This window comes from Capsicum annuum, chromosome 12 (assembly GCF_002878395.1).
Source record: "Capsicum annuum cultivar UCD-10X-F1 chromosome 12, UCD10Xv1.1, whole genome shotgun sequence".
Classification (NCBI taxonomy): domain Eukaryota; kingdom Viridiplantae; phylum Streptophyta; class Magnoliopsida; order Solanales; family Solanaceae; genus Capsicum; species Capsicum annuum.
Genome location: NC_061122.1, coordinates 182,104,606 through 182,176,694, shown reverse-complemented (window position 1 = coordinate 182,176,694; position 72,089 = coordinate 182,104,606).

Sequence of the window (72,089 nt, the reverse complement as noted above, 5' to 3'; positions counted from 1 at the left end):
CTCACAAGAAATAATACGACCAAGAAAAGTCACACATTCAATCAAAACTCACACTTAGAGAAATTGGTATACAATTGTTGGTCCTTTATGGTCTGCAACATCATATAGAGGTAATTAGCATGATCCATCTCACTGTTTGAATACACTAAGATATCATCAATGAACACAATGAAAAAAATATCTAGAAATTGGTTAAAAACTCTGTTCATTAAATCCATAAATATCGTCGAGGCATTAGTCAAATCAAATGATATGACAAGGAATAAAAAGTGCCCATACCGAGTTTGAAAAGTTATCTTATGGATATCCTCCTCCCTAATCTTAAGCTGATGAAACCTAGAATTAAGATCTATCTTAGAAAAGAACATGGCACCTTGCAACTGATCAAATAAGTCATCTATTCTCAAAAGTGGATACTTATTATTAACCATTACTTTATTCAACTGCCTATAGTCAATGCACATTTGAAGGGAACTATCCTTCTTTTGCATGAATAAAATTGGTGCACCCTAAGGGGACACACTAGGATGGATGAAACCCTTATCTAAAATATCCTTTTCTCATTGAGTTAACTCAACTCAGCCGGAGCTATTCTCTAATCCGGAACCAAATCAATACCAAACTAAATCTCCCTATCTGGAGATATACTAGGAAGATCAACTAGAAAGACCTCAGGAAACTTATTAGCCAATGAAATTGGGTAAAAAGAAGGACCTTTTGAGTTAGAATCTTTAACTCAGACCAAATGATAGAGAAACCCTTTGGAGATTAATCTCTGAGGAAATAAACCTCCCCCTAGGAGCTACTTAACCAGTCTCCGTCTAAATAACCAGTTCACTAGGGAACCTAAAGACAACCTTATAGGTTCGATATTCTAAGTATACGTAACAAGAGTGTAACCAATAAATTCCCAGAATAACATCAAAATTGAATATATCAAGTTCAAATAAATCAACGAAAGTCTACCTACTACAACAGATACCACACACACCCTCTAGACCCTTTTAACAACCACAGAGTCAACTACCAGGGTAGAAATAAAAAAAAATCTAAAATAACCTCAGGATTAGAATCAAAATACACAGCCACAAATAAGGTTATATAATAAGAAGTGGACCTCAGATCAAGCAAATAATATGTATCATGAGAAAAGAGATATAACATACCATTCATGACATCAAGCGAAGCCTCATATTCCTTCTTAATAGTAAGCATATAACCTATTAAAACCTGCGCCAGTATCAAAAGCAAAAATAGATATAAAAGTAGCACCATTTGGTGCGGGAGTAAAAGATAGAGCAACTGAAGCCTTACTCGCTCCTGAGGCGCCCTTACAAATCAAATAATTTCTAAGCATATGGCCTGGCTGAACATACTTGAAGTATCTTTCCCTTTCTTGTCACAAAAACCCCTATGAAACCTACCACAGAACCAATATGGAGGCCATTATGAGGCCAACTAAACCCTACTTTCCTGATATTGGGCACCTTATGCCCAAAAATTATCACCACCCGATTGATGCCTAACACCCGATAATCTTAGGTAAGGAGCACTAGTTATAGAAAAGGAACCAGAACTCCTCCACTTCTTCTTTGGCCACTTATCGCCATCTCAACCACCTGGCTATTTTCCACCACCTTTTTTAGAAGACCTAAACTTCTTATCCTGCCTTTCCTTAAATTTAGCCTGCTTCCTCTTATTTTTCTCCACCTGCTGCATATGAACCATAAACTTAAAAATATCTATATCTTTGATCAGCATAGTTTTCTTACTTTTAAGGATCAACTCTTGAGATAGTCTAGAAGTAAACTTTCTCATTTTTGCCTGCATATTAGACACCATATCCGAAGCATACCTTGATAGCTGATGAAGCTTCAAGGTATATTCCTTGTCGATATCTTCCCTTTCTTTTGACTAACAAATTTCTCTACCTTTGCTTCCCTCAATTCCCAAGGAAAGAAGTGGTGTAGAAAGTATTAGAGAAAGTCTCCTATAAAGTTGACTCCTAAAAATAACCTCTCATCCTATCCTACTTCTCATACCATTGATATGCCACATCTTTAATTTGGTAAGCTACAAAATTCGCCCCTTTCATATTCATGGCCTACATCACCCTAAAAATTTTCTCCATTTCATCCAGAAAACTCTGAGGATCCTCTTTCACTTTCACACCAATAAAAGTAGGAGGATTCATCTTCATAAACTAGCCAACCATTATGTCCTCAACAGATAAAACACTATATATATCCCACTCAGCCTTAGTAGTAACCAACTGAGCAATAACATGAATTGATTGGCGAAATTCCATATTAGTCACAACATTCTGGAAGGACTAATCGCAATAGATGAAGTACTAGAAGTATCAGGGATAGAACCCATACACTGAGTATGTATCCCCTGGGTAGTGCGAGTCTTATTAATATTATCCCAAGCTGGGATAAAGAGTTATCTTACGTCTCAAATCGTCAAGTCATGATTTAAAAAGCGAAAAAACTAAGATTAAAGAACATTCCAAGACTTAGACACCAACTTAAAAATAGAATACGAAGAAAGTGAAATATTTCTAAATGCCTTATAACCTCTCCCTTATGAGTGTGGCATGCTACACTTCCCTAAAAGAGACTAGTCGACACAATTTTGTGGACTCCCAATTGACCATGAACTTAAAGCTCTGATACCAATTTGACACAACCCAACCAGGGGCCTTGTCGTAATAGGCATCTTAAGTCCATCTAGGACCGAAGACTACCCTTGATATCCAACCCAACCATCCAGAACATACCTTGAGTTAGAAGCATTCCAAACATATAACAAGATTGCATATTTTATTCAATTTCCAGACTTTGAGATAGGTCTAAGACTATGACCTACCCAAATGGGTCTAATCATCCAAACCCATTCTAATAACCAATTACCAAATAAAAACCATAACAATAACCGAATCAAGTTCCATAACATAATATAAAAGGATAGAACAGTGAGAAATTTAGTCCAACAGTATCAACCTACAATTGCCAATACTAAGGCTGACACCAATACTGATCCCATTCATACCAACCATAGTAGTTTTACAAAAGCCTCTAACCAAATGAAAACCAATATCCAGTCGAGACACGCCCCCGACCATAGCTAAAACTAGTATACATAAAATATCCAAAGTATGTAAAAACACACATGAACATCAAATGGAGCCTTCTAAAATATGGAAGCTTACCACTTTAATCTATTAGTAGATCCTAAATTCGATCACTGAGTAGGAGAAGTAGAATAGTTAATTCCTATATCGCATGAGGATACATCTTTTCGAGGATGAGTTAGCGGGTGAATGCTAGTAAGTACTCAAGATAAGGATAAAATAATATCATCTAGTAAAACCATGTAAATCAACCATATTTATACAAACCATACACATATATATAACCATGCTGGGAGAGGGAATCAGGTTTAGCATGCCTTTAAAACCATTAACCTGGGTATGTATAGCTTAACTATCCTAGAACCACCCATGAGCTATATAGACCCAGTGTAATTCTTGAACATGCCTCGATATATGTAGTTGCATAAACCAAAGATACCATAAGATTAGGGGATTCTCAAGTACCCCTCGCTCTTCATAATACATATATACAGTGTACTTAGAGGATTCTCATGTACCTTTCAGTATCATATATGGTCTCTATGACCAAACCCTCATGTCGATAAATGTGAGATTCTAGTGTCAGTCCATTAGACTCGTACCTTCATGGTTAGCTATAACACCCTACCATTAGTACCTAATTAAACCCATTTCCAACCAACCAAACCATTATTCCATTAATATTAGGTAAGGCTATAAGAGGTAGTATCATCATACCGACTATAGCTTGCATGAAATATCCTTACCGAACCTTTTCAATGCAAAAGTGATTCCCTTGCACCCATAGATTACATTATCAAGTTAACTTGGGGGAGTCCAATGTACCCCACAAGTGTTCCAATATTATATTTGCTTGGGGGAATCCCATGTACCCCACCAGGAAGTTTAATTAACCATAACCACCAACCCATACCATCTATCCATTCCAACACATATAAACCATTTATACGATTTAGGGTTCAATTACCAAACCATACCATGCAATAGTTCCATTAAAAATCAAATAGTATAGTAAAAGCATTATCATAGGCATTTTATCAAACATATTGGGAGCATAGTATTTCCAAACCAATTTCAATTATCAATTAACCATTCCCATGAAACCAATTGTCCAAACCACCATTAAAGTATGTAAAAACATAAATAAAATATGGGAAAACCACAACCTCATATTTAAATCCAAAACCCCACACATATATAAAAATGCCAAACCATATAATCATCATGTCATAGAAAAATAATATAAACCATGCCTTTAGTTGGAACTAACAATGAGGGAGAAGTATCATGACTTATATGATGAAGATTATGGAGAGAAATCACCTAATTAAGCCCTAAATTACTCCTATAGATAAACCTTAGCCTTTCCTTACCCAAGAGCTTTAGAGATAACTAAAGAGTGTTTCCAAGTATTTTAGGTAAGAATAATAGGGAAAATAACCTCCTAAGTATGATATAAGTCATGGGGCCATAATGGGTTAAGAGTGGAAATGTCCAGATTACTCCTAACTTAACTGCATAAAATCCCTACAGGTGGGTATGACTTAACCTTACTAGTCGTACCTCCCAATATTAGTGGTACGCACAACTTATATCCTAGACCTCTCTTAGACCCCCACATTTTTCAACATAAGACTATACAAACCAAACTAAATCTAAGGATACGACTAGTATCCTTAACTCATACCAATAATAGAACAATAAAGCATTGACACTGTCCAACATACGAGTTGGAGAACATAACTCATACCCTATATCACAACCCATGCTGAGCCACTCATACTCCAATCCAAGTTACACTATTAAGTCTCTAATTAAGTAAAGAAAAACCCAACCATATGACCCATATCCGACTATACAACTCGTAATAGCCTAAGTCGTGCCTATTCTAGAAACTAATACAATCTGCAAACCATCACTAGTTAGTGTACAAACCAACCTTACCAACTGTACCCCAGTATAGACCTGTAACCCCTAGTTGTACCTTTACTAGAAACTAGAAATACAGGAAATTTTCTAAGTGTCCCAAACCCAGGGTGTTTTAAGAAGAATATTTTAGTATATTCTTTGATCTTTTATTCAGGATATTAAAGGACAGTAGGAGTATTTTCTATGCATATTAGAGTTTGCCTATAATAATAGCTGTTATTTGAGTATTCAAATGGCCCAGTTTGAGGCATTATATGGTAAACAGTGTTGATCTCTAATTTGTTATCTTAATACTTCAGCGGTTTGGCCAAAATGCATTAATTTGCTTTAAGCATCATTAAATAGTGTTTGAATTATCCAAAATAGGCTACGAGAGTAGGCAGATGATTTATCTTGACCATAGGCTTTGTGCAGTAAGGTTTGGAGTTAGTGATTGGGTCTTTTTTCAAGTGTTGCCCATAGAGGGTATAGTGATATTTGGAAAAAGGGAAAAGTTCAACCCTAGGTATATCGGGAAATTTAGGATTCTTTAAAGAGTTGGTAATGTAGCTTATGAGTCAGCCTTGTCTCTATCTTTCTCATCTATTCAGCTAGTTTTTTATCTATCAATGCTTTAGTTCTACCTCCTAGATGAGTCTTATCTGCTCCAACAGGACTCAATTCAGTGTGATAAGAGGTTAAACTTCGTAGAGAATTCAATTTCTATTCTGTCCATAGATGTCAGGCGATTGAGTTCCAGAGAGATTCTTATGGTCAAGGTTCAGTAGAGGCAACATCTAGCCAAGGAGGCCACCTTGGAGACTGAGCATGATATTTGGACTCAATAACCTCACCTGTTCAAGCCTTCAGGTACTTCCTAGCTCTTTACTTTTCGAACAAAAGTCCTTTTAGTTATTGATTTTTAATGACCCTCCAGGTTATTTTCTATACTTTTTCCCCTTTTTTGCATTTAGACCTTTCCTATAGCTGCCCCAAGTTATTTATGACTTGCTAGGATAGATTGTTTGATTTTCAGGAAACTCATTTGATAATTTTATTAATATCAAACGTGTTGTGAAATATTTAATTGGAGTTAAATTTGGTAAAAGATATATTTTATTACCTTTCTAAAATGATTTAGATATTTATGAAAAATCTTTAGTTATTATGTATTTATAATATTTTATAATAGTTTGATAATTTATTAATATATCAAATGTTGATAGTGAGTGTAGTTATGTTGAAAATATTTTTATTATATTATAGGGCTCTATTTGAAATAATTTTCTATTAATTATGATATATTCAAAAATTTGTATTTATTTTACCATAAATCTAGGAAATATCTGAGTAAATATGTAATAGAATAGACATATTTTAACATAGCACCTCCACCTCTATGTGAAGGTAGACAAAGTGGACAACAATTCTTAAATCATGGGCATGGCTGCCACTTGTCCCATAACAAATATTAAATTGTCTTTAATCGACTGAATGATAGATTTCACATATATATTAAAATTGCATATCTTTTAGAGTTACTTTTATTTAATGAAAACATACCAATAGCCTAGATGTAAATACATCTATGTTTTCATACCTTTAATTTCAAACCTTTGTTGTAGTAACATAGTTTACTTCTCTTTTATATAATCATATGTCAATGCTTATACACAAAAAAGGGGAGTTGAGTAGGAACCATTTTTTATGATGTTTTCAATTATCAAAAGAAAGTCAATTATCTACATCATATAATTCAGTCCAAAATTCTAGTATAACGTCCAGATCTAGGATGATTTTTCCTTACTATTAAAGGTTCTCAACACAGCAGCTTATCGAGTACAGGGGAAAAGCATCTCATGGTCAGTTCGATGTTGTTTTCTAGCCTCCAAGTAGGCTACGTTTACCTCTTTGTAGACTTTCCTCTATTATAGTATTAATGTGGTATTGTGCTAATTTTTGGTTGATATTTATAGCCCAAATAGTTACTTAGACAAATCTTCATTATATTAGCAGATTAGGGGACTGTAGGATAGATTATGGCCTTGAGTTTACTTAGGTTGGAAATTACTTCTCCTTTAGAACTTGGTTTAGCTTACTAGGGGCCCTTGGGATTGATGTTGTTTTTCTTGGGTTGGATTTTATTAACTTGTAGTTAGTGTTATCTCACTTTTTAGGAAATAAGTACCATGGATAGTACCTTGACCTATGTATATAGTATAAAGCACCTAAGTGGGCAATTTATCGAGACTAACATGATTTTCTCATCATATTGTGATTTTTCACTTTGTAATCCTAGAGATTAGCCTTGTTGGTCTTGATTAATGACCTTTAACTTCATAATCGATACCTTTCTCTCCTTTTTATGTAATTGGCCTTTTAAAATTAATAAAGGGGATAGATAGACTTGGAAAAAATCAAGACTTGGAATGAATCAGACCTCTAGACTGTTATTACTTATCGTCCATTAGTTTTGATTTGAGTTTGGTACCTGGGTTATTATTTGTTACTTGATATGTTTTATTTAAATCTGGCATCTGGTTATACTATTTATCATTTGTTAACTTTGGATCTATTCTGACTCTATGTTATATTGGCTATGATTTGATAGTCTTCAAGTCTGGCATTAAATAAATTACTTATTACCTATTAATTTTGATTTGAGTTTGGCATTCACTATTATTGGCTTGAAATCTAGAAATCTAGGTTGGGATAGGTATGTTCAAGGTTATTGCTGGAGGAAGAATATACAATATGTACCACTCTTCTTTGCTCGTTCGTACTTTACTTAATATTGTACTTGCCCTTATATTAGCTTACTCTTTTTTTGAAACCACCGTGCTTATAGGAGCTTAGTTGGGTTTATTTTTCCTTGTTGAACCCTTCTAAGCTTAAGAGTGTCAATTAGGTTAAAGCTAGGCATTTATATCTACTTTTGATTTACTTATATTTGATTTACCACGGTTGATTAGCATAGCCTACTATTTTTATTTTTGAACCTTACTTATTTCCTTTAGAAATACTAACACTTTATTTATACTTTACTATAACTGAGCTTAGTCAGACTAAGATGCCTATTGAGTACCTCACATGTTGGTAATCATACTACATTTTTGCAATGTTTTCCCTAATGCAGATCCTTATACAAGTTACCACCATTGATGTTGACCCCAAGTGGTGTTCTTGACTGGAGTTTTGGGTGAGCTTCAAAGTCCAAGGATGAACTTCTCCTTCTACTATTGTTGATAGTTTTATTTTGTATATCTTGAGACTACTTTGTATTTTTGGCACTATCTAGTACTCTTTTTGATATAATGGCTCTTGTATGGACTTAAGCAGATCTTGGGGGATGCATTTTATTTATTTCATCATCTCCTAATCTTCCTATATATATAAATGTATATATATATATACATTCCTCTTCTAATTACATGTTATTATAGTTTTCCTTTATTTCTTTATTCCACCTATTAGGCATTACTTGTCATTTTAGGCTATGACATGGCTTACCTATTGGTGGAATGAAATAGGTACTGTGCTAATCTGAGAAATTGGATTATGACAGTCCATTCTAAAAAGCTAAAGCTACCATAGTGGGATTAATATGCTATAGCGGTATTCTAGGCCACTATAGCAGTACTCGAGCATTGTATATACCTATTTTTATTGAGTCTCAAGTATGAAAATGAAAGAAAAACCTCATTCTACAACCAAAAAGAAGTGATATTCCAAGATCTTTGGTGAAAATGCCTTATTGGGCTAAGTTTATTCGTCGTTGAAATACCCCAGATTTTGGCCCTTGGGAAATTTTTGAGCTTTGAGCGCACTGTCTAGATAAGACTCATCATAAGAGTCGTATGGTGTGGTTATAGGTTTGGTGACCCTAGTCATAAGGTGTCCAGTGGATATTGGTTGGTGGTTCAGTCAAGTTATGATTTAGGGATGCGAGTAGTTAAGGGTGGTGATAAGTCATTAGGATGAACCTTAACTAAATCAGTAACTTAGTGTCTTGACTTGGCTCTGAGTAAGAGTGGATCACTAAGAGCCATGGTGATAGGTTACGAGTAGTAGGGTTGAGTCGTATATTATGCAGTGTCTAATCCCTTGTATTCTATCTTAGATAAAACTAGACCTTACGACTCGTATGGTCTGGTCATGAGTAGAGTCATGGAGTCATAAGGAGGACAGTGTATGGGTGTCCAACCCATTTTCTAGGATACGACTCGTGGCTATGAGTCATATGATATGGTTATGAGTCAATTGGTCGACTCGTAACCAAGGATGGATCTATTACAACTTTTAAGTTGAGGGAAATTTGGAAATTTCCCACTTAAAACCCTTAAGACCTCACATCCCTAAACCACTTTTAGGGGCATTTATTCCGCACTTTATAAGATAAATCATCCACTTTATCCTCTCTAAATCCTCTAAAGTAATATGGGATAGGGTTTCTCTAAAGTGGTCATCTCAGGGTTTAAGAGTCAAATTCTCTCCATGAATCTTAGTAATTCAATCATGTTACTCCTCCCTAATTGTTATTTTACTAAGAGCACATGATTTAATATATGGTTTTCATGGTATTGTTATGGTTCTAAAATAAAGGTTGGGGATTTCTGATGTTCATTGTTGAATTATGCTTTCCCATGGTTTAATTAAGGTTTTTTAAGTTTTTCTTATGGTTTTGAACCTATGGTTGCAAGGGCATGGTGGTTGAACTTGATAATGGTAACTTTCTCTAAACTTGTGACTTTTGAAGTGGTTATGTCCTCAACCATTTATTGTAAAACTTATTAGTAGTTATGAGAAAGGTGGGAATTTGAACTAGGGTACAATTGAATCCCCAAAGTGTTTGGTTTAACTTACTTTTAAAACTAATGCATGGTATAATTGATTAAAATGGTTATGGATAGTTTTAAAAACCTTGTGGGGGGTACACATGGTTCACCTAGTCAACTTATAATGAAAACCTTATGGGGTACACGGGAATCCCCTAAGTAATTTTAATAATGAAGTCAGCAGGGTACATAGGAATCCTTTATGTGTTGGCTAATAACATTGCTTGCAATCTATTATCGGTATGACGATACCACTTTATAATGCCTTAATAATTGACTCTCAAAATTGGTGGTTTGGTTATGTGCTAAATTTTTTAATTTAGAAATAATGAGGGTTGTGATAGCTAGCTGTGAAGGTGTAAGTCCGATGAACAAACACTAGAAACTTATGTTTGTTGACATGAGGGTTAGTCTTTGTAACCATATACTTGTGGGGTACACGGGAATCCCCCAAGTCTATACTCGTATGTTTATATTATGGAGGGCAAAGGGTACACGAGAATCTCCAGCCTTCTGTGATATTACTGGTTCATATGGCTATATGCATTGGGGCCCATTGAAGAGGTAACACTGGACCCATATAGCCAATGGGTGGATTTATAACAGTAAAGCTACTTAATCCAGGTAAAGGTTTTAAATGCATGCGAAACCTTGTTCCCTATCCCAATACAATATATTTATATATGTATGTATGTATGTATGTCATTGCATATGGTTATTTAATTTGGTTTGAGTGATGGAACTATTTTATCTTTATTCCTGAGTTACATGCTAGCGTTCACTCTACTAACCATCTTCGGGCATTGTATCTCTATAAGATGTAGGAACCGCCATACTTTCACTCTTTCTGCTTAGTGACTTGGATTCAGGGACAACTTTCAAGTCAAATTGAAGTGGTGAGATTCCATACTCCAAATGACCCTATTTTATTCTATGGAGTTCTTTTTATCATTATGAATTACTTGGTTTTGGTTTTGGATATGGTCGGGGGAATGTCCCAGCTGGATATTCTTTGATTTTGATTGGAGGCTTTGTTGAACTACTGTGGGCATAGTTAGTGTTGGGATTGGTGTTAGCATTGGTATTGGTATGGGTATTAGGATTTGTATTGGCCGAATATTTGTTTTTGATTGTTTGGTTATGGTCATAGAATTAACTTTTTATTTTTAAATTTATATTGTGTTATCATGTTATATGTTCGAAATTCATCTGAATAGGGTGTAGAGTGGCTAATGGTTTAGGTATTAGGGATGGTCTTCGGTCCTGGTTAGACTTGAGATATCAATGGAATGAAGAATGAGACCATTCAAGTGGTGAAAATGCTTAGTCGTCCCTGTGGGATGATTTTTCTAATACTTTCTTGGACCATGTATTTCCTCAAGAGTTGAGGGAGGTAAATGAAAATAGTTTATTAACTTGAAGAAAGGCAAGATGTCAGTCTAGGAGTATGCCTTAAAGTTTCATCTAGAGTTGGCTTTGAGCATGAGGGCTAGAATAAGAAATTTTCTTTTGGGTTGTCCAGAGACTATTTTGGAAAGAAAGGTTGACTTATTGAACAAGGACATAAACATCTCTAGGTAGGTTATGTACATCTAGTAGGTTGAGTTAGAGAAGAAGAAGCAGGTAGAAATAAGGGAGAGGCGGAGAAAGAAGTTTAAATTCTATAATCTGGATAGTGGCCAACAACAGCGTAGCAGGGATAGTAAAAAGTAGTCCAAGAAGAGCAGGAGCAATTTTGGATCCCACTCAATGGCTAGTGTTCCCAACCCAAAGCCATCTAGTGACATGTATTTTTAGGAAGGCAATATTTATAGGGCATAGGGTACCTAATCTTAGGCTAGTGGAGCCTAATTAGCTCCATCATATCCTTTCTGCAGGTTTTATGGTTGATTGAATTGGGGTTTCTATGATGAGGGAAGGGACAAGTGCTTCAACTGTGGTCAACCAAGGCATATTCTTAGAAACTGCCTAGTGCTAAGGTTACTTCTAGGGAAAATAAGGTTTTGGTTGCCTCTTCATCAGCTTTGGGACCAAAGGGTACACTATCTAGCTTCAGCACTGGTCGGAACCAACTCTATGATCTCACTACCCGCCTGGAGTCTGCGGTATAACTGGATGTCATTACTGGTATGTTGAAACTCTTTGCCCATGATATGTACTATTTACTTTATCTAGGGACCATTGTCTCTTATGTGACCCCATTTATGACTGTGTATTTTGGTTTTAGTCCCGAGTGTATTTTGGACCTTTTTTCTATCTCTACCCGATGAGTGACTCTGTGGTCGATAGAAGAGTCTATATGGGTTGTGTGGTATCATTAGGTAGTTAGGAAACCTTGATGGATTTATTTGAATTAGACATAGTTGATTTTGATGTCATATTAGGGATGGATTATTAGACATAGTTGATTTTGATGTCATATTAGGGATGGATTATTAGACATAGTTGATTTTGATGTCATATTAGGGATGGATTAGTTGCACTCGTTTTAAGCTTCTCTAGATTGTAGGACCCATATAGTCATGTTTAAATTTCCTAATAAGTCAGTTATTGAGTGGGAGAGTGATTCCCTAGATCCTAAGGAAAGGTTTACATCATATCTTAGAGCTCGTAGATTAATCTTTAAGGGATGTCCCGATCATCTAGTACGGGTTAAAGATTCTAAATCAAAGGGTCCTTCTTTACATTTTATTCTAGTGGTGAATGAATTTCCTGAGTTTACCTTGATGAACTTCCTGGTGTCCCTCTCGATAGGGATATTAATTTTTGGATTGATCTTGTTCCGGACCCTTGTCCTATTTCTATTTTAAATACCCTGGGTTTTTGTTCTTAGAAATTTCATGGGTTTTGGACATTTTGGACACTATACGACTAACCATACTAGTCGTATAGTGAGGGTACAGGTAAGGTAACCCAGTCATATATTGTCTAGTATTGGTGGTGTTTAGTGGTTGAGTTTTTGGAATGGATACGACTTGGGTGGGTATGAGTCGTATGGTGGGTGATGGGTCGTAGGGTTGGGTTTTCTTCACTTATTCCAAAACTTAGTAACTTAACTAGGGTCATAGTATGAGTGGAAAACCATGAGTCATGAGACAGGGTATGAGTGGTATGGTCCAACTCGTATGTTGGACAGTGTCAACCCTTCTTGATTCTTTCTGAGGTACGAGTGAAGGGTATACGTTGTATGCTTTGGTATGATTGGGGCTTGGTGTCCATATGTTGGCCAGTGTGTGGGGTCCAAGGGATGCCTATGGTATGAGTTATGGGTACCACTAGTATGATAGGGTATAGGTGGTATGGTGGAGTCATAACCTTCTGCAGGATCTAATTATACTATCCTCCTAGGTAATCTGGACATTTTCCCTTTTAACCTCTTAAGGCCCCAAACTTATGTCACCCTTAGGACATTATTTACCTTAATATCCAAATCTTAAACACTTAGAAACTCTCTCAAATTCTCTCTAAGTATCTTGGGTTAAGGAAAGCAAGGGTTTCATCAATAGGATCAATTTAGGACTTACAAGGGTGATTTCTCTCCATCATCTTCTTAATCTAAGGCATATAACTCCTCCCTCATCATTAGTTCCTACTAAAGTTATGTTTTTATGTATTGTTTTCATGCCATAAATGTTGTATGGTTTTGGGTTTTCAATTATACATTGGAGGTTTTGGTTATAATGGTTGGTTATGGTTTTCCAATGTCTATTACTCATGGTTTTCATATTATTATTATAATTTGAATATTTGGTTGCATGGGAATGGGAAATTGGTTCTTGGTTTTGGCTTTGTAAATACTATTCCCCTAACATGTTTGATAAATGCCTATGAGAATATTTTTGGTTAAATTGTTGGACTTCCATTAAACTATTGCATGGTATAACTTGGTAATGGAACCCTAAATGGTATAAATGGTTTAAGTGGTTTAGAATGGTTAAATGGTAAGGTCTTGGTGGTTATGTTTCATCCAATTAAAAGCCTTTTAAGGTAAAAAGGAATCCCCCAAGAAAACATAATAATGATCACTTGTGGGGTACACGGGACTCCGTTAAGTCAATTTTACGATGCAATCTATGGGTACATAGGAATCCCTTTCTCTAAAAAAGTTGGCTAAGGTCATTACTTGCAAATTATAGTCGGTATGACGATACCACTATTTATAGCCTTGGTTAATAATAAATGGAATGGTGGTATAGTTGTGTGGTAATGGTTTTAATAGGGCAATAATGGCGGGGTGTGATAGCTAACCATGAAGGTATGAGTCCAATAGATGGAAATTGGACTTAGCCTAGAGTCTTAATTGTAATAAATGTTATGCTATCACACCCTGCCATTATTTCCCAACTAAAGGTATGCATATTTAGAGGTTGGGTTGGGCAATGGTAGTGGTCCACTATCCTGGTTGGACTTGGGATGCCCATTACAACAAGGCCCCAATTTGGGTTGTGTCACTATTTCCCCATATAGAATGGCTCAGGCTGAGCTACAAGAGCTTAAGGAGAAATCAAAGGAATTTTTAGACATGGGTTTCATCCTCCCAAGTATGTCTCTATGGGGTGCGCCAGTATTATTTATGTGTAAGAAGGATGGTTCCCTTTGTATGTGTATTAATTATTAGTATTTGAATAAGGTGGCGATAAAGAATAAATACCCTCTTCCAAGGATAGACGATTTGTTCGATCAACTTCAGTGTGCTAAGTTTTTCTATAAGATTGACCTTCTATCTGGGTATCATCAGTTAAAAATTAGGGAGCGGATATCCCTAAGACTTCCTTCCGTACTCGATATGGGGATTTTAAGTTCCTGTTTATGTCTTTTAGGTGGACTAATGCCCAGATGGCATTCATGGACTTGATGAATAAAGTCTGTCATCAGTTTTTGGATTTGTTCATTATTGTGTTCATAGATGACATTCTGGTGTGTATATTAAGAGTGAGGTGGATCATGTCGAACACCTCCACATTATGTTGTAGACCCTGAAGTAGCAGCAGTTGTATGCCAAATTTTTGAAATGCAAATTTTGGTTGAACGTTGTCACTTTTTTGGTCCATGCCATTTCTAGTGAAAGGATCATGGTGGATCCACAGAAGGTTGCAGTGGTTAAGAAGTTGCCTAGACCCACAACTCCAACTGATATTAAGAGCTTCTTGGATTTAGCTATTTACTAAAGGTGGTTTATAGGAAGTTTTTCGACTATAGCTTCCCCGTTGACTAACTTAACCTAGGAGAAGGTAAACTTCATGTAGTCTAATGCTTGTAAGGGTAGTTTTGAGAAGCTGAAGGATAAGATGACTTCAGCTCTTATCTTGACTATGCTCTAAGTCACTAATAACTTTGTGGCCAACTATGATGCGTCCCGTACAAGGCTTGGGTGTGTTTTGATGCAGCATGACAAGGTGACAGATTATTCCTCTGGACAGTTGAAGGTACATGAGAAGAATTATCCGACTCATGACTTGGAGTTATTAGTTGTGGTGTTCCCATTGAAAATCTAGCGTCTCTATCTGTATGAAGTGCATGTGGATATCTTCTCTGGCCATAAGAGCCTGTAATATGTGTTTACTCAGAAAAAGCTAATCTCAGGCAAAGGATATAGCCTGAGATGCTGAAGGATTATGACATGAGTCTCCACTACCATCCGGGTAAATCTAATATGGTTATTGATACTCTTAGCATGTCATCCATGGGGAGTCTAGCACATGTGGAGTAGGGAAAGCAAGAATTGTGAAAGATATTCACCGTTTAGCTAACCTAGGAGTTCGTCTCTTGAACTCTGAGGATGTTGGTGTATTTATGCAGAAAGTGGCGCAGTCAACTCTTGGTATTGACATAAAGGAAAAATGGGTATTAGATCCTATATTGATGAGGATAAAGGGTGATATAGGTGGGTAGAAAGTGATGACCTTTGAGATTAGTGGTGGTGGTACCTTGCAGTGCCAAGGGAGATTATGTATTCCCAATATAGATGGATTGTGAGAGAGGATCTTGGCTGAGGATCATGAGTCGCATTATGCTATTCATCCTAGTTTGGAAAAAGTGTATCATAACCTCAAGGAGATCTATTGGTGGAGCAGTATTAAGCGGTATATGGCTAGTTTGTGGAGAAGTGTATGGTGTACTAATAGGTGACAGTTGAGCACATGAGGCCCATAAGATTGTATCAAGAAATTGAGTTACCTGTGTCGAAGTGGGAGGTGATAAATATGGATTTAGTTACCGGTCTTCGTCGGTCTCAAAATCAGTTTTATTTGGTTTGGGTCTTCGTGGATAGGATGACAAAGTTTTCTCATTTCTTGCCAGTGAGGTCAAATTTTTTGTAGAGGATTATGCAAGTTTGTACCTCCAAGAGATTGTGAAGTTATATGGGGTACCTATTTCTATCATCTCGGATCATGGTACATAGTTTTCATCGGACTTTTGGTGATCATTTAAGAATGGTTTAGGGACTAAAGTGAGTCTTAGTACTATTTCCCACCTGCAGCCAGATGGGCAAGTGGAAAGGACTATTCAGGCATTGGAAGACATGGTTCGATCTTCGTGATTGACTATGGTGGTATTTAGGTCGAGCATTTGCCTCTTATATAGTTTGTGTATAATAATAGCTACCATTCTAGCATTAGGATTGCTTTGTTTGAGGCCTTGTATGGTAGGAGGTGTTAGTCTCCTATTGGGTGTTTCGAGGGTTATGAGGCAGAGATGTTTGCCTTGTAGTTGGTTCACCAAGACATAGAGAAGGTGAAGGTGATTTGTTATAGGCTTAAGGCTACCTAAATTTGTCAAAAGTCCTATGCGAATGTGAGGCAAAGGAAGTTAGAGTTTGAGGTTTGGGATAGGGTGTTCATGAAGGTATCTCTCGTGAAGGGGGTGATGCGATTCAAGAAGAAGGGGAATCTCTATCCCTGGTATGTTGGTTTGTACTTTGTTTTGAGAAGGGTTGGCAATGCTGCGTACGAATTGAAGTTACCCTCTAGTTTGATCTCCGTTCACCCGATGTTCTACGTATGTATGTTGAGAAAGTGTGTAGGTGATCCGTTGCAGATTGTTCCTATCAAGGATATTGGTATTTGTACTAATTGAAATTATGGATTGGCAGTTTCATCGGTTATGGACCAAGGACGTAGCTTTGATAAAGGTTCTATAGAGGAACCACAAGGTCAAAGAGGCTACTTAGGAAGCCGAAGAAGACATTAAGTCTAAGTATCCATTCATGTTTCTTGTTCTACAAAATCAAGCTTAAGGTATGTATTGATCTTACCATCTTTGTTTTTTGACTTTGTTAAAGAAAAGACTGATTTCCTTGGCATCATTCTTTTCTAATTTAGTTAAATTTAAGAGTAAAGATGTTTGGGGTTTAATGGTGCTATTCAATGCCTTTTCCCATCATTTGAGGATGAATGATCCAAGTAAGGGAGAATTGAAACATCCTGGAAGTTTTCCCTTGGAAAATTATTAAGCTTTGATCTCACTATCTAGGTAACATCTCATCATATGAGTCATATGGTGTGGTTACGGGTCAGGCGACCCTAGTCATAAGGCATCCAGTGAATGGTGGTTGGTGATTCAATCATGGTTACGACTTGGGGATACGAGTGTTAAGGGTGGTAACGAATTGTTAGGACAAACCTTAACCAAATTAGTAACTTAGTGGTTTTATTTGGCTCTGAGTATGAGTGGCTCACTAAAAGCCGTGAGGATAGGTAACTAGTGGTAGGGTTGAGTCATATGTTGTTTATTGTCTAATCCCTTGGATTTTGTCTTGGATTGACTAGACCATACGAGTGATGTGGTCTGGTCATGAATGGGGTCATAAAGTCATAAGGAAGACAGTGTATGGGTTTCAAAAGAGGTAAACTGAGTACCTCTATCACAAATGATAGTCAAGGGAACTCCATGAAATTTCATAAACTCCATCAGGTAGATTTTAGCATAGTCCTTGGCTAAATTTTAAGTGTTAATTGGCAGAAAATGGGCTAACTTAGTCATTTTATCCATAATAACACAAATAGAATCATGTTGTCCACAAGTAGGAGGCAACCCTATAATAAAGTCCATATACACTACCTCCTAGTTTCAAGTATAAATACTAATGTCTTAAAGCATGCCACCAGGTCTCTGGTGCTCAACCTTAACATTCTGGCAATTTGGGCACTTTTCCATAAATTTCTTCTTCATACCATTCCACTAATAGACTTTTTGTAGATCATTGTACATCGTGGTGGATCCTAGGTAAAAAGAATACTAGGAACCATGAACCTCCATTAGCATCCACTATCTCAATTCATCTACATTCAGAACACAAAATCTCCCGAATAGTAAAGAACGCCATCTCCCATTTAAGAGAAAACCTCAAACTTATGACTTTGGACCGCTGCTTTTAATCTAAGCAAAATAGGATCAGTATCTTATTGTTCCTTAACCTAATCTACCAATGAGGATTTTAAACCATTCTAGGCCAATATACTGCCTTCAGCTGAGTCAACCAATCGAACTTTTAGTCTGTCCAATCTATGAACCTCAAAACCTAGTTCTTTCTTCTCATCCTCTATATTAGCAACACTTTCCATATATAATCTATTAAGAGTGTCATCACCACATTGACCTTACTCGGATGGTGCAAAACACTCATATCCTAATCCTTTAGTGATTCTAGCCATTTTTAATGGAGATTTAAATCTTTCTAAATGAACACTTATTGAAGACTCTTATGATTAGTGAATATATCAACATAAACCCCTTAGAGTTAATGCCTCAAAATCATTAAGGAAAAAATAATTGGTGCCAACTCCAGATCATGAGTTAGGTAATTCTTCTCATGAGACTTTAATTATCTAGAGGTATTTGCTATAACTTTGCCCCTGCATCAACACACAACCAAGTCTAATCCTAAAAGCATCATAGTAAACCACAAAACTATTTGAGCCCCTGGGTAGAGTTAAAATTAGAGAAATAGTGAGTTGAGTCTTCAACTCCTGAAAAATCCTCTCACAAGAATCGAACCACTAAAATTTGAATTTTTTGAGTTAATTTGGACATTGGTTAAGCAATAGAGTAAAATCCCTTGACAAACCATTTTTACTAACCCAAGATACTCCTTATATTTGCTGGAGAGATAAGTCTAGACCAGTTTCTTACTGCTTTTATCGTTTGAGGGTCAACCTATATTCCTTATCTAGAAATAATATGACCAAGGAATATTACTAATTTGAACCAAAATTCGGACTTGTTGATTTGGTTAATAGCTAGCAATCCTTAAGAGTCCACAAGACAATCCTTAGATGATTTGCATATTGGTCCTTACTCTGAAAGTAAATAAGGATGTCGTCTGTGAAGACTATAATGAACTTATCCAAGTACTTCTTGAACACCTTGGTCATCAGGTCCATAAAAATTCTAGGCATTCATTAGTCCAAAATGCATAACAACAAATTCAAAGTGACCATACCTAGTTCTGAAGGTAGTCTTTGAAATGTCATATTCTCAGACTTTGAGCTAATAATACCCTGATCTGAGTTCTAACTTAGATAAACCACTTACACCCTGAAGTTAGTCAAACAAGTCATTAGTCCTGGGATGGGATACTTATTTTTGACTTTGACTTTCTTCAAATGTTAGTATTTGATGCATATTCTGAGAGAACCATCTTTCTTGCGCACTAAAAAAACAAGCACACCCTATGAAGAGTGTGGGGCCTGATAAGACCTTTGTATAAAAGGTCCCTCAATTTTTTCTTCAACTCTTTAATCTTGGTTGGAGCCATCATGTAGGTGGAATTGAAATATGTTATATATCTTGAAGGATATCTATTTACAAGTCAATTTCCCAATTGGGAGGAACACCAGGTAGATCTTCTGGAAATACTTTTGAAAAGTCATTTACCACTAGAACTGACCCAAGAGTTAGGTTTTTGGATTTTAAATCCTTAACCCGAACAAGTTGATAGATGCAGCCTTTGGATATCAGCTTTGTAGCCTTAAGGTTGGAGATGAACTGACCTATAGGCACTAAGGTACTACCCTTCGACTCCTAAACTAGTTGATTTGGAAATTAGAAATTGTATAACTCTCTTCCTACAATTAATAAATTCATAGTAAGAGTGTAACCAATCCATATCAAGAATGACATTGAAATTTACAATGTCTAATTCTACTAGATGAACTAAGGTGACTTTTTGAGAAACTATAACTGGCAATTTCTATATACTCGTCTAGTTATGACTGAGTCACCAACTAAATTAGAGACTATGAGAGATTCTGAAAGGATTTGTGATTGATACCAAAGTCTACTGCTATATAGGATGTTATGAAGTAAAATGTAGCTCTAGGATCTAGTAATGCATAAATATGAATATGGAAACCCTATAACATACATGTGACTAAATCGGGAGAACCCACTTGCTCTCGTCGAGTATAGAAAGCATAGAACTTGTTCCGGTGTTGTCTGCCAACTGCACTAGATGAGGCACCCCGCTGAGTCGGGTGACCGATGGGAGCCGCTAAAAAATTGGACTAGCTTTGCTGACAGGAATCCCTACCTTTGTCGAAAGATACTGGGCATTCCCTAGGCATGTATCCTAGCATGCCACACCCCAAGCAACCATTACTACTGGCCATACACACACCAACTATTTATACTTAAGGGAGTACTTGTTTACACTCATGCAATCCGATTTTAGGTTTATGATCTCTTACACCTTAGCCTCCGTAAACTCAAGTTAGAAGAATCTATCCAAAAATAAAACTACAAACTCACCCCATTATACTAGTTCTATATTTTCACCCCTATCCTCTTTTCTCTTCTTGTACCAGGTATGAGCTACTCCTTGTAGTTGATAGGAATTTAAGTCGGCACTCTTAATTGGGTTAACACCTATAATATCTATAACCTTCTTAATATTGTACACGAACTCTTATGGATTCTCCTCAAACTTGGATCCAAAAAACACTGGGGAATCATTAGAGTAATGTATCAGACTCTAACTAATGTTGCATTCACTGTTAGGTTGCATGGTGCCACAATAGGCTGGTTATCTAGGCCGTTATGGACTGGGTTAAGTCTGTAAAGTAGCCCTGAATTTTGTATAGGAGACTTTTTTATTAAGGGGGTTTCTGGAATTGGTAGTGCTTGTTGATTCTCTACCCCGATCTCATTTCCACTCCTCCTTTTGTTAGTCTTTTTTGGAGGTATTTTATCAAAATGTGCATAGAATGAGTTAGAAAAAGGTTTTAAAAGATCTCACACTCTACCGCATGATATGAGCATGAAAGAAGTTATGTTTTTCCAAAAATATCTGATAGCCCCTCACTCATAAGTGTGTTGTGTTTCACACTAATAAATAAGACTCTACTCTATAAGGATTTCACACACCATGGAACACTTTAAACTTTTTTCCTTGACACCAAGTTTGTTATAACCCAAGACTACCCCTATTCATAACATAGTGCTTAGAATCACAAGTAACCCCAAGCTAACTGATGGCCTGGAAAAACACTAGAATATAAGTAATAACTGATAAAAACACTTATGCAGAAGTTGAAGTAAATAATATAATGAATATTCAAAGGAATAAAATCATTAAAACTAATCTAAGATCATAAGTTAAACACTAACTATAAGTCTGAAAAACCTCACTAAGATAAGTTGCTGGGATAAGCCCCCAGCTAACTCTAACCACCTAAAAGTTGGGAATGACAAAGACAAAATAAAATAAAATGTTGACTCTAGTCCTCACATGATGAGGACTTACCAAAACTATTGTTACTAATACAAGAAGAGATAAAACTAAGTGTGATCAAGATGTTGAGCATCAAGACCTATATTAAAGATAATATAGTATAAAAGAAAATATATGATTAGTACTTTGAATGTCTTGAGTATGTGAGATAGAAAATAACTAATTAACGATGAATATGGTACATATAACATGATAAACTAATGCAAGACCAAATAATGAACATCTATTGCATAATAAACTGAATAACTGAATACAAGGTCATGTAAAAATCTGGATTTGAATTACAAAATATGGAAAGTGGGGGATACTAATAACCAATATACCCCAATCTAAGCTAACCTAGGTCCAACCTATAAACCAATCTGGAAGGGTGTTCAGTACCTTGTCAAGGGTGCGAACACTACTATTGTAGATATACTAAATAATATCCAAAAAGGACTAAGATATCAAGTCTGGTCAAACGGATTAACCTTTAGAACCTATGGTGGTGCCATAGTTTTAGGACATAGGGACTTCTACTATAGGTCTCAGTCTAGCTTGCGAGTAAGCTTTTATCCCTATGCCTTCTTGTGCTAAGTAATACTCCCAACTGATGATATTGATCACTAAAATTCTCAATGTTATTAATAATCTAAGGAATAAAATAAATGTATTATCTGAAAGTATTCAAAATATATAAACTAGGGAATATAGCATCCAAAAGAATATGCATGAAATCCTAGGTCATCGAGTGTTCATAATCTACTATCTCTGAAGAATGCAACTATTATGTCAAAATGGTAAGATGAACAAATTTACATAATTCAATGACTTGAGTCCAACAATCATGGATTTTACAATAAAACTAGGGTTTGGGAATCATGGATAAGTAATAACACAGAAATTTATACTAAAATAAGGATTATAACTCAGTGGCACCAAAGGACTAAGATATATATTAAGTTTCCCAATATCGATAAACCCTATATCGTGAAAAAGAGATTGCATTGGAGAATTTGGTTAATTTTGAGACTCAGTGGTTGAAAGAAAACCCATTGATGAAATACCACATACTTGGAGATGAGAACCTTGAGGAATTCCTTAGATTTGGATTCCTGAGAAAGATGAACCCTAGCTTTGCTTCACAAAAAAAGAAATCGTCTCTTTTCTCTTTTGAAAATAAGTATTGGATGTTATTCTAAGTAATGAGAGATTAGGGTAATATTAATGCCAATAATTAACCTTAAGATTCCCTAAAAATGTAGTTTTGAGGTTAAAGAGTTGGAAAATACTGATATTCCCCTCAAAAATTTCTTAACTAAAACTAGGGGAGGGGCGTACGAAACCTTCCATAATCGTGGGACCAACCTATAATCGTGGGTTGAACTTATGGTTGGGAGCTGTATGAGAGCTCTTTGAACATGATCGAACAATCCTTGGTAAAATAATGGGATCTACCTACAGTCGTACCTTAGTTTGTAGGTTTTTTTGGCTACATCAAGAGTATTTGTGGGACTCACGATTGTGCCTAGGGATCATGGTTTCAAAGAATGATTGTGGTTCGTTCTCATAGTATATGGTTACACTTTGTCACTTTTATATTTTGGAGTTATCTCTATCGGATGAGACCATTGTGCGGTCATATAATGTAACTATAATCATGATTTGGTTCATGATATCTCACTACAGAGCAGTACTTTACTTAAAAGGCCAGAACTTTTATCTCTAAATTTGCATTAAGAAGAAACTGGATGAGTTTGAAAGATAATTCAATAGCTATTATTTTATGCATCTGGGACTCAAATATGCATCAAAGTCTGGATGTTATGCTCGTTTAAAGTTGATCTCTCCTTTAGGGATCGGTTGGTAAAGGAGGTTTTGGCTTGGTAAAGGGCTTGGGGGTTCTTGTGGCCTTGGTACGTGTCCAAATCCATTCTCATGTGGTTAAAACTTAATGATTTACCCTACCTATACTTAAAGCATAGTTTTAGCCTAGGCTTGGATTTTCTAGGGCATTACAATGTCTTTCTCTAACACTCTTGAACAAAATGGTATTTCTGAAAGAAAGCATTGTATATAGTTGAGACTGGTTTGACATTATTGTTTCATGCAAAACTACCCTGGTTCTTATGTGTAGAGGCATTTTCAACTTTAGTATTCCTTATCAATATGTTTCCCTCCTTATTCTTAAAAATGGGACACCCTTTGTGAAGTTATATAGTGGACAACCTAACTACAAAAGTATAAAGGTATTTGGATGTAGGTGTTTTCCCTGTCAAAGAGGCAATACCAAGTTTAGTATAACATCCTATTTGTATGTGTTCATAGGGAATAATAGTCTCAACAAAGGATATTGATGATATCATCCTCCAACAAGAATAGTTTATATTTCCAGATATGTAGTCTTTATGAATATGCATTTCCCTATGTGTCATCAACTCAGTCACAAGTAAACTCTAAACTTCCAGCTCATCTATCTAATTATCTTGAGTTTTTTTCTAAGTTGCAAGCACAAAATATTGATGATTATATTTCAGTGGAAATATTTCCAAGTAATGATGTTCCAGGTTTTGAACCTAATCATACGATAGGTGCTGAACTTGACCATGTTGTGCCTATAAATCTAGTTGATTTTCTATCATAATTTTGTGGTGAGCCTATGACTGAAACCCATGTAGATGCTAATCGGCTATCAAAAGAAAGGACTAACATAAGGGTGAAAATAGAAGCAGTGTTATTGATCAACCAAACCTAGGCAGCAATAATGTTGCTGATAAACCAAACCCTAATAGAAGTAGTATTGTTGATGAACTATCTCCTGAAGTATAAGGCCATTATAGGGTCATAAGAAACAAGGAAAATAGCTTTCATGGTTCACGTCTCTTAATGTTAGTAGAATGACAGCATATGGGTAACTAACAACTATGAAAGAAGCATTAAAGTCTCCACATTAGCTTGCGGATAAAGAAGAGGAGAAGGATACTCATCAGAGTAATCAAATATGGACAATAATTCCTAAAGATGCAGGACTAAATATAGTTGGCTTAAAATGGTATTTAAGACTAAATTGACGGCAGAGAGGGACATCGATAGCTATAAATTAAGGCTTGGATCTAAAGGATTCTCTCAACTTGAAAATGTTGACTTTAAAAAGTTATTTTTCCCAGTGGTGAAGGATACTACAATAAAAAAAGACTTATCTGTAGTTGTTAGTTCTAAATGGGGAACTAGGAAATTAGACGTCAAAAATGCATTTTTACATGGAAACACATAGAGAGTACGCATGAGTCAACCTACGGATTTCAATGATTTAAGGCATCCAAACTGTATTTTATTAAAAAGGGAAATTTATAGTCTTAAGCCAGCACCTAGATGTTAGTTTGACCAATTTAGTCTATATCTACCGCATTTGGTATTTAGATATAGTAAAGCAGACCCATCCCCATTCACACTTCATTATAGGAAATCACAAACCTTCATTAGTTTAGGTATATGAAAACATCAGGAAATTACTTTGAGTATGTCTAAAAGATTGTTGCACAACTTAGAAAGGAGTTTTCACTGAAGGATCTCAAACCTCAATATCTTGTTAGACCCCTTAATATCTATGATTTTATTTTGGTATCTCTTTCATATTTTAAGGTGATTTCTGTGTTAAATTATGATAATGAATAATAATGGGACAATTAGGAAGTGTTTTGGAATTTTTGGAAAGCATTTCATGACATTTTAAGACCTCAAAATAGTACGTGTCAATATTAAGGGCGTGCTATGAAGAGGAGGCACACCCTTATCCGAAAACCAGTAAAAGTCTATGATAAGATCATTCCATGCTCTTAGACTGTCGTGATAAGGGCATTCCATGCCCTTGGCATGGCGTGATAAGTATGTTCCACGCCTAAGGGTGCAAAAATGCCAGTTTTATCTTTTTCTGCTTGTGTCGGGGGCTTTTTGGTCTTTTTTACCTATTAGACAACTTACCAATCATATTAAATGCAATTCCCACGCTCATAACTCATAATTAAATGATCTCTTTTCTCCCAAAACCCTTAAGTACACAAAAAGGAGTTTTTCACCAAAATTCAAGCTTACAAGATTCCAATTTAAGTTTTCCTCAAGAAATCAACTAAGTCCAGGTATGTGGGGTTTGAAAAAGGATACTCTTTTATCCTTGTGCCCAAAATTTATGTTTTTACATGAGTTTTAAGGAATTGATAATTAGGGTTCACACCCACTTTTCATATGCTTTGAGATTATAATATTTTCTCACGAGTTTCACTTTATATGGCACAAGATTTCATGTTTACTTATGTTTTTATATAAAAATTGATATTATCATATGAATTTAGTATTTGACATGAAATCTATTAGTGGAAAACTGCATGTATGATTTTACATGATTTAATCAGTTACAAGAAGTTTAATTTTACTAGTTTGAGTTTTAAAAAAAATTGTAGTATAAACATAATTTAGTTCTATATGAGATTTTAGCCAAGCTATTAAGTTCACATAAGAAACTAAGAATTTGATATATAAAAAGTAGCAAATTATATTTTAAGAATTATTAGCTTATATGTCTATTTTGAGCTGAACTTCATAGATAGAGTATGAGCAATAGTATGATTTTAGGAGTAATATCTAGCACAGAAAGGGGAAGATGGATTTATCGCATCCTATTTCCTAAATACTGCATGCCATCGTAGGTTATTTATATTATTCAGCTTGTCTAGTCGAACATAGTTACGTGATAACCACAGTTAGCCTTTATACCTTGGCAAGGTATATTAGGCCATTGCAATGAGGGTATGAGTTATAGTGCTCTTTTGATAAGGGCTTGAGTCATTGTTGGTTGCATGGTTTATGTCGGTTAAGAAAATTTTTCACAAAAGAGAATATTAAAGAAACTAAGTGCAATAACTCATGGTTATTACTTAAATATTGTTTTATGAGTTATTTTATATGAGATTTTAGTTTTTAGTCTTACTTCTGAACAAGGTGAGGTCCTTTTTACACTTAGCATTCACGATTTGAAATTATGTTTAGCTTTAGTTTTACTTATTGCATTCACCCTCACATACTCAGTACATTCCAAAAGTATTGACCACTTATATGTTTGTGTGGCTATATTTTTTCACAATGTAAGTTCTGGTGTTTGTCCCCAACAACACGATTAACCGCAGGCACCACTTCCTATATTCAGATAATTGGTGAATCCTCATAGTTTGGTGGCCAAGTTAATGATGGTTCCAGATGTTTATTATAGTTATTTATCTTTCAATTTGGGTCAGCTGGGGTCTATTCTAGTGGCTCTTTAATTTTAGTTAGTAGTTTACCAAGATGAGTCAGACTATGTGTTTCTTTCAGTTTTTATAAATTTGAAAGTTATTGTGTTATAGTGTTTTGGTTGAGATTATTCATCTATATGAACACAGTTATAATTATCTTTAGTTTTAGCTCATGTTTTAAGTTTATATATACAAGAATTTAGTGTTGAGTGGATATCATGGGTTAGCTTGGGGCTATTCGTAGTCTTAAGCACCGTATAGCATTAAAGAGGTATCTTCGGGGTGTTACAAACTTGGTATCATAGCCTAAGGTTTTAAAAAGTCTTAGGGAGTCTAACAAGTCATATTAAGTGGAGTCTTGATCATAGGTGTGAAGCATGCCATACTTATGAACAAGAGACTACAAAACATATTAGAAACCATACTTATTTCATAATCTCTATCCTTTTTAAGCTAATCTCAACCTGGTCTAATTCATGTATCTATATGATAGAAAATGACTCCATGCAGAGCTTATGCACATAAAAATAGGGATCAGCCAGCCCCACCACCACCTGCAAATCCCTTGAACAAAAATATCTCTCATGCTGAGTTTCAGATTGCTTTCGAAGTGTTAGCTTAGGCTATGAATGCAAATATCCAAGGGCATCATTTAACACCAGTCCAGTTCAGTAGAATAGTAACTCAGCTGCAGCCAAAGTTTTGGATTTTAAGAGGATGAACCTACATGACTTCTTTGATTTGAAGGTGAATAAGGATCCTTAGTTTTTTAGTGATGACTTGAAGGGGATTACCCATATTATGAATGTTACTAAAGAGGAAAGTGTGGAATTGGCTTCTTATCAATTAAAGGATATTGCTTATGACTAGGTTACTATATTGAAAGAAGGTAGGGGTGAGAATACAAATCCTATGAGTTGGGATGTGTTTTAGATAACTTTTCCAAGTAGATTCTTTCTTAGTGATATGAGGGAGGCTAAGGTAGAGGAATTTATGAACCTGAGGTAGGACTCTATTTCAGTAAAGGAGTATTGCCTCAAGTTAACTTATCTAGATAAGTTTGCACCAGCTTTATTACCATATTCTAGAGCTCATATAAGTCAGTTCATCAGTGGTGTGTCTGACTGGAAAGTCGAGGAGTATAGGACTTCCATGTTGATTTGGGAAATGGATATTTCCCATTTGATGACTCATTCTTAAAAGATTGAGGCGGAGAAATTGAAGGAAAAGAAGAGGGATAGTAAGAGCGCTAGGACTTGTCAGTTTGAGTATAGTCAATAGAGATCAGGGGGAGAAATCATTCTTAGTTTTCAAACCATTTGTCAGAACCTGTACTGTCCTCCACTTTCACCCAGAACTAGGCAGGAGCAGTTTGGTAGAGCTCCAACTTCTAAATCCTAGGTAGTATTTATGGGGAATATACTTATCCACCCAGAAAGAAATATGGTAAAAATCATCGTGGTTAGTGTTTATCTTGTAGAATAGGGTGTTATGGATGTGGAAAAATAGACCACAGGTTGAGGGGCTACCCCTTCATGAACACGGGCAATAAGGATGTTCACCCTCAAGCTTAGTCTTCTACTTTAGTAGTTTAGATAGGCCACCCATCTCCATAGTAGAGAGCATCTTCCAATATCAGCGGTGGATAGCATCAGAACCAGTTTTATGGTATACCTTCCCTCCAAGAAAAAGAGAGTTCCTTATATGTATTCACTGGTATTCTTCGTGTCTTTCACCTTGATATTTATGTGTTATTAGATTCAAGGTCAACCCTCTCTTTTGTGACCCTACTTGTTGTTGAGAATTTTGGTGTAAGTCTCAAAAGTCTTTCTAAAGCCTTCTTAGTTTCTACTCTAGTGGGTGAGTCATTGTCGCTAGATGGGTATACAAAAAGTTCCCTATTATAGTCATTCATAGGGTTCTTAAGAAGATTTAATAGATCTAGAGATAATAAATTTCAATATTATTCTATCCATTCATGTTATGCATTAATCGATTGTTGCACCTAAGTTGTGAAGTTTCAGTTTCCTAATAAGTCAGTCCTTAAGTAGGATGGTAGTACAGTATTTCTCAAAGGCCATTTCATCTCTTTATTACAGATAGAAATTTAATATCAAAAGGGTGTATATACAATCTAGTTCAAGTTAGAGATACTAAGTCTAAAGCTCCAACCATTTAGTTAGTCCGTGTAGTTAATGAATTTCCAAAAGTGTTCCCAGAGGATATACCTAGTGTACCACCCAATAGAGAAATAGAGTCTGAGATTGATTTCCTTCCCAATACCTAGCCTATCTTTATTCCTCCCTATCATATGGATCTTGTTAAGCTTAAATAGTAGAAACAATAATTCAAGTACCTCTTAAATAAGGGGTTTATCAGGCCTAGTGTTTCTTCGTGGGGTGCCCCAGTTCTATTCATGCACAAGAAGGATGGTACTCTCAAAATGTGTATATATTACAGATGGCTAAACAAGGTTATCATCAATAATAAGTACCCCATCCCTAGAATTAATGATTTATTAGATCAGCTTCAGGGTGCTAGTTGGTTTTCCAAGATTGATCTCAGGTCGAGGTATCACCAATTGAAGGTTAAGGAGCGTGACATCTCGAAAACTACTTTTAGAACCCAGTATGGTCACATTGAGTTTTTGGTTATATTTTTTTAACTAACAAATGCTCTTGCGTCCATTATGGATTTAATGAATAGAGTCTTCAAGAAGTACTTGTATATTCTCGAGTGAGGAGGAGCATGGAGACCATTTGAGAACAATGTTGTAAACCCTTAAGGACCATCAGCTTTATACAAAGTGCGAATTTTGATCAGAGTCTATTACATTTTTAGGACATGTGATTTTGGTTGCCTGACAGTGCCCAAGCGCACACGCAAGTGTACATGGTCTTATCAAGTAGTAAAGTGATTTTCAAGAAGCCAAGTATCAATCCCACAGAGACTTGATTCAACAATGATTCAATTTTAGTTCACAATTTAGATTCAATTGATGCAAGCATAACCAAAAAGAGAGTTTGGAATTTTTTCAGTTAAAGTAAATAACGCGGAAATTAAAGATCTTTAAATAATCAATGGGAGAAAACCCAAGGTTAAAGCACTTCGACAATCATACTATGTCTTGAATTTCGTTCAATAACTTGTTTATCTTGGTTGAAGATTCGTAGGGTTAATTGTATGATTATGGTTTCCCAACCTCTAATCCTTTACCTAAGTTAAACCTTACAACTACATCATTAAGCGAGGATGTAATGATCCAATTAGATTATTTAAGTTATCATCCTACGTTTGAATCAAGTAAGGCTCCTAAGGACATCTCTGTCCTAGGTGCTAAGTTCAATTCCTTATTTTATAAAAGAATAAAACCCATACTTTGTTCATCTCCATGTTCTATCCCCTATTCCCTCTCCCAAGATTAAAAGGTAGACAATAGAAATATTCTAAGGGTCGCTAATTCTTAAAATAGTTAAATCAAATATGAAAACACAACCAATATTGATAAGCAAAATTAATGAACTTAATTCAAAACAAAAGTAATCATGTCTTTAGCCTTAACCCTGGAAAAGGGCGTTTAGCCACACATAGTCATAATCGTAATCACAAAATAGTAATGAACGACTAAAAATATGAATGAACCAAATAAAAATTATAAAAACCTAATGAAGAAGTTTTAGCATCCCTTTGCTCTCCAAAATATGCTAAAACATGAGTAAGAACGTGACACATCATGTATTTATAGTATAGGAGTATGACCATTCGGTATTGGACAAAAAAACCTTCAGTTATTGATCCCGGGACTGGGTAGGGTGAAGCCTCCAAATCGCCCTAAACCTCTGGAATTTGTTGTTAAGAATTTTTCTAAGGCAAGGGAGCACCAAAATGAGTCTGTGTCGCAAGCTAATCGTGGTTAGGACCACCACGCACCTGTAGGTTACTATTTTGGGCCTTTTCTAAATCTAGTGGCATATTTCACGTGTCCATTGGAGACTAATACAGTCCACAGGATCCCAAGACATTCTAGGGGTCCAAAAGTGCATCAATCTGCGTATTGTGCCTTTGTTGAGCCATTGCGAGCCTTTTTAAGTTATTCCCACTTGATTTGAAGCTTTTATATCCTTCATATATCATCATAATCTGTACACCAATAATCCTATATCATTAAACACAAAAATTTAAGTCTCAAAACAACACAACAGCCAACACGACAAACTAGAAAGACGAGCTAAGCATAGGCTAATTTCACTTTGATATTTAACTCATTCTTTTAACCCTTGGCGTGATCCAATTAACCCTTGAGAATTATCACAAAGTTTTTTCACATATAATTACACATAAAAAACATTTGAAACACTTTAAACACTTTAAAAACAATAGAATCCACCGAAATCAACTAGACAAGTACCTAGCTCAAGCTAGTAACACTAGTTTTCGAGTTGAACTCTAAATGAATCCTTTAGGTACAAACTTGTTTCAAACTCACTTTGAACATCAAAAACACATGATTTAACACTACTATACACATTTATCTCAATATCCCCCCATATATCACATGAATCATCCTCAAAACAAAGCTAAAAATGCTGGAATAGTGACGTTAGAATGCATAAATACACCTAACATCACCAACCCACACTTGAAGACTTGTTCGTACTCAAACAAATATTTTCTATAAACCTCATGGCCTAGAGATTCTACACTTCTACTACATGCAAGACACTCAAGCTAGTACTACAATGACTACACGGAATGCAAGTTTCTACACTAAGCATGTTATTTACACAATTGAAAGCTCATGAATACTACTCCAAAACATCCTAAACTCAAGAATTTACTCACCTAGTTGGAAAACTCATGTATATAATTCAATTAACGATGTCATACAAATCACCCATATTCATCAAACATGTGCCCTCGCAACAAGAGAGTTACCCATAATCACTCACAATTAAGCAATTCGTAACATGATGGGTATAAGAATCAAGTTACACTCACTCTCACAGGGAATTCATAAGTTACACACAATGAACCATAGGCTTTCCCTTAGTGTAATGCTCCACTAATATTAGAATGATGAATTTAGGATCAAATAGGTCTATTTTGAGTTGTAATATAGGCTAAGGGATGGGTAAAAACTATTTAGGTATAGTGACTAACCTCTCTAAGCTCTTTAATACACTATATTAGAAATTTAGAACCAATCGCCAACAACTAAAGTACACTTTTTCATCACCCATATCTTTTATTTTTGCCTCATCTCTTTCAAGCATTTTCACTAACACATGGTGGGTGTATTGCTTATTCCTTAAAGATTCAATTTTTTTCATTATCTACAATCATAGGAATATTTTTAACACCATTTATATCAATCCCAACAACCACACATCAAATATAACCACCAATAACTATTACCTTGGGGCATCAATTTCACTTTTTTCTTCTTCAATTTCTCAAACTCCTTTTTCAATTAGTTCTTTTTTTATTAAAGCACTTACGAGCCTTTTGGATCAAATTATGGTCTATCAAAGAAGGGGATTAGGATACATATAAAGCAACCAAAGAAAATAAGCTAAAGGCTCAATGGGGGTTAACTAGGATAATGCACAATGGGTAGGACAAATAGAAGGTATAGAATAAGACTATCAAAGAAATGCCTAAATCATCTCTTAAACTCACATTCTTTATTTAGCTTGACACACACGCCAGAAAAGTTCTAGACATCATATACAACAAGGAATATACAAAAACCTTACACGTATATGGAACATGCTTAACTCAATAGGATCATCATAAACTCCCAACCAAATAGTAGCATGAATTCAAAATTAAGTCAACAAGTATAAAAGTCATAAACATGAGCCTAAGAGTCTCAAAAATAGCAATTCATTAAATCTTCATACTTTTACATACAAACCCACTTGCATCATGTAATCAAAAATAGCGCCAACTCAAATATCTTACACACAAAAAAATTAAATCGAGATAAAATTTGGGAATTTTCCCACCCCACTCTTAAAAATCTACTTTGTCTCCAAAGTTAATTTAAAAGAAAGAGATAGAAATACTCCCTGAGGCCTCTATGCCTAGCTAGTAGCATCTTTACTATAAAGGAGGTCCATATAACCCCACAGTTAATATTTGCCATGATTCAAACTCAATTTTATGGTACTCAGACTTTCCATTAACCTGTAACTCAACCAAAAACAACAACTACATGAAGTAAAAACTACAAAACTAAAACTGAAAAGAAAACATACCTATTTATCTTGGGTTGCCTCTCAAGCAGCGCCTTATTTAGTATCGCGGCATGACCCAACTTAACTCAACCATATTCTTTCACACTTTTACTCTCTTTTGGGAGTCATTTTTCATTTGTTTCAGACTCTTGAGTTTGCACTCTCAAGGTTAAAATCTTTCTTTACTTTAATTTTTATCAGGTTGAGAGACAAAAATTTCAACTTGGGTTGCTCAATCAGGTAACCTGAAGAGGTCTTTGGAGGATTAACTACCCCACACTTATCCCCTTCAATCACATTGATCACATACAAATCTTTAATTTGGAATTTTATGATGGGTGTTTTGTAAATATCAAATACCACTTCTTTATCACCTACCCTCATTTTGAGTATGCCTTCTCTAATATCTATCAAGGCCTTTCCAGTTTCTAAGAATGGACTCCCCAATATGATTGGTACCTATTCATCTACCTCAAAATCAAGAACAATAAAGTCAACAGGTATAATGAATTTACCAACCTTTATGAGGACATCCTCAATTATTCTATCCAGATGTGTAAATGTCCCATCTACCAGCTGCAATACCACGGTGGTCGGTCGTGGTTCTCCCAAACCTAATGTTTTAAACAATGATAGGGGCATCAAATTTATGTTTTCCCCTAAGTCACACAATGCATGGACTACTTTACCCCTAATTTGAATAGGGATAGAAAACTTTCCTTAATCTTTTAATTTCTTAGAGATTTTTTATGTCATCACAGCACTACACTCTTTAGTGAGTGTTATAGCTCCTACATCCTGTAGTTTCACCTTTTTCGTTACCGCATCCCTCAAGTACTTTTCATACTTAGGCATACTCTGTAAAATATCTAAAAGAGGTAAATTAATTGAAGCTCTTTGAATGTGTCAAAGAACTTTTGAACATTGCATCCTTCTTCACTTTTATCTGCCTTTGAGGGAAGGGTAGTGGTGTTGTCTTCTTTACTTCTGGTTCAAAAACTTTTGATTTCAAGTACACAGATTTCCTTGAATTTTTAGTATCTTCTTTGGGAACCTATTTGGTCACAACCTCAGCATCACCTCCTTTGTTGCCTTTGGAGGTCCTCCTTAAAGATCTTTATCATTTCTTAAGGTAATTTTCATAACCTGTTTTGGAGTTTCTGTGTCGGTTGGAAAACCTCCTTGTGGTCTAGTTTTCAATGCCTGTGATAATTGGCCCATTTGCAACTCTAAACTTCTTGTGGTCTCATACTAATTCTATAATTCTGCCTTTTGACTTTTCATATTCGTAAATAATTGTGCTAGACTAGAAAAGAGTTGTTTCAATATCTCTTCCATATTGCTCGTTAACTGATTTTATCGGGTCTGTGGCTGTGGGGCATTCCATAGCTGATTTGGCGGCTGAGTTCACCACTTCATGTTGTAGGTATTACCAAAATTTAGCCTTTAAGCATTACCTACATATATCACAGATTCTTGATTTAAAATAAACACGGCCGCTGTATGACTACTATTTCCACATACCTTACACCAACCTACATCTTGTTAGACGGCATTGATTGTGGCTTCAGGTTGTGTTGATCCCAACTTTATGCTGTTGAATGATGCGTTGATCAAATTTTGTAAGGCAAAAACCTATGCTGATAGGGCTATGGATTGATCTACCTCTAATACACCCACAATTCTTTTTGTGGCACTTCTAGAATCTGAATGCCACTTTGATTTTCCTTGTGCTATCCAGTTCAGTAATATGTATAGCTCATCATAAGTCTATTCTAGCGTTTGACCACCTACAGTTGAATCTAGGAAAATCTTTATTTTGTGATCAAGAGCTTCAAGAAAAGTATGATGAAGTACCTCGTTAGACTATTGGTGATGTGGACAATCCCGAAGAAGGGCCTTGAAGCATTCCCAATCATGATAGAGGTTTTCATCAGGCTTTTATTTAAAGCTCATTATCTCACTGCGAAGTCTTACGATCTTTCTTAAGGAAAGAATATGATGAGGAACTTTTTGGCTAAGTCATCCTATGACTTAATTGAATTAGACATATCTGCATTCAACCACCTTTTATCTTCTCCTAAAAGTGAATGGAGAAATAGTGTTAGCCTCCCATAATGTGGATTCACCCCCGTCGAAGTGAATATATCAGTAAGCTCAATGAAGGCCTGCAAGTGGACTTATGGATCCTTGTTTGAAAGCCCTGCAAACTGTTCAATACTAATGAGAAGTTTTACCGTATTGTGTTTTAACTTAAAATTCCCTTCAGATGTCGGTATTTAAATTGGGGAAGTCAAGTTCATTGGAAGTGGGACTGCCACTTCCCTAACTGTCCTTCAAGCTGGTTATTCTTCATCCATTGGAGAAGTATTCTCTTGGTCTTATTGGATTTGAGGAATTCTGGGGAAAAGGATTGCTTCTCTCCTTCATTTGTGAAAGTCTTGCTTGTGTTCGGAGCTTGGTTCTACCAACTCCCACTCCCTTGCAAGCTTATAAACCTAGAAACTTGTTTCCTGCAATAACAAAACCAAGAAAAAGTATAAAACACCAAATAAATCTAAAAGTAAAACTAAAATAAACAATTTTCAAAATAAAAGTCCCCGGCAATGATGTAAAAAACATGATAGCGCCCAAGTGCACACTCAAGTGTACGTATTCTTATCAAGTAGTAAAGTGGCATTCAAGAAACCAAGTATCGATCCCACAGATACTTGAGTTAACAATGATTCAATTTTAGTTCACAATTTAGATTTAATTGATGCAAGAATAACCAAAAAGAGAGTTTGGAATTTTTGCAATTAAAGTAAACAATGCAGAAATTAAAGATCTTTAAACAGTCAATTAGAGAAAACCCAGGGTTAAATCACTTCGACAATCATACTATGTATTGAATTTCATTTATTAACTTGCTTATCTGGGTTGTTGATTCATAGGGTTAATTGCATGATTATGGTTTCCCAACCTCTAATCCTTTAGCTAAGTTGAACCTTACAACTACATCATTAAGCGGGGATGTAATGATCCAATTAGGTTATTTAAGTTATCATCCTACGTTTGAATCAAGTAAGGCTCCTAAGTACATCCCTGTCCTAGGTGATAAGTTCAATTCCTTATTTTATAAAAGAATAAAACCCATCCTTTGTTCATCTCCATGTTTTATTCCCTATTTCCTCTACCAAGATCAAAAGGTAGACCATTGATATATTCTAAGGGTTGTGAATCCGTAAAATATTTAAATTAAAGATGAACACACAACCAATATTGTTAAGCAAAATTAATGAACTTAATTTAAAATAAAAGTAATCATGTCTTTGGACTTAACCCCGAAAAAGGGCGTTTAGCCATGCATAGTCATAATTGTAATCATAAAATAGTAATTAATGACTAAAAACATGAATGAACTAAATAAAAATAATAAAAAACTAATGAAGAAGTTATAGCATCCCTTTGCTCTCCAAAATATGCTAAAAGATGTGTAAAAATGTGATACAACATGTATTTATAGTATAGGAGTATTCCTATTCCATGTTGGAAAGAAAAAATTCAGCTATTGATCCCAGGACTGGGTAGGGCATAGCCTCCAAATCGCCCTAAGCCTCTGGAATTTGTTGTTCAAAATTTTTCTAAGGCAAGGGTGCACCGAAATGAGATCGCGTCGCGGGCTAATCACGGTTAGGTCTTCCATGCGCTAGTAGGTTACAATTTTAAGCATTTTATAAATCTAGTGGTGTTTTTCAAGCATCTATTGGATACTCCTACAATCTACATGCGCCCAATACATTCCAGGGGTCCAAAAGTGAATCAATCTGCGTATTGTGCCTTTGTTGAGCCATTCTAAGACTTTTTGAGTTGTTACCACTTGATTTAAAGCTTTTATATCCTTTATATATAATCATAATCCATAAAAAAATCATCCTATAGCAGTAAAAACAACAATTTAAAAATCAAAATAACATAACATCCAACACAACTAGAAACATGAGCTAAGCATAGGCTAATTTCACTTTGATCTTTAACTCATTGTTTTGACCGTTGGCTTGATCCAATAGACCCTTGATAATTATAAAAAAAAATTTCACATATAATTACACATAAAATCATGTGGAACACTTTAAACACAATAGAATTCACCAGAATCAACTAGACAAGCACCTACCTCAAGCTAGTAACACTAGTTTTCTGGGTTGAAATCTAAATGAATTTTTTAGGTACATATTTATTTGAAACTCACTTTGAAAATCATAAACATAAGCTTTAACACTATGATACACATTTATCTCATTATACTCCCATATATCACATGAATCATCCTCAAAACAAGGCTAAAATAGTGACGCTAGAATGCATAAATACACCAAAAATCAGTGCTAATTGAAACACCTTGGATTTGAACTATGATAATAATTTTCTCTTTGATGTCACTGAGCAAAATACTACTGGGTAAATGAGTTTTATCCCTTGGATATGATCCGTATCCCTCTCTCCCTCCTCGCTCGTACCCTAGGCAGTGTGGTGAGGGTCACTCACTATCTTAAGTATGAGTGAGAGTCTAGATAATAGTACCTTAAGGTTCGATTCATACCAATAACAATTGTATTGAGTGATGCCTCAGTAAAAAGCGGACTATTTTTTGTATGGGTGATGTGTACGAGTTAGTGTATTAGTCGTACCCTTTGGAAATAACTCAAGGATGTTTAGTCATACCTTAACAACTATAGGTGACCTAGGAGAATACTAGGGTATGATTTATGTTACCACTCATACCCTAGGGTACGGTTCCTTAAGAAAGTCATACCCTAGCCCGAGCTTATTTTCCAGCTTTTAACTAAAGACCTTGTTGTCATTTCTTACACTGAAATCCCTAAGTCCCCTCACTATATAAGTGTTTGTAGCCTTCTAAACATCTATTTTTATGGATCAAACACCCTAAATACTCTCTCAAACTCATTTGTAAATAATTGGAGGCTAGGATTTCAAGGGTGATCTTCAAGAGGCAAAGTAAAGTCAAGACTCTTGGTGAATCAAGTTGTCTAAGGCATGTAACTCTTCTCCTTTATAAATAACTCTAAGCCCATGTATTTTACACTTGTTTTAGTAAGTTTGCATAGTGATTTTTAAATCAAATGAAAATAATTTTGTTGTCTAATGATGAATAATGTTGACTTTTGCTTAGATTTATGTTTATACGTGTTATTGATGATGATTTGTACATGTAGGTGCTTGTTGTATGTTGTATAACATATAGGTCTTAAGTAACTCTATTCTTGATGATTTCTACCATGAATTTGGTCTTGATAAAGGTATGCACATAAGATTTTTGTGAAAATATCTAAATGCAATGTTTAGTTATATATTGATGATGTTGTGAACTAGGGAAATTTTCCAATAGGTATGAATGGTTGATAAATGCTATGTTAATGATATTTTTAGCCACGTAATGTGTTAAATTATAACCATGTTGGGTTGATGGATAAGAAAAGGGTCCAAGTCTCTAGCATGAACTTGAATTATGTGTGGAACTAAAGTGTGGTATAGAAAGGCTAATGGATGTTAATAGATGAACTAAAATGGGTTAAGAGTTCAAATGTCATCTAATAGTGTCAATGAAATGACTAGTGGCTCGAGTCTCTAGTTTGATGAATGGCTTATGGTTCGAGTCCCTCGCCCAAGGAAATAACTAATGGTTTGAGTCCCTAGTCAAATAGATGGCTTGTGGTTCGATCCCCTTGCCCAATGATATGGCTTATGGTTTGAGTCCCTCGCCCAGTAAAATGACTAGTGGTTTGAGTCCCTAGTCTAATGAAGGGCTTGTGGTTTGAGTCCCTTGACTAATAAATTTGTTTGTTGTTTGAGTCCTTTTCTTAATGAGAAATGTTGAATCTATAAGTGTGGAAGGTCAGAGTTATTCATCTAGTGACATGGGAAAGAGTGAAATGAGAATACTTTAAAAGTCTTGTTTTCTTTGTGGCATAATATGAATATGTCGTGTGTGTCTATATGTCTGATTATATATTTAAGAATGTGATTGAAAATGATGTAATGAATTGGATTTAAATGATAATGTTATTTTATCCTTATCCTTGAGTTACATACTAGCTCTCTAACTGCTAACCATCTTCGGATGCTATGTCTCCATGCGACATAAGGGCTAAAACATCATTTTCTCTTCTTGTGCAGTGACTAGGTGATCAAAGCAGTTTGTGTTTGGAGTGGTGGGCTTCCTTACTTCAGAAGATATTCCTTCTTAGTCTCCTATCTTCAGACTTAGTCTTATTTTGACATAGGTTGGCTATTGTTGGGGGCTTGTCCTAACATATACATTTCTAAACATTGGTCTGTATAGAGGTATTGTGGTTGACTGTCGACTTAGGTGTAATGGCTAGTTTGATGAATGTGATGAGACGATTAGATATGTTTAAGTTATTACTTGAGGTATGTTTTCTGCTACCTTATCTTTTGGTTGGGATTCATCCGACCCTTGTGATTTATATTGATGATTAGGTTTGTTTATTTGGGCGACCTCCGATTCATGTAGGCTTGAGGTTCCCATACGACAAGGCCCAATTTTGGGTCGTGTCAACAATATTTATGTATATACTTAGAAAACTATGCGGTGAAGCACTGGATAGGCCCATTACTCCAACCTATATTTGAAGTTTTGGGTTTAGCTTGTTATTAGAGGAGGTTTCTTGAGGTTTTTTTCTCAATAGTTGAACCATTGACTAGGTTGACACAAAAGATGGTGAAATTTATATGGTTAGATAAATGTGAGAAGATCTTCCAAGAGTTAAAGGATAGATTCACTTCAGCCCTAGTGTTAGCCTTGCAAGAGGTGTTAGATGGATTTATGGTGTATTATGATGCCTTCAAGGTTTGGTTGGGTTGTCTTTTGATATAGAATGGGAAGGTAATAGCCTATTCCTCTAGATAGCTTAAAGATAATGAAAAGAATTATCCAATCCAAGATTTAGAGTTAGCAGTTATTGTGTTTGCACTAAAGATTTGGAGGCACTACTTGTATGGTGTGTATGTTGATATTTTCATTGATCATAAGAGTCTTTGTATGTATTTACGCAAAGGAGTTGTATTTTTGTGAGAGAAGGTATCTGGATTTGTTAACATATTATGACATAAATATTCTTTACCATCTAAGTAAAGTAAATGTGGTAGCAGACATTTTGCTTAGACTGTCTCTGGGTAGTGCGGCTCATGTGAAAAAAAAAAGAGCAAGAACTGGCCAAGAAAGTGCATAGGCTAGCCCATTTGGGTGTATTCTGCTTGATATAGATGATAAGGGGTAGTGGTTTAGAATGGTTTAGAAATTTCCTTAGTGGTAGAAGTGAAAGAGAAGCAGCGTAGTGATCCCATACTTAGCCAGATATTGAATACAGTTCAACAATAGAAGGTTGAGGTTTTCTCTTATGGGGGAGATGGTGTCCTTCAGTATTATGGTTAGCTATGTCTTCCCAATGTTAATGGTTTGAGAGAAAGAATATAAGCAGAAGCCCAAAGTTCTATGCATTTAATTCATCCTGGTGCTACCAAGATGTACGGCGACCAGGGAGAAATTTATTAGTGGAATAGTATAAAGAGGAACATAGTAAAGTATATAGGAATAGTATAAGGAGGGGAAAGCAGAAGATTATTGTAAGACGTATATTCTTGAGTTAGTATGGCTCCATGGGATTCCTTTATCCATTATTCCAGACTGAGGTACACAATTTGTTTCTCAGTTATGGTAATCATTTCACAAGGACCTTGGTACAAAGGTAAAGTTTAGTACGACTTTCCATCTGTAGACAGATGATCAGGCTAAGCGTACAATTCAAACATTGGAGAATACATTGAGATCCCGCGTGATGGACTTCAAAGGAAATTGGGGTGATTATTTACCCTTGATTGAGTTTGCCTATAATAATAGCTATTATTCTAATATTCAGATGGCTGAATGTGAAGCATTGTTGTCACGACCCAATTCGCAAGTCATGGTGGCACCAACTTTATTCCATCAATAAGCAAGCCAAACCATATCCTAGAGATATAAGCAATGGGCTAACTTGGTGTAAAATATCCTAAAACTTGGAAATCAACAACTAAAGACTTAAATTAGTAAAATAGTCATAATAGTCTAAGAAATAGAATAAAGGTCAACAATTTTCCCAAGACTCAGTAATATCGGTAGTAGAGCTACTACAAATGATACATAAGTATTGAATAGTCGAATACAATTTGTCTCAAAAATTAAATACTAGACATAGATAGGTAGAAGGAAAAAGAGTAACTCAAACTCCAAGAGCTCATCCAATCTCCGCAATCAACCCTGTATGAGTGTCACATCAATGGCGGCTACTAGTACTTGGATCTAAACCAAAAGGGTACAGAAGTGTAGTATGAATAATGAAAACATGGGTACTCGATAGGCATCATCAGCCAACTAAGCTTAATCATAATATAAATATGATAAGATACAAGATAAAATGACTAAGTCAAGGTAAAGGGGTAAACCTAGAAATAAGCTTGAATACTACTATGCATAAGCAAAGAAGTATATACGGAAAAATAATGTAAATATCCCACATCCTAAATACTATATTGACACCCATAAGCCAATAAGTCTGGAAATATAAATGACCCAACTCAAAAGAAAGTAAATAACTGAATAACCATAGATTACCCATTTATCCTGCCATAACCAAGAAGTTATCCATACCATATCATATCATAAATAACTCTCAATTCCGGGCTTGAACCATAATTAAATATCATCATCATTAATATATCCCCAATAGTATCAACATTATAACATTATTTTACCGTACTTGAACAAAAACACATAGTATCAATATCATCACTCGCCGGACTTGAACCGAAACTCATATATCAATGTCATCATTAATTGTCGGGTTTGAACTAGAAATCATATATCAATATCATTATCATTTACCCATATACTTTAACCATAATTATAAGTCGTATCATTAACGCACAAAAATTACCCAACTGGCCTTACCTAGAATTATCACTAACTCTCAACTATCTAACAAGAGTAATCAACAAGCATTACATCTCCTTAAGGACTAAAAATAAGAATTAACAAGGGTATATCATGCATAAATAAGTCTACAAAAGCTAACACAAGTCTTGGCCTAAATTAGGCCAGAGAGGCACACATTGAATTCCTGAAATCCATTTTTAGGACAATTACACCCCAGACTAGGCTAAGGTATCTAAACTCATTTCTAGATGTTAAATAAGCCATAATTTTCCCTAAGATAGAAATTCTTCCTAAAACATTAGCAACTAAGTCAACTTCACCTAAATTATGGTTCTGAGATAGCCTATAAAGTCTAAAAAAGACTACACTTTCCAATCATGCTTCTGATACCTAAAACCCATCCTATATCTAGGATTAAATCATATGTATACTATGAATTATATTAATCTATGGATACGGTAAACCTAGCCTACTTGGGTGTCGAAGAAAAAGCCTAAAGAATTTGCTAAACCATTAATTTTTTATTTCGAGAAGCTTTTGCAAGGTGTCATACTATCAAAATCATAATTCAATCATCAAAATAAGAAAAATAATACCCACATTGCACTATTTCTCTTCGGGTCTAAATTTATGTAAAAATCCCATGTGGGACTCATTTGTGAAGTCTCACTTTCAAAATCAACATAACGTCCCTCTATGCTTACGCCATCAAAAATGGGTGAATTCCGAGATCTAATGGTGCTAAAATCTACACACTAAGCTTGTAGGGATTTTAGAAAAGGATGGAGGATTAACCAAGAAATCGATGGAAGCTTACCACAAATTCAAGGAAGAAAGGCATAAATTAACTTCACCCAAGCTCTAAAATCAACTACAACTAATTCTTCTAAGTTTTCCCCCTTTTTAGGGTTCAATATTCTAGGGAATGGATGAAAAATGGTGATATTTGGTCTAAGTGAAGTATTTATACCCTTCCCAGGTACGCTGATGTCACATAAGAAGACATTGGATTTCTTAATCGATAGTCTCTTAAAAGACCTAGTGTCATTTTAGCAGTACTTCACGGCTACAAAGGTACCACTTAAGTGAACATTTGCCACCTTAGCGGCTACCACTTAAGCGGTAAAGGCATTGCTTAAGCGATGCTTTACTGGGATAGCCTGACCACTTAAGCGATCAACTGGGTACTTTAGCGGGTCTCTGCTTAAGCGACCGAAATGACTACTTAAATGGTGCACCAGCTGAAGCTTAATAATTTATCTAGATTTTCACCGACCCCTCAGTATTTATCTAGAATCCCATATACACAAACAAATTATGCTACCCTATCAAATTAGATGTTCTGAACTCAATGGCACGATTGAAAGTTCCATCTGGGGTTGTTTCAACCAAAAATAGGTCCCACAGATATATGCCAATTTCCTTAACTTTAAGCCAATAGCTTAAAATGAGTTTAGAAGCCTCGGGACACAAACCAAGGTTCCTTATAGTCTAAAATTGACATTCCAAATCTATTAGATTAGTCAAAATTGACATACAAGGTTGTTTGACTGAAATTTTTGCTTGGTAGCCAATTTGAACAAGCAAAGACTTCAAAATAAGGAATAATTGGCTCTAAAAACCAAATGAACGGTCCAGTAACCAAACTATTTTTTTTGGTTAAATTTAAGCTTTTATTAATAATCAAAACCAAAAATTACAAGAGTGTCAAACCGGGTCAAACAACGACCTAGTCTATTACAACAGCAAATAGAATATATAAAAAGGAGGTAGGGCTGCTATAATAAGCTAAGTCAGCTCTTTTCCTCTTCTTAGCTCCCCGCCTCCACCTCCATGGTTGACTACGAAAATCATCAACTAATTCTGCTCCTTCTTTAGGTGATAAACTCTGTTCCCTAGAACTGTTGCTTTTTATCCTTGTCTAGCTATCAAGAGTAAGCTCCTTAGCTTTTCTTATGTTCTTTCCTTCTTTCCAGCTGAGATCTCTATAGTAAGGGTGAATGAAATGTTTTTTGGTGCTAAAAATAAGGGTTAAGTCCACTAAACTTAAATAATCTATTCTGGTAAGTGTCTTCTCATGTTGTACTTGTTCAATCGTTTCACTCTATGATGTAGAAAATTACTTCTTGACCAGTTGAAGAAGTGAAGGATATTGTAGAAAACTCGAACCCACAAACAACTAAATGGTATCAAAAGTCTCAGTTGCTCAAAATAAAGATCTGACCCATGGACCCCCCGATCTACTGAGAGGCCTTTTGTTGGATAGTATAGTTAGGCTAAGTAGCTTTGTCCTCTTTTTGTTTGCCTTCCAAAGGCTGTAAATATCATGTATGTGGAAAAAACTTGTGCTCTTGCCTTCTCAATCTGTTATCACTTCAGCACTACTAGCCTTAAGTAGGAAGTTTGTTACTTATCACTATTTAGAATTTTCCTACCCATGCTTGGTAATTGATGAAATAATATGTATATGAATGTCGATTATTTTAAAGCTATGTTAGCTAAGTAATCTGCAAGTTGATTTCCTTCCCTGTATGCATGGACTATTTTAAAATTCTAGGTAGACAACAATTGTCATATTTTCTTAATTATATCCTTGAGCTTCTATGGTATTACCCATTCCGTTCTTACTAACTTCAGCATCAGAAGTGAGTCTGTTTGTATGATTATCTTGTCATTTCATGCTGAATTGTAATGTTTTGCTTCATTTAATATAGCCATAGTTTTAGCTTCCATACTACTTGTATCTTCTATAGTAGCTCCCTCTGCATGTATTAGGTCTCCCCTGGCATCCCTGAGACAAATGCCCAAGAAGCCCTTCCGAGATTGCCTTTAGAAACCCCATCTGTATTATATTTAACCCAACCATCAGTTGGAATCTCCCATAACACTGGATTAGCTTTAATGCCAGGCTTCAACTGCTTCAGCTAATTAATAATAGCAGGTCATTTCTAACCTAAAGTAACATCCTCACTTGTCTGGTAATATTAAAAATCAGCCTATGCACTGAAACACCCATTCCTTCATGCTTTAAATAATTTCTTCTTCTCCATAATTCCCATATTATTATAGCTGGAATAGCTTTGTAATAAATTATCTCCCTCTTTTTAACTTGAGCATTCCACTAGGCATATATTGTGTTCCTCAAAGTCAGTCCTCGAATATTTATACCTGCACAAGTAGAAAAATAGGACCATGTACTGTTAGCATAATCATATGTTAACAACACATGAGACATAGTCTCTAGTGTTGGATTCTGGCAACACCAGCACTTAGAAGGGCCTTTTACTCCCCATATTCTGATAGTAGCATCCACTGACACTTTCCTTTGCCACATTCTCCATATAAAAAACACTATCTTGAAAGGTAACCTTTAATCCACAATTGCTTATAAAAGTCATTGGTGTTTCCTTTACTTCTGACATATTGTTATGCTAAGTTGACACTGAATTTCCCCCTTGTCTCTACAGTCCATATAGGGGTGTCCATAAGAGATTGTTGAGGAGGAGATATTTTCTGCACAATGTGTTCCACAATTTCCTTATCAAAAAGCTAATTTAGCACTTCTACTTTCCACTGGACATTTTGTACTAAGTCCTTAACTCTTTAATAATCATCATCCCATTCCCAACTATTTTCCATAATAGATTAAAAGTCCCCTACTCCACTCCAGTTATTATACCAAATATTAGCATCACCTTCCCTTAGCTTCTATAGTATAAGATGATCAATGAGATCTCTTGCTTGCAACATCTTCTTCCAAATCTGAGACCCACCACCTACTTTCCATACCACCTCCTTAGGATATAGCTTTTTGCAGTATTTATTCCTCATAAACTCACTCTAAATAGACTATTTTGTCCTGAAGTTCCACCATAATTTTCAAAAAACATCCAGGGAAACATCTTGAATTAATCTGAAGCCAAGTCCACCTTCCTCTTCTGGTAAGAATATCTTGGGCATGATACCTAATGGCTACTCTTTCCACCTATATCACTACTCCAAAAAATATAGCAAAGCATTTCTGAATAGCTAGAACAATATTCTAAGGAGGATTCATAACTGACAAACAATGTATGGGAATACTCTGAAGAATGCGCTTAATTAACACAGCCCTCCCCCTAAGAGATAAAATCTAACCCTTCTAAGATTGTAGCTTACTATTGATTCTATTCATTAAATACTGGCAATAGGCCTTCTTCTTTCTCATATAGAACACTAAATAGCCTAGATAAGTTAATGGAAACTCTTTCCTCATTATTCCAGATGCTACTTCTATCATTACTTGTAATACCCCGTATGTTCTTGTAGTACTTAGAATCTAAAAGGTAAAGTTAGGAGTTGAGGCATTTAGTAATTTTGACTCACTTAAAACTTCAAAGATTTCTAAATTTATCCTCCGGGCTCTGAGCCAATGTTATTTTAGTTAAATTATATTCAGGAATAAAAATAGCATGTCTCAGGTAAGTTTTAGGGTTTTCAGACGATGATTGGACCATATTCGAAATTGGATAAATAGTACCTAACCGTGATTAAGTAGCATTGCAGTGAGTATCGCGATGAGGAGGCTAAATCGACATTTTTTAATTTCCATAGGGTCACCGTAATTGCACTACATCGCGGTGAACCCCAAAAGAGCAAGTATCACAATCCAGTGGATCACCGCTTTGCGGTGGGTATTGCAATGACCCCCTCACCATGTCATGGTGAGGCCTTAATCGACGTTCCAGTTGTGGGACTTTAAATCCCAAGGGCAATTTTGTCTTTCATCAAGCCCCCAAATCATGTAAACAGAAGATTTAGCATAATATTGAGCAAAATATGCTCATTGATCATCAAATTTCTCTCAATTAAAACCCTAGGATTTAACCTTCAATTCTAGAATCCTCGATTTCACCATTATTTTTTCAAATTAGTTCAAGATTCAAGGTTCCCAATTCAAGAACTTCAAGAATCGACCTTCAAGGGCACAAATAGGATCTCAAGACCAAGCTTGTTTATTTAGTTCATCAATTAAGGTATGTGGGGTTTTGAACAAGGATAAATCTTTCATCCTTGTATCCAAAACTAGTTTTAAATTACAAATTTATATGATTTTACATGATATTCAAATTAGGGTTCATACCCATTTATTGCTATTTGAAGATTATGATGTTTTAAGTGTTTTTATGTTGAAATAGATGTATACTTTTGCAAATTAATACATATGGTTATATTTTCCAGATTTCAAGTTGAGATATGTATATTTATATTCTCAAGCATGATCATTATGGTGTTTTGACCCGAATTTAAAGCATGGTTTATAAAGCTCAAGTTGATTTTGGATAATTCTAGAATGGTTATGTTTTCTAAGCTTCTCCTGATATGTTTATAGATAATTTTGCATAAAGATTTGATTTTTTCATCTTTAGCCAGGATATAGAATCGAATTTACAAATTAAACTCAACTTTGAATGAACAGACACATAATTAGCTTTTAGTATTATATATTATGACTTTTAAAATTGGATTTTTCTACAGAATGAGCATATAATTAAGTGAGTAATATTTAGCACCAAGCGGGAAGTGTGGAATTAGCATGCCCTATCTTCCACAGAACTACGTAGCAATCATAAGTACAAATTTAGTATTCCCATTTCTATGTGGATGACAGTTATAGATATGATCACTTAGCTCAGGTTATACTCCTTGGTAAGAGTATGAAAACTCTCCCCAACGTGAGGATTTCCCCTTAGGGGAATAAGACATTGGACTCCATGATAGCTCACATGGTTTATGTCAGTTAGAAAACCCTCCCTAACAGAAAATAATAACAGAAAAGATTTTTGAAACTAAGTGTAAAGGCTTACAGACTTACTTAGCTATTGCTTTTCTTAAGCTTCAGTTATAGACTTACAGTTTTAAAGTTCATAGAAGATAAAGGTGAGCCCTTTCACTTATCTTACATGATTTACAAAAAAAAAAGTACAAATTTTAGAACTAAGTGTTATGAGTCATGATATTTATATAGTATACATTACTATTCATGATACATGATTTTTCATCTTCCAGTTACTCAAGCAAGTATGGGTCATTTTTACTTAGCATGCATTGTTTACAAAATACATGAACTTATATGCATATACTGCTACAGTCTTACTTATGCATTCAACCCCATATACTCAGTACATCCTTAAAGTACTGATCCGCATATACATCTATGTGTTACATTGTCTCATAATGTTGGTTTAGGTGCTCAGTCTTAGCAGTATGAGTAATTTCAAAATCTTTATCTACACTCTTATAGTTGGTGAATTTTCATGGTTCGAAGGCCTATTTCTCCAGATTTCCAACTTTTATAATATTTGAATTACAATTTCCAGTTTATTCTGAGTCAGTTAGGGGTTTGTCCCAGTGTCTCTCCAATTTATTAATCGTAGAGGCTTGTCGGACTACTAGATATTTTCCATACTCTTAGTATTTATTATTCAGACAGTGTCTTCAGTTTATTCCAGTTCAGTTTTGATATAATACAGCATTATTACTTGACTAGTTTATCTTGAAATAAGATATAAACCTAGTAGCAAGTTTACATGGTTAGCTTAAGGCTACTTGTAGTCTTAAGCACCGTGTGATATTTTGGAACCAGGTTTTGGGATGTTATAAATTTGGTATCAGATCCTAAGGTTTAGAGAGTCCTAGGGAGCTAGACAAACAACGTTATGTAGAGTCTTGATCATGGGTGTGAAGCGCGCCATATTTATGATCAAGAGGCTATGGGACATTTTAAGAAAATACTCTCTTTCTTTCATAATCCATCATGCTTACAGTTGTCTCTATCTGCTATTAACTCATGCTCTTGCATGATAGAATATGCCTCTTCATAGAGCTAATGCTGGTACAAATGATAACCAGCTACCCTAACCTGTTGATCTCTTAAATTAAAATATATCTCATGCCAAATTTTGGGTTGTCTTTCAGGCGTTAGCCCAAGCTTTAATCGTTAATGTTCAGGCGAATAATCAAGTTGTAATTTTGCATTAATAAAAAGGTGATTAAGCTGCAGCCAGACTTCGTAACTTCATGAGAATGAATCCACCTAAAGTCTTTAGGTCAAAGATAGGTGAGGACTCGCAATTGTATCTTGATGAGGTAAAAAAATCACACAAGTTATGCAAACTACTGAAGAGGAGAGCATAGAATTAGTTTCTTATAGGTTAAAGGATGTTTCTTATGATGGGGTTGTTATATGGAAGAAATGTAGGGGTGTGAATGCATCTCCCATGAATTGGCATCTATTCCAAGATATTTTCTTAGACAGGTTCTTTCCACGTGAGTTGTGGGAAGCCAAGGTTGAGGAATTCATGAACCTAAAGAAGGGCTCAAGGACAGTGAAGGAGTACTATCTTAAGTTTAACCGGTTATCTAAGTATTCTCCTGAGTTGATAACTGACACTAGATCTAGTATGAGTAAGTTTGTTATCGGAGTATCTGGATTTGTAATCAAGGAGTGTAATACTGTAATGCTTATTGGAGATATAGATCCTGCTAGATTGATGACTTATGCCGAGTAGATTAAGGCAGAAAAGATAAAGAAATGAGATAGAGTAAATAAGAAGGCTAGAATGGGGTATTTTTTGTATGGCCAAGCTAGGTCTCAAGGAGGAAACCGTTCACAATTTCAGAATCATTCATCTATGCCAGCACTATCTTCGGCTGGTGTTCCTGCTCCCAGAGGTAGACAGGAGCAGTGGGGAAAATCTTCTATGTCCAAATCTCAAAATAGTATAAGAGAAAGGCCTAGTTATCCTTTATATGCTAGATGTGGTAAGAATCATCTTGGTGAATGTTTGTTAGGTCAGAAGGGTTGCTTTAGATATGGTTAGTCAGTCCATGATGTCAAGGAGTTCCTGTATGCTAAGAAAGGAAATAGAGATGTTCATCCCCAGACTTAAACTGCTAATACATCAACTCTCATAGCTCGCCCAACCCCTCCTTAGGGCACATCATCCAGTACTAGTGGCGAACAATGCTAGAATTGGTTCTATGTTTTACCATCCTGTGAAGAGCAAAAGATCTCCCCAGATGTTATTACCGGTATGCTTTATGCCTTTCATCTTGATGTTTATGTGTTGTTGGACCCTGGGTTGAGTTTCTCTTACATGACCCCACTAGTTGTAGTTAATTTTGGAGTAGATCCTACAAAGATCCTTGAGCCCTTTTTGGTTTCTACTCTAGTGGGTGAATCAGTTGTTGCTAAACAGATCGATAGAAAGTTTCCTATCACTGTTCTTCATAAAATCATGTTAGTAGACTTAATAGAGTTAGATATGGTTGACTTTGATCTTATTCTTGGTATGGCTTGGCTCCATTCCTATTATGCTTCTATAGATTATCGCACCCAAGTGGTGAAGTTTTAGTTTCTAGATGAGCCAACTTTGAGTGGTCAGGTAATTTAGTGTTTCCCAAGAGTCATTTTATCTCTTATCTCAAAGCCAAAACTTTGAGATCTAAAGGGTGCATCTATTATCTAGGTCGAGTTAAAGACACTAAGTCTAAGACTCAAATAGTTCAGTCAGTTCGTGTAGTCAATGAATTTCCTGATGTGTTCCCCAAAAATTTGTCAGGGGTACCTCCCGATAGGGAAATAGAATTTAGAATTGATCTTCTTCCTAATACTCAGCCCATCTCTATTCCTCTATATGGTATGGCTCCTATTGATCTTAAAGATTTGAAAGAGTAACTCAAAGAACTCTTAGATAAGGGTTTCATAAGGCTCAGTGTTTCTCTATAGGGCCCTCATGTCCTATTCATGCGTAAGAAAGATAGTTCTTTGCGGATGTGCATCTACTATCGTCACTTGAATAAAGTCACTGTTAAAAATAGATATTCTCTTCCTAGAATCGATGACTTATTTGATTAACACCAAGGTGCAAGTTATTTATCCAAGATAGATCTTAAATCCAGCTACCATCAACTTCGAGTAAGGGAATGTGATATCCCAAAAATAGCTTTCAGAACCCGTTATGGACATATTGAATTCCTAGTCATGTCTTTTGGCCTAACAAATGCCCTAGCAGCCTTCATGGACTTGATTAATAGTGTGTTCAAATAGTACCTAGATATGTTTGTCATAGTCTTTATTGATGATATCCTTGTCTATTCCCGTAGTGAAGATGATCATGTAAACCATCTTAGAATTGTGTTGCAAATTCTTAGGGATCACCAGTTGTTCGCCAAATTTAGCAAATGTGAATTTTGGCTAAGGTCAGTTGCTTTCCTTGGTCATATTATTTCCAACGAGGGTATTAGAGTTGATCCCCAAAAGACCGAAGCCATGAAAAACTAGCCTAGACCCATTTATCCATTAGAAATTAAAAGTTTATTGGGTTTAGCTGGCTATTACATATGGTTTGTTAAGGGGTTTTCATCTATTGCATCTCCTATAACCCGATTGACTCAGAAGAAATTTAAGTTTTAGTGGTCAGATTTCTATGAGAAGAGTTTTTAGGAGTTAAAGACTCGACTCACTTCAACCCCAGTCCTGGCATTACTTAATGGTATAGGTGGATTTGTTGTTTATTGTGATACCTCTAGAGTTGGTTTGGGTTGTGTTTTGATGCATAAAGGTAAGGTCATAGCCTATGCCTCTAGATAGCTTAAGCTTCACGAAAAGAATTATCCTACTCATGATCTTGAGTTAGCTGCTATTGTATTTTCTTTGAAAATATGGAGGAACTATCTTTATGGGGTGCATGTTGACGTATTTATGGACCATAAGAGCTTGCAATAAGTATTTACACGGAGAGATTTAAACTTCTTCCAGAGAAGGTGGCTAGAATTGTTGAAAGATTATGACATGAGTACTTTGTTTCATCTGGATAAGGCCAATGTTGTGGCAGACGCCCTTAGTAGATTGTCTATGGGTAGTGTTGCTGATGTGGATAGTGATAAGAAGAACTTAGTTTAGAAAGTTCATTGATTAGCTAGATTGGGTGTTCATTTGGTTGATTCAACTGAGGGTAGTGTTTGGGTGCAGAGTAGTACAAAATCCTCCTTAGTTTCTGAGGAAAAGGAGAAGCAAGGTCACGATCCCATCTTAGTTAGGTTAAAGGAGTCGATTGGAGATCAAAAAGTATAGGTTTTCTCCCGAGGGGGAGATGGCGCATTGAGATACCAAGGTAGACTGTGTGTACCATGCGTTGGTGAATTGCAACAGCAGATTATGGCTGAAGCACATGGTAAGTATTACTCCATTCATCCTAGTGCTACTAAGATGTATCAAGACTTATGGTAAATCTATTGGTGGAGTGGTACGAAGAATGATATTGCAAAGTTCATAGCTAAATGTTCAGTTTGTCAATAGGTTAAGGTAGAGCACCAAAGGTCTGGTGGTATATTTCAAGAATTTAGTATTCCTACTTGGAAGTAGGAAGAGGTGAACATGGATTTTGTAATAGGATTACCTCATTCGCGATGTTAGCATGATTCAATTTGGGTTATAGTAGACAAGTTGACTAAATCATCCCATTTTTTGCCAGTTCATACATCCTATTCAGCTAAAGATTATGCTAAGTTGTATATTAGAGAGTTGGTTAGATTTTATGAAGTTCCATTAACTATCATTTCAAATAGGGGTACTTAGTTTACCTCTTACATTTGGAAGGCCTTTAAGAAGGGTCTTGATACCCAAGTTCACCTTAGTTTAGCTTTTCATCGTCAGACAGATGGTCGGGTAGAGAGGATAATTCAAACTCTAAAAAATATGTTGAGAGCGTGTGTGATTAATTTCAAGGGTAGTTGGGATGAGCATTTCTTGTTGATTGAGTTTACCTACAATAACAGTTACCATGTTAGCATTTAGATGGCCCCATTTGAGGCACTTTATGGGGGGAGATGTAGATCACCTGTCGGTTGGTTTAAAGTGGGTAAAGCCACGTTGTTGGGGCTAGATATGGTGTTAGAAGGTATGGAGAAAGTATAGTTGATTTGATAGAGGTTGAAAATAGCTCAGAGTCATCAGAAATTTTATGCGGATGTGAGAAGAAGAGATCTTAAGTTTGAAGTTGGTGATTTAGTTTATTTGAAAGTTTTACCCATTAATGGGGTGAAGAGATTTGGCAAAAAAGGAAAGCTTAGTCCCTACTAGGTTGGTCCCTACAGAATATTAGGCCGTGTGGGAAAGGTGGCATATGAGATTGAGTTGCCTACAGATTTATCATCCGTATATATTGTATTCCATGTGTCCTTGCTAAAGAAGTGTATTAGTGATCCAGCGGTTGTGTTGCCCTTAGAAAGCACAGACATTCATGATAGCCTCACTTATGAAGAGATACCAGTTGAGATCCTTGACCATCAGACTCGTAGGCTAAGGAACAAAGAAGTTCCCTTGTTCAAAGTTCTTTGGCGAAATCAATCCGTTGAGGGAGCCACTTGGGAAACAGAATCAGATATGCGGACCAAGTACCCTCATTTATTCACTGCAGATTCAGATTCAATTCAAGGTAACTAGTTTCCTCAGATCATCTCTTCTCACTCCAAGTTTCAATTTCATATAGCCGTTCATTCAATAGTTCTTGCATTTGTAAATCAGTTTAGTCGTACCTTCAGTTTTGTATGCTAGTTATAGCCTCAGTTTTCAGTATCTCAGTTTCGTTAGTCTTATTTAAGGACGAATGTTCCCAAAGGGGAGATATTGTAATACACCGAATATTTTTAGCTCAGTCCAGCCCTTAGTACGTACTTGTAGCACTTAGAATCTGAAAGGTAAAGTTAAGAGTTGAGGAACTTAGTCATTTTGACTCCCTTCAAACTTCAAAGATTTCTAAATTGACCCTCTGGGCTCCAAGCCAATATTTTTTAAGTTAAATTATTTCAGGAATGAAAATAGCATGTCTCGGGTATGTTTTGGGGTTTTTGAATGAGGATTGGACCAAATTCAAAATTGGAAAAATAGTAGCTCACCGCGATTAGGCCGCGTCACAGTGAGTATCATGATGAGGAGGCCATCGCATTGCAGTAGAGGCCAAATCAGTATTTGTCAATTTCCAAAGGGTCACCGTGATTGCATCGTAATGCGGAGAATCACAAAACAGCAATTGTCGCAATCCAGTGAGTCACTGCAATTCCACCGCATCACGGTGGGTATCAAGATGACCCTCTCACCGCATCTCGGGAAGGCCTTAATCGGCATTCCAGTTGCGGGATTTCAAATCACAAGGACAATTTTGTCTTTCATCAAGCCCCCAAATCATGTAAACAGAAGATTTAGCATAATGTTAAGCAAAATATGCTCATTAATCATAAAATTCCTCTCAATTAAAACCCTAGGCTTCAACCTTCAACTTCAAGAATCCTCAAGATTTCACCATTCTTTTTCCAAATTAGTTCAAAATTCAAGATTCCCAATTCAAGAACTTCAAGAATCAACCTTTAAGGGCACAAATAGGATCTCATGACCAAGCTTGTTCATCTAGTTTGGCAATTAAGGTATGTGGGGTTTTGAAGGAGGATAAATCTTTTATCCTTGTTCCCAAAACTAGTTTTAAATTACAAATTTACATGATTTTACATGAAATTCGAATTAGGGTTTATAAATAGATGTCTACTTTCATAAATTAATGCATATAGTTATATTTTCCAGATTTAGAGTTGAGATATGTATATTTATATTATCAAGCATGAATATTATGGTGTTTTGACCCGAATTTGAAGCATGGACTATAAAGCTCAAGTTGATTTTGGCTATTTCCAAAATGATTATGCTTTCCAAGCCTCCCATGATATGTTTATAGATAATTTTGCATGAAGTATTTATCTTTATCCAGGATATAGAACCCACTTTACAATTTAAACTCAGCTTTGAATGAATAGATATACAGCTTTCAGTATGAAATATTATGACTTTTAAAAGTGGATTTTTCTGCAGAATGAGCATATAATTAAGGGAGTAGTATTTAGCACCTAGCGGAAAGTATGGAATTAGTGTGCCCTACTTCCATAGTACTACGTAGCCAACATAGGTATAGATTCATTATTCCCATTTCTATATGGATGATAGTTACAGATGTGATCACTTAGCTTAGTTTATACTCCTTTTCAAGAGTATGACATGGTGTTGGGTGAATTTATGCATTCTAGCCTTGCTATTTTAGCAATTTTAGCCTTTTTAGCCTTTTTAACCTTATTTTGAGGATGATTCATGTGCATAATATGGTGATAATGATATAAATGAGCATATAAGTGTCCATGTATGTGTTTACAATATTTAATGGTGTTTCCATACAAGTTTTGATTCAAATTGATCATTTAGATGTCAACCGAGAAAACTAGTGCAACTAGCTTGAGCTAGGTATTTTTCTAGTCTATTGTGTTGGGTTCTAATGTGTTTAAATAAGGTACTAAGGTTGATATTATGTATTTATATGTGAAAAAACTTATTTATAATGTTCAACGGTCAATTGGATCAAGAAAAGAGTCAAAATAATAAGTTAAACCTCAATGTGAATTTAGCCTATGCTTAGCTTGTGTTTCTAGTTCACCGTTTAAGAAGTTGTGTTTTTATGAGCTCTATATTGTTGTATTTAATGATATAGGATGCTTGTTAAATGTACTATGATGATATATTAAGGATTTACAAGCTTCAAATCAAGTGGAAACAACTCAAAAAGGCTTGGAATGGATCACGGAAGCACAAAACATAGCTTGACACAAATTTGGACACCTGAGAAGTATTGGGAGAGTCTGGGCGCGTGGAAATGAGACCCAGTTCATGAGACCCACCATGGATTCATAAGGAACCCAAAATAGTGAACCAATGCAATTTAGATGCTACGCGCCGCCCTCTAATGCATTAATCACTGGGTTCACAGACGACCAGAAACTGTTTCTTGGTCAACAAGGCATGGGATATTTCTTCTACTATAAATAGGACCTTATGCACGTTTTTATTTACTTTTGGACATCTTTGGACAAGAGGAGGCTTCTCTAAACATTATTTAGGTTTTATCATTCTTTAATTTTGACTCTTAGGCTCATGTTTGTGACTCTTGTACTTTTTGGAATAATTTTGAATTCATGCAATTATTTAGTTGAGAGTCTATGATGATCCTATTGATTTGATCATGTTCCATGTGCGTGTGAGATTTTTGTATATTCCTTATTACATATGATGTCTAGAACTTTTCCGGTGTGTGTGTGAAGCGAAATAAAGAATGGGAGTTTAGGAGATGATTTTGGCATTTTTAATAGCCTTATTTTTATGCCTTCTTTTTACCTACCCTTGTGCATTATCCTAGTTGACCCCTTTAAGCCTTTAGCTTTTTTCTTTAGTAGCCTCATATATAGCCTAATCCCTTCTTTAGTTGACCTTAATTTGATCCAAAAAGTTCCTAGACACTTTAATGAAAAATTAATCAAGTAAGGAGTTTGAAAAATAAGAGGAAAAGGGTGAAATTGATGCCCCAAGGTAATAGTTATTGGTGTTGATAATTGATATGTGGTGGATGGGTGGTGATAAAAAAATTAATTTATATGGTAATAAATAATACTTCCACCATATGTTTCTGAAAATGCTTAAAAGAGATGGGGCAAAACAAAATAATATGGATGGATGAAAATGTGTAATTTGGTTGTTAGAGATTGGTTTTAATTGAAAAAATGCAATGTATTAAAGCACTTAGGAAAGATAGTCACTATTCTTGGCCAAAATAGTTCCTACCCATCCCTTAGCCTACATTACAATCCGAAAAAGACCTATTTGATCCTAGGTTCATCATTTGAATATTAGTAGATCACAACACTAAAGTCAAGCCTATGGTTCATTATGTGTAATTTGTGAATTCTTTGTGAGAGTGAGCGCAACTTGATTTGTATACCCATTGTGACAATTGCTTTATTATGAGTGTTTATGGATAAATATCTTATTGTTGAATGTGGGTAATTTGTATGATGTCTTATATTGAGAAATATGTATGAGTTTTCCATGTATTGTGTAAATTCTTGAGGCTAGGATGTTTTGGAAGTAGGGTTCTTGAGGTTTCAATTATGTATAGCATGCTTAGTGTTGTAAACTTGCATTCCATGTAGTCATTGTAGTGCTATCTTGAATTCCTTGCATGTAGTTGAAGTGTGGAGTCTTTCCAACTCATGATGCTTATAGTTAAGAATTGTTCGAGGACGAACAAGGCTTTAAGTGTGGGGTGGTGATGTTGGGTGAATTTATGCATTCTAACCTTGCTATTTTAGCCTTTTTAGCCTTGTTTTGAGGATGATTCATGTGCTAAATGTATTTATAATGATATAAATGTGCATATAAGTATCCATGTATGTGTTTACAATATTTAATGGTGTTTCCATACAAGTTTTGATTCAAATTGATGATTTAGAAGTCAACCGAGAAAACTAGTGTAACTAGCTTCAGCTAGGTGTTTTTCTAGTCTATTGTGTTGGGTTCTAATATGTTTTAATGAGTTACTAAGGTTTTTATTATGTATTTACATGTGAAACAACTTATTTATAATGTTCAAGGGTCAATTAGATCAAGAAAAGAGTCAAAACAATAAGTTAAACCTCAATGTGAATTTAGCCTATGCTTAGCTCGTGTTTCTAGTTCACCGTTTAAGATGTTGTGTTGTTGTGAGCTCTAAATTGTTGGGTTTAATGATATAGGATACTTTATAAATGGACTATGATGATATATTAAGAATTTAAAAGCTTCAAATCAAGTGTAAACAACTCAAAAAGGCTTGGAATGGATCACGGAAGCACAAAACATAGCTTAATGAAAATTTGGACACATGAAAAGTATTGGGAGAGTGTGGATGCGTGGACATGATACCCGGCGCGTGAGACCCACCAATGGATTCAGAAGGCACCCAAAAGAGTGAATCAATTCAATTTAGATGCTACACGATGCACTCCAACGTGTTAATCACTGGGTCCGCAGACGACCAGAAACTGTTTCCTTGTTCAACAAGGCATGGGATATTTCTTCTACTATAAATAAGACCTTATGCACGTTTTTATTTACTTTTGGACGTCTTTGGACAAGAGGGGTCTTCTCTACACATTATTTAGGTTTTATCATTCTTTAATTTAGTTTCTTTCATGGTTTGTATCATCAATCCAAGGGATTGGATGATGAATATTTCCATTAAAGGCTAAAACTCCTTTTCCGGGGTTAAGGCCACGTTCATGATTACTTTTGTTTTGAATTAGTTAGATTTGATTATCATTATTGGTTGCTTTTTTATTTTTGTTTTACCTATTTTATCGATTAGTTACCCTTAGAATACATCAATTGTCAACCTTGTGATCTCGGGAGAGGGAATAGGGAGATAGAACATGGAAATAAGCAAAGTATGGTTCTTGTTTCTTTATAAAATAAGAAATTTGAATAGTATCTAGGATGGGGATGTACTTAGATGTCTTAAATGATTCACACGTAGGCTGATAGCTTTAACGAACTTAAGTGGACTATTACATCCCCGCTCAACGATGTAGTTGTAAGGTTCAACTTAGGTAAAGGATTAATCATGCAACTGACCCTATGAATCAACAACCAAGATAAGAAATGTAACGAATAAAGTTCAATAATGTAGTATGATTGTTCTTAAGCCTTAACCCTGGGCTTTTATCCATTGATTATCCTAAGTCATTTTCTTTTCCGCATTAGTTTAGTTTCTTTATAGTTTATAATTATTAAACCTCCTTATTTACTTTTTCTCAATCGTTAAACTAGAATTGGATAGGCAGCGAATGGAAGTCCCTGAGAGATTGGTACTTAGGCTTTCTTGAAGCCACTTTACTACTTGATAAGACCACGTACACTTGTGTGTGCGCTTGGGCACTGTCATGACACCTCTCCCCAACGTGAGGTTTTCCCCTTTAGGGGAATGAGACATTGGACTCCATGATAACTCACACGGTTTATGTCGGTTAGAATTAGAAAAGCTTTTAGAAACTAAGATTAAAGGCTCACAAACTTACTTCGATATTGCTTTACTTAATCTTCAGTAATAGACTTACAGTTTTCAAGTTCATAGAAGATAAAGGTGAGCCATTTCACTTAGCTTACATGATTTACAAATAGAAAAAAAGTACAGCTTTTAGAACTAAGTGTTATGACTCACGATATTTATACAGTATACTTTACTATTCATGATATATAATTTTTCAGCTTCTAGTTACTCAAGCCAGTATGGGTCATTTTCACTTAGTATGCATTGTTTACAAAATACATGAACTTATATGCATATACTATTACAGTTTTACTTATGCATTCACCCCCATATACTCAGTACTTCCTCAAAGCACTGATCCACATATACATCTATGTGCTACACTGTCTAATAATGTAGGTTCAGGCTCTCAGTCTCAGCAGTGTGAGTGATTTAGGCATCTTTATCTACACTCCTATAGTTGGTGAGTCCTCATGGTTCGATGGCATATTTCTCCATATTTCAAGCCTTCATAGTATTTTAACTATTATTTCCAGTTTTAGTCCGAGTCAGTTGGGGGTTTGTCCTGATGGCTCTCTAGTTTATTAGTCATAGAGGCTTGTCGGACTACTAGCTATTTTCCAGACTTTCAGTATTTGTTATTCAGACAGTGTCTTACGTTTATTCCAATTCAGTTTGATATAATGCAGCATTATTACTTGACTAGTTTATCTTGAAATAAGATACAGACCTAGTAGCAGGCTTACAGGGTTAGCTTCAGGCTACTCTAGTCTTGAGCACCATGTCCCATCCCGGGACCAGGTATTGGGGCGTTACATTACTACTATTCCATTAGATGTTTTACTCTGAAAAATACAAAGATATTTTGTCTTTGTTTATTTTCTGACCTGATACTTTCTCATGCCTCTCCAAAGTATTTGTTAGCAACTGTAAAGTCCCCAGCTCAATTTTAAAATGAATGATCATATCATCTGCAAAAGCCAAATGATTTATTTTTGGAGTTCCCCTAGGCATGCCAAACATCTAGAACTCTTTTCTCACAAATAATTCCTTCAGCCCTTTAGAAAGAACTTTTTCTACAATAATGAACAATGTAAGAGATAAGGTATCCCCTTATTCAACAAAACTATCAGTTCCAGCAAGTCATAAATTACTTGAGGCGGCTATAGGAAAGCACTAAATAGCAAAAATAAGGGGAAATATAGAAATTGACATGAAGGGTGCATTACAATATGCACTACTAAAAGAACTTTCATTCACGAAAGTAAAGGATTAGGATATACCTGAAGCCTCAAACAAGTGAGGATATTGGGTCCGCATCTCACTCTCGATCTCCCAAGTAGCCTCCTCTACTAGGTGATGCCTACACTGAACCTTAACTATTAAAATCTCTCTAGTGTGCAACCTCCTGACATTACTAGCCAAAATGAGTACACGCCCCTCTATGAAGGTCAATCACTCATCCAACTAAATTGAGTCCCATTTAAGAACATGAGAAGGGTAAAGAATTTATTGCTGCAATATATAACCACAGAAAATTGGATGGACAACTGCAAAATCTAGGGGTAAGGATAACTCATAAGCCACCTCACTAGCTGTACGAAGAATATCAAAAGGTCTAATATATCTGGGGTTGAGCTTGCCTTTTCTTTCGAACCTCATCAGACCCACCATGAGTGATACATGGAGGGAAAAAACCAACTCCAAATCTCAAGAAATAAAGTTTTCCATCTACATAAGCCTTCTGCCTACAATGAGTTGCCCTCAACTAGTCCTGAATCACTCTGACTCTATCCGACGATTCCTGAAGCAAGTCAATATCATAGGGCGTAATCTTGGGTGTCTTAAACCATCTAATAGAAGAATGACATTGCCTACCATATAAGCCTCAAAAGGCACTATCTCAATACTCGAGTAATAGCTATTATTATAAGTAAACTCCACCAAAGCTAAGTGATGCACCCACCAACCTCAAAAATCCATAACACATGCTCGGGGCATATCCTTGAGAACCTAAATAGTCGTCTCTGACTACCGATCGATATGAAAATGGAAGGTTGTACAAAGATCAACTTGAGTACCCAACTCCCCCTAAAAAGCTCACTAACTCTTCAAAATCTAGAAGTGAACACTAAACTCTAATAGGAAATGATAGATATAGGCACACCATGCAAATAGACTATCTCACTAACATAGATACAGGCTAACCTCTCAACACTGAAGAAAATTTAAATTGGAATGAAATGTGTCAACTTGTTAAACCGATCCACAATGACCCAAATACCATAAAAACAATAGGACGTGTGAGGTAAACCACTAACAAAGTCTATGGTAATCTTCTCCGTTTCCACTCGAGAATGGGCAATCTCTGAATCAATCCACCACATCTTTTATGCTTGGCCTTCACGTGTTGACAACATAGGAAATGACCTATAAAGTCTACTTCAACGGTATTTATACCACTCCACTAATAATATTGTCTTAAATCTCTATACATCTTGGTTTTACCTGGGCGAATAAGATATCTGAAGTTGTGAGACTCATGCAAAATCAACTGAATCAAGTCATCAACCCTTGAAATACAAATGTGGCTATCTAGTCCCAAAACACCCTCAGAATCTATGGTATCCCTTTTGGATTCACCACTTAACACTTGATCACGGATGAGGCAAAGCCTCTAATCCTTATACTAATGACCCTGAATCTACTCAAATAGTGAAGACCTTGCCTCGACACTAGCAAGAATCCTCCTAGGGTCTTAATTATTAAGCTGCACCATCAAGCATGCTAGGGATTGAATATCCCGTTCCAATGGCTTCTAAGAAACTAAAATACAATCTAAGCTATGCATACTCACCGCCTTCCGACTTAGTACATCTACTACCTCATTTTCCATTCCCAGAAAATACAAGATAGAGACGTCATAATCCTTAAGAAACTCCATCCATATACACTACCTAGAATTTAACTCTCTCTAGGTCATAAGATGCTAAAGACTTTGATGATCCATGAAGATCTCACAATCCATGCTATAAAGATAATGCCTCCAAATCCTAAGCAAAGATACTACCGTCGCCAATTTCAAATAATGAGTGGGGTAGTTGTACTTATGCACCTTCTGCGGCCTCAATATATAATCAATAACAAAACCCAAACCAACCCAAAAGCATCACAATATAGGCTGGATCCTTTACCCTCAATAGAAAGATCCAAAATAGGAGTTGAAGTGATAAATCCCTTAAGCTTTCCAAAGATAAACTCAAACTCCTTAGACCATTAAAAAAAATCTTCTTCTGAGTTAATCTAGTCATCGATGCTGCAACTGGCTGAACCAATAAAACTACAAACCTCAGTCAAAGATGTAGGCCTGGCCCAATCATGAATATCCTTGATCATTGTTAGGTCTACCATAATCTCATCCTTAGACACCATATGCCGAAGAAATGTCACCAACTCAAACCAAAATGCATTCTTAGAGAGTTTGGCAAAAAGCATATGATCTGTCAAAGTCTAGAGCACAATCCTCAAATGCTACATATGCTCCTCTCTACTCCTCAAATACACAAGGATGATATTGAAGAACACAATCACAAAAAAATCCATGTAACATCTAAACCCACGGTTTATTAAATCCATAAATGTGGTTGAGGCGTTAATCAACATAAAAGATATCACTAGGAACCCATAATGACCATAATGGGTCCTAAAATCAATATTCGGGATATTCTAAGCCCAAATCCTTAAGTGATGGTACTCGAACCTTAAATCAATTTTAGAGAAAATTGCTGCTACCTAAATCTGGTCAAAGAAATCATCAGTGTGACACATAGAATATAGATTCTTTACTATCACCTTATTAAGCTAGCTATAATCAATACACATATTCATGGAACCATCTTTCTTCTTTACAAACCACATAGGAGCTCCCCAAAAAGACACACTTGGTTTAATCAAACCCTTACTAAGAAGATCCTAAAGTTAAGAAGTTAACACATTAATCTCAGCAGGATCCATATGGTAAGGTTCCATAAAAATAGGTTAGGTGTCGGCTTAAGATCAATAACAAACTAAATATCATACTAAGGAGGAAAACCAGGTAGATCGATAGGAAAAACATCAGGAAACTCATGAACTACAGGAATAGAGTTAAGCAATAAACTCTCCACAATAACATTATGAATATAATATAGATAATACTCACAACCCCTTGAAATAAGCCTCGCAGAATAAATATAAGAAATAATCCCCATCGGCTCGTAGCAAAACACTTTTTGCCACACGATTGGGAGTATGTTGGGCATGGTAAAGGTAATGATCTTTGTCAAACAATTTAGGACTGAGTGATAGTAGGATAACCAGTCCATGTCAAGAATTACATTAAAATCCACCATATATAACACAATAAGATCAGCCCAAGTATCAAACTCTTAAAGTCATAACACATGATCTATAAACCTGATCCACTACTAAATAATCACCCACTAGAGTAGATACAAATAATGACATGGAGAATGAATCCTTAGATAACTCTAACCGCGAAGCACAATAAGCAGACACATAAGAATAAGTGGATCCCAAATCAAATAAAACAAAATTCAACTGAAAGCAAACTAAGATCATACCTATGATGATAGTAACCAAAGACTCAGCCTTGGGTCTAGAAGGAATAGCATACAACTGACCACACTTGCCACCTGGCTAGGCTCCAACCAATCTCTTATCTTACTTAGCTGCCTACTTCTACTCCTCGAAATCCATTTTTAGGTAAATTCTACCCTTTACTAGGCTAAGGTATGAAAGTTATTTCTAGATGTTAAATAAATCATAATTATCACTAAGATAGCAATTCTCCCTAAAACATGATCAACTAAGTCAACTTTACCTAAATTTTAGTTTCAAGATGGCCTAAACATTCTAAATAAGACTAAACTTACCAATCATGCTTCCAAACCTAAACCCCATACTATATCCAGCATAACATCATAAGTATAATTGAACTAGCTCAATCTATGGAGAAAGTAAACCTATCCTACCTGGACGCTAATGAAAAATGTTAAAGAATCCGCCAAACCATTGATTTTTCATTTAGAAAAGCTTTTGTATGGTACCACACTATTAAAATCATAATTTACTCATCAAAATGAGAACAATGATACCCATTTTCACTATTATGCTTTGGTTCCAAAATTACACAAAAATCCTAGTGGGTCTCATTTGTGGAAATGCACTTTTGAAATAACCACAATATTCGTCTAAGATCAAGGATCATTTACCCTCAAAATGAGTGAATTTCAAGCTCTAATGGTGCTATAATCTAACCACCAAGCTTTTATGGATTTTAGAAAAAGATGGAGGAATTAACCAAAAAACTAATGGAAGCTTACCAGAAATGATAGGAAAAAAAACCAATTAACTTCACCCAAGCTCTAAAATCAACCACAAGTGCTTCTTCCATGTTTTTCCACTTTTTAGGGTTCAATATTTTAAGAAATGGATAAAAAATGGTAAAAATTGAGCTAAGTGAGGTATTTATACGCTTCCCAAGTACGCGGACATTGGGTTGCTTAAGCAACCACCGCTTAAGTGACCTAGTGTCATTTTTTTAGCAGTACTTCGCGACTGTACAGGTACTGCTTAAGAGGCCCTTTGCCGCTTTAGTAGCTATCGCTTAAGTAATAAGGGCTCCACTTAAGCGATGCTTCACTAGGTCAGCCTAAACACTTAAGCAGTCAGTTGGGTACATTAGCTAGCCTCTGTTTAAGAGACCCAAATGGACGCTTATGTGGTGCACTAGTTGAAGCTCAATAATTTATTCAGATTTTCATCGACCCCTCGAGATTTATCTAGAATCACATATACGTAAATAACTATGCTAACCTATTAAATTTGACATTCCAAAATCAATGGCACAGTCGCAATTTCCATCTGAAGTTTTTTTAATGAAAAGTGGGTCCCACACCCATGTGTTATTTTTTAAAACTTTTGGGTAATAGCTTGAAATGAGTTTAAAAGCCTAGATACCCATACCAAGAGTCCTCCTAACCTAAAATCAACATTTAGAAGCTATTGGAACATTTAGAATTGTCATACGAGGTTGTCGGACTGAAGTTTTAACTCAGTTGCCAATTTGAACCAGCAAATACTTCAAATAAGGAGTTATCTCTAAAAACCAAATGAACTGCCCAATAACTGAACTGTTAGTTATAGTAAGTTATAAATTACTATAATACCCGTGATTTTTCTTAGATTGAAAATCATCTCAAGAATGTTAAAACTTGATTTGAAATAAGAATTAATTTTTATACACGTGGTATTTCCATAATTTTCACTTCCTATCACGTGGGAAATTGAATAAGCTTTCCATCGATATATAATTTGCCCAAATCCGACACCCGGGCGAAGAGTTAGGTCCTTTTTAGTGAGACAGTGTTTGACCTGAGCCTTCAGCACATCGCGAAGATAGCTCAAATGGCAATTGTCAAATTCCAGTGTTGCTCCGCAATACTGGAGCATCGCACCAAACTTCTAGTTCATAGACAAGGTGGCAACGTGATAGCTCCACGTCGCGCCACCATGCAATTTCCTAATTGTCAATTTCCAGTGACACGGCGCGATAACGCCGCATTGCGCCAAGGGCCCAATTCAAGAAATTTTACTAAAAATTAAATTATGTGTCCAGGGTTAAAAGGGTTAATTCCTCCCTCTCCCCCCATATAAGCTTTTAAACACAGGATTTAGCCCTTATTCATCCAAAATAATGATGTTTTTCTCAAATACTCTCAAGAACTCAAGCTAGGGTTTTCATATAGGGTCCAATTTCAAAAAGGTTTCACCATCAATCTTCATGAAATCACGAACTAATGTATGAATAGTGTTCATTCATGGGCTCCTTTCGTTCATGAAGTCCAAGAATCCTTTTTTAACTACAAGTTATGGATATTCTCCATGTGTTCATGCTTTGTATGTTCTCTTTCATGTTGATAAATGAGGAATTAATTTCTATTCCATGATTTGATGATAAATTCCATATGGGTTGATTAGTATAGATATAGATTTACAAAATCTCATGACTAAAACCTTGTATGATGAAACTGGAAGTGAACCATGATGTTTAATTGTTATACCATGATGTTTACATATACTATGCCTGCCATATGTTTGATAAAATGCCTAGATGAAGGAAATTTGCCTAACTAGCATGATATCATGAAAATCCCCATAAATTTACAAGCTTATGCCTATTAGACATTTGATGAAATGCTTCAATAAACATATTATGGTGATTATCATGTATTCAAGAATATCAAGTCATGTCAGTTTCCTTCCATCGAGTCCTGGGGGTACTTGTACCCAAAATATTAGTTGTGTGACTAGATCCATGTCATGTTTTTACGATACTCTCAGTTAAGCTATGAACTCTTAGACTTCAGATAGTCTTATGACTTAGGAAAAATCTCCATGATCTCATGAATCAGTCAGTTGTCAGATATCAGTAGTATTCCGTCAGCTACGGAAATTCAGTAACTCAGTCCATGCTCAGTTCAGTTTAGTAAATCATGTTCAGTATCCATTCATATGGGATTAGGAATAGCACTGAGTGAACCCAAGGATGGGAACTCACCTATTATACGAGGGTGTAATTCCTAGAAGAAATCCTTGCATTCTAGAACTATATAGCCAGCATAGGTTGAGACATCATAGCCTGCTATATCAGGGTAGATGAGGTGGCTTAACCTGTTATGTGAAGGTTCCCACCGTTCTCGCTAGAGTTACCTGTTATACGAGGGTTACTCATATGTTTTCCTTACCAATGGTGCGGTATTGACACCCTTCTAATTAGGGCATAGATTGGACCCCCAACTCAGCAATTATAGCACCTTTGGGGTATGTCGGTTAGATACTACTTCCCACAGTTTCATGTTACAGATTTTAGGACTGTCAGATACAGTCAACTTAGATACAGTACGAAACTCAAATAGTTCCATCAAATTTTAGGACTGTCAGATACAGTATGGAACTCAGATAGTTCCATCAGATTTAGGACTGTCATCTATAGTCATCCACATTATCAGTTATACCCAGATACAGTCACCCATGTTATTAGCATTATTTAGATATAGTCCTTCATATTATCAGTCATATTAGTTACTAGCATGTCACGTTATCAGTATATAGACCCAGAAATCACGAAATCACGTTGTCAGTTACAGTTACATATTTGTACATGTATTCTCACGTTCATGTTAAACAGTCAGTTAGCATTATTCATGCATGTGAACCATTGCATATAGCCTACCTCATATGTATACTCAGTACATTTCATTGTACTGACGTATTTGTGCTATAGTGCTTTCTTTTTATTTTACACCATAGGTTCAAAGACACGAGTTCTAGATCAGCAGTAGATTCCAGATTCAGTAGTCAGAGTAGAATTAAGTCCTCATCCTTCGAGGATATAATGATTTTTTTTAATATCTCATTTATTAGCTTATTAGTTGGAGTTTTTTGGGGACATGTCCCATCAACTCCTTATTCTGATTCTTCAGACAGTAGAGGCTTTCAAACTAGATGTAGACTAGATACAAACTATCATGTTTTAGACTTCAGTTTTGTTTTTGGGTATTCTATTACCCCACATAGATGTTGCGTTATTCAGTTATGTTCATAATCAAACCTTATGGCCTTTCAGTACATGTTTCCACATTATTATGTTATCTTATGTAGTATACAGGTACAGATATCAGTATGGGTTAGCTTGTGGTCCTTCAGGGTCATAAGCACCGTGTAGCATTCCGGTTCAGCAAATCGGGTCGTTACAATTACTTGGGTCATCTATAGAAAAGATCTAAATATCAAAAATGAGAGAAAATATAAAAAAGACCTTGAGGGTCATTACAGTTGTACGAGTGTAGATGCAGGTCACCTATAGGTTGATTTGAAGTTGGTCAAGCGGCTTTATTTAGTCCAAATTCTATTTTTGGAGCTATGGAGAAAGTTTAGTTGATTCGTAAGAGGTTGAAATCACTTAAAGTCATAGAAAATTGTATTTAGATGTGAAAAGAAGAAAACTAAAATTTAAAGTGAGTGATTGGGTGTTCTTCAAAGTATCACTAATGAAGGAGGTAATGAGATTTGGAAGGAAAGGAAAACTTAGTCCGCAATATATTGGTCCTTATGAAATTATGAGGTACATTGGAGTTGCTTATGAGTTAGACTTTTTTTTATAGTTAGTCGTTGTCCATAAAGTTTTTTATGTGTTAATATTGAAGAAGTGCATTCAGATCCATCCTCATTAGTTCCCATAGAGAGTATTGGGGTGAAGGATAGTTTGTCGTACAAGGAGATTCCAGTTCAAATCCTTAATCGACAAGTTCGGCGGTTAAGAAACAAAGAAGTTGCTTCAGTGAATGTTCTTTGGAGAAATCAAACAGTTAAGGGAGTAATTTGGGAAGCTAAGGTAGACATGATGAGTAGATATACTTACCTATTCACTTCTAGCACAGATATGGCATAAGGTAAGAAATTCTTCCAAGTCTATTCAATTAAAAAGTATCCTTAATCTTAACTCATGAAATTCTTGTCTAAGGAGTTATTTCAATTATAAGTTAATGCTTGAGATGAAAATTTTAGTCTTAGAGTAATAAAAAATTCATATCTTAGCTTAGCAATCCCATGAGATAGTTGTTATTCCTTCCCGACCTTGATTCAAAGACGAATGGTCCCAAGGAGGAGATAATGTTAGACCCCAAAATTTCTACAATTTTATTTTGGTATCTCCTTCGTGTTTTATGGTGATTTATAAATTGAATTATGATAAGAAATTATAATGTGATCATTAGGAAGTATTTTATAATTTTTGAAATGCATTTTGTAACCCTAAGACAGTAAGGGTCCGTGTTGAGGGCAAGCCACGGAGGGAAGGCACACCCTTAGGCAAAAAATCATGAAGTTCCATAATCAGAGTGTTCCACACTCTTTTCATGATGCAATAACGGCGTGACACGCCCTTGGAATAGCACTATATGGGATTGTTATTCCCTTAGAGTGGCGCGATAAGGGTGTGCCATGTCTGTGCGTGCAGAAATGCCAGTTTCATATTATTCGGCATGGGTCAAGATATTTTTGGTATTTTACCAATTAAAAGACTTCCCAATCATATTAAACACAACTCCCACCCTCATAACTCAGAATTAAATGATCTCTCTTCTCCCAAAGTACACAAAAAAGAGTTTTTCACTAAAATTCAAGCTTGCAAAGTTCCAATTCTAGTTTTTCTCAAGAAATTCACTAAGTCTAGGTATGTGGGGTTTGAAAAAGGATACTCTGTCATTCTTTTTTAAAAAATTTTAGTTTTTGTATGAGTTTTAAATAATTGATAACTAGGTCTCATACCTATTTTTCATATACTTTGACATTATGATATTTCCTCATAAGTTTCACTTTATTTAACACAAGATTTCATGGTTACTTATGTTTTTATCCACAAAATTGATATTATGAGATAAATTTTAGTATTTGACATAAAATTCCTTTAGTCCAAAGTGCATGTATGATTTAACATGATTTAATTAGTTTACAAGAAGTTTAAGTTTACTAGTTTGAGTTTTAAAAAGCATTGTAATATAAACACAATTTTAGTTTTATATGAGATTTCAGAAAAGCTATGAAGTTCATATAAGAAACCAAGAATTTGATATAGAAATAGTGGCATATTATTTTTTCAGACTTATTAGTTTTTATGCCTATTTTGAGGTGAACATCATAGATATAGTACGAGCAATAGTGGAATTTTGAGAGTAGTATCCTTGAAACTACGTGTCACCATAGGTCATTTATATTATTTAGCTTGTCCAATCAAACATGTTTAGGTGATCACCATAGTTAGCTCTTAAACTTGGCAAGGTATATTAGGTCTTTGCGATGAGGGTATGAGTCATCATGCTCTTTCAATTAGGGCTTTAGTTATCGAACTCCATATTGTTTGCATGGTTTATATCGATTACGAGAATCTCCCACAGAAAAGAGTATCTTAGAAACTATGTGTAATGACTCGCAATTGTTGCTCAGATAATGTTTTATGAGTTATTCTTTATGAGATTTCAGTTTTCGGTTTTACTTATGATCACGGTGAGTCCTTTTCCACTTAGCATACAAGATTTGAAATTATGTTCAGCCGTAGTTTTACTTATTGTGTTTACCCCCACATACCCAGTATATTCAGAAGTACTGACCATATATATATTTATATGGCTATATTTTTTTATAATGTAGGTTCCAGATTTTATCCCCAGCAGCACGATTAATCGTAAACACCGCCTCCTACATTTTGATAGTTAGTGAGTCCTCATAGTTTGAGGGCAAAGTTTATAATGATTTCAAATATTTATTGTAGTTATCTTAGTTATTCAGCTTTCAGTTCAAGCCAACTGGGTTCTATCCATAAGGCTCTTCAGTTTTAGTTAGAGGTTTGTCAAGACTAGTCAGACTATATGTTTCTATTAATTTTTCATAGATTTAAAAGTTATTGAGTTATAGTATTTTGGTCGATATCATTCATTTATTTAAAATCAGTTATAAGTTTTTTTAATTTATGCTCATGTTTTAAGTTTATATTTACATAAGTTCAGCACTGAGTAGATATAATGGGTTAGCTTTGGGCTATTTGTAGTCTTAAGTACCGTGTAGCATCTTGGGGGTATCTTCGAGGCGTTACACATTTTTTCTTATGATTGAGGTCAATTACTTCTCATATAGCATCTATTTGTGACAAGAAAAATATGCAGTTGAACTTCTTGGTAAGACAGATATGATATTAGCAAAGAGAATGAGTACATCCTTAGCACAAAAGAATGGTTCGTAGGATATTATGGTAGGTCTAGTTGATGCCTCACTACATAGGAGCATTATGGGAAGTCTATTATACTTAACATTAGCGGGCCATATATCACTCATGCGGTAAATTTGGCCAGTCAATTTATGCAGACCCCAAATAGTGAGGATCTTTAGGGTTTTAAGAGAATACTCAGGTACATTATAGGCACACAAAACTATGGTCTCAAAATAATTTCACAGTCTTTGTGTTGGTTCTATGGCAACTAGATTTAAACTGGGAGGATTCTCCACCATGAGGGGGTTTACTATAAAATATAACATTTCTTAGGTGCAAACTGTATCTCTATGACATTTAAGAAATAAACTATATTAGAAAGCTTTGGTATTGAAGGTAAATACAGAGCATAAGCATCCATAGCAGCTAAACTTACATGGATCATCTATGTTCCCAATGATATTATAGTATATCTAAAGACTATTCCTAGATTATTCGTGAAAATATGAGAGTTCTAGACATGACAGTTAATCCTATTCTATATTTTAGTTTAAAGCATATGGAAATGGACTGTCATTTTGCTAGAAAAATGGCTAGAAGATAAATGCTCACATAATTTTTTACATCTAAAGATCAATTAGCTGATATTCATACAATGGCCTTGACAAAACAAGTTTTTATTAGTATTAGAAGTAAGCTAAGAGTGATTAGTTCACCTCACTCTAGCTTAAGGGAAAATGTTGAAGAGATGGATCAAGGAAACAATCATGTCCTAGTAGAATACTAACTATGTGTTATAGGATATAAATAGCACTCAAACTTGTAATCTTGCAGTCTAAGTCTCTATCATTGTTTGCTTCGATTAGAAACCTTATATAAGGTGTATTCCTTCTCTTATAAATTGTATAATTATACATGATTACCTGTATTCGACATGCAAATTAATTTCTCCTAATCTAGTTTAAAAATTCTTCAGAAATTTCATAGAAAGATAGTTAGATAGGTAGTCAAGCGTTACATTCAATTTTCAGTTTTGACACATTAGTCACATTATAAAGTTTTCACAAATTAAAAGATTTATTTCTTAAATTCCTTCCAGTATGCTTCTATTATGCCTAGTACATGTTTCAAATTATGCAAGGCAAAGGGTATGCTTGGGCCAGCAATGATTGCGGGTGTCAGCCATGCTGATGGTGTAGGCTCAAGGCATAACATAA